This window comes from Callospermophilus lateralis, unplaced genomic scaffold (genome assembly GCF_048772815.1).
Source record: "Callospermophilus lateralis isolate mCalLat2 unplaced genomic scaffold, mCalLat2.hap1 Scaffold_1600, whole genome shotgun sequence".
NCBI lineage: Eukaryota > Metazoa > Chordata > Mammalia > Rodentia > Sciuridae > Callospermophilus > Callospermophilus lateralis.
In genome coordinates, this window is record NW_027512700.1 from 282,756 (window position 1) to 354,631 (window position 71,876).

At 46.3% G+C, this 71,876-nt stretch overlaps 1 protein-coding gene across 1 annotated transcript; it reads left to right on the forward strand.

Annotated features, from left to right (window-relative positions):
- Positions 1-792: 792 nt before the first annotated feature.
- Positions 793-31,642, forward strand: LOC143388361 (endothelin-converting enzyme 1-like). The gene is given in 15 exon segments (XM_077108128.1): positions 793-953; positions 3,156-3,198; positions 8,855-8,920; positions 9,871-10,062; positions 14,437-14,579; positions 15,996-16,110; positions 19,668-19,778; positions 21,733-21,831; positions 22,555-22,632; positions 24,194-24,297; positions 27,520-27,630; positions 28,251-28,318; positions 29,012-29,202; positions 30,581-30,673; positions 31,451-31,642. Coding segments are annotated over 15 exon segments (1,767 nt in total).
- Positions 31,643-71,876: the final 40,234 nt, after the last annotated feature.

The window sequence follows — 71,876 nt, forward strand, 5'->3', positions numbered from 1 at the left end:
CGCGCGCTGGGCCGCAGTGCGGCTGCGCGCGCTGGGCCGCAGTGCGGCTGCGCGCGCTGGGCCGCAGTGCGGCTGCGCGCGCTGGGCCGCTCCGGGGCTGGCTGGGCAGCGGCGGGGGCGGGGCCGGGAGCGAGCGGCGGCGGCGGTGACGTGGGGCGTGGCGTGGAGCGGAGCTTGGGGCTACAGCAGCGTGGGGACCTCGAAGTAGAAAGCCCCGGGGACAAGGAAGGAAGGCCGGGCCGCCAAGTCTCCGAGCGGCAGTTCTCCTCGGATCTGGCGGGAGCCTGCCCCAACACCTCGGCTTCAGACGTCCCCCTCCTCACCCCCCAGCCCCAGCCGCTGACGGGAGAAGGCAGCGGGGGGGCTGAGGGGCGCCGCCATGCCTCTGCCGCGGTGAAGCGCCCTGCTGTGAGGAGCCGCTTGGTCTCCCCGGTGATGTCCCCCAGGCGGCAGGCGAAAGCGACTTACTGGAGCCCTGGGGTATAGGCCTAGCTTATCCAGCTTCCTTCCTCCTCCTCCACCCCTCCCCCCCTTTCGTCCTCCCCTCCCCGTCTCTTTCCTCCCCCCTCCCCCTCCCCCCCCCTCCCCCCCGCCCCCTCCCCCCCCTCCCCCCCCGCCCCCTCCCCCCCCCGCCCCCTCCCCCCCCGCCACCCCTCCACCCCTCCCCCCTCCACCCCCTCCCCCCTCCACCCCTCCCCCCTCCCCCCTTCTCCTCCCCTCCCCGTCTCTTCCCTCACCCTTCCCGGCGCCGCCATCTTCCCTCCTTTCCTCTCCCCCACCCCTCCAGCAGCGATGGCAGAGGAACAACAACAGCCGCCACCACAGCAGCCTGATGCCCATCAGCAGCTTCCCCCCAGCGCCCCCAACTCGGGGGTGGCTCTGCCAGCCCTTGAGCCCGGGCTGCCAGGGACAGAGGCCAACGCGCAGCAACACAAGGTCAAGAACTCCATCTGGTAAGAGGATCCTCCATCTCTGGGGTGAAAAAGCCCAGGCACATATAAATAAATATAGGCCTATCAACAACTGAAAAATATTAAAAAAGAAAAATCTTTCATGTCCCTTTCCAGCCAGTTCCTACCCATCCCAAGCAACCACTGATTTGATGGTTTTGCTATCTAAATCATATTTAGATTGGTTTTGCCACTTCTACAATGTTATAAAAGTAGAATGATACAGGATATCTTTTGTGTCTGGTTTCTTTTATCGAAAAGACCCACTAAGTTGTGTTTGTTAGTAGTTTTTCTTTTTGTAGCTAAATGGTAGTATTGCATTGTGCTGATAAACCATTTATTTATCCATTTAGGTATCTCTAGGCATTAAGATTATTTCATGGATTTGACTATTTTGAACAAAGCTCTATAAATAGTTCTGTGTAATTCTGTTTGTGTTCATTTCTTCTGGGTAAATACTGTGAGTAGAATTTCTAGGTCAAATTGTAGAAGTATGTTTAACTTCCTGAAAAAGTGCCAAAGAATTTTCCAAATATATGAGAGTTCTAGTTGCTCTACAGTCTAACATTTTGTACTCATTGGTGTGTTATATTTAGTTCCATCATAGTAATATTTTGGTACCTCTGTTCTTTTTGATTAATCAAATAGTTTTTGTATTCAGTTTTAATCCTTCTAATGGATTTTTAGTTATACTTGCTTTATTTTCAGGGATTTTGATAGGGATTATAATATATACTCTTATCACAGTGTACTTGGTGTTTATATTATGTCATTATTATAAAATTAAGAATCTAAACAGGTATTGTTCCATTAACTCTTTTATGTTCTTTGTCCTAAAAATACCATAAAGTTTTCAAAAGGATTTTATGATTTTCAATTTAAACAATCACATACATTTTAAAGATGAAAGGAAATAGTCTTTTATCCTTACTCACATATTTGCTGTTCGTATTTTTCTTTTCTTTGTGTGAATCCAAATTTCATCTCATATCATTTTCCTTCAGTCTAAAATCTTCAGTTGGTATATGTTGCAGTTTACATTTATGGTCTGTGATTCTGAGATGACTTTTGTTTTTCCTCCTCTCCCTTTAAGGGTGTCTGTCATCCTATTACCTTCTAGCCTTCGTTATTTCTGATGAGAAGTAGTGTTTCTTGGTATCATTTTCCCCTTACTGTAAATTGTCTTTTTTCTTTCTGATGAAATTTAGGATTTCTTTTTTTACACAAGTAGTTTAGCATTTTGACAATTGTGCAAATTGGTGAGATTTGCTTTATGGTTCCGCATAGAGATTTTTCAGCAAATTAGATCTGCAAGTTGATGTTTTTCACTGATTTTGGAGAAAGTTTTGACAGTTTATTCACTCCCATCTACTTCTGATACTCCATGTTTTGGACCTTTTAGCTGATGGTCTATTCATGTTTTGCAGTATTTTCTTCTTTCCTACTGAAAACTTTTTATTGAGATGTGTTCAGTTTCACTTATCATATTTTCTGTTCTAGTCCATTCTTAAGCTTACTCAGTGAAATTTTCAAGTATTGTATTTTTTGATTCTAGAATCCCATTTTTAAATAGTTTGCTGTACAGTGAGTTTCTGTTCATTTATTTTGTAACCATATTTTGCTTATAGTGTTTGAATATTTATAACTCTTTTAAAATTCTTTTCTTCTTATGTCAACATTGGTGTCATCTCTGTATGTTTGTATGGCATGCTTTATTCCTAACGGTTATATTTTTATTTCTCCATGTATCTAGTAATTTTTAATTTCATGTTGTAAATGTAGAAAATCTGTTGTAAAGTTTTGCTTTCTGTTAATTTCTGCAGAGTTTAGTTTCTGCTTTGATTAATAGTTTGGTAAATTTATTGTTGAGGCTTTATTTACATAGATAATGGCCAAATTTTCCAACTAATTTTAACTTATTCTAAAATAAAATGAATTTTGGGATAGCTTATTGATAAAATTATTGACTTCTAAAGTGTGAACATTCTTAAAATACTTTACTTTTTTTAAGGTTTAGACTAAGTTCAAAATTTAGAAATCTGTTCACAGCAGCAATTTTTGCTTACAAGTTACAATAATACATATGCATGAGTGCTTTAATTTATTCCATAGAGCACTGTGCTAATGTCAGGGGTTCAGCTGAGTGCCTTTTGGTTTGTTTATTTTTGTTCTGATTCTTGGTCATCAGTTGTTTCCTTTATAAAGGCTGCCTTGCAAAATCAAGCTGTTTATCAGGACTGGAATGAATGTAAGTAGGTTAAGTAAAAGTTTAAATCCGCTACTAGGAAACAAGTTTTTATATTGAGTAGCAGTGTCATTGTGTACATAAAAACTTTTTTATTGCTGCTTTTATGCGTTCAGTATTATAGGTGATAACAGTTTAAGAGCTGAAAGTGTGGTCTTTATTCTTAATTTGAGGCGACATATTATTTGGTGTTGATTCAAGAAACAATGTAACTTCCATTCCGTATGACACAGATTTATAAATACGATACTAGTATTAAGGTGAAGTTAGTAAGGTTAGGGAAGCTGAGCAAGTTGTACAAAAAATATGGAATTGAAGGTGAGCATTGTATTAGTGAGATTTGATTAAATGGACAAAAGGTAGAAACACTAAAGAACCATAAAATATTTGACTGAAACCATGTAGGAGTATTAATCTGCCTTGTGATTACAGTTGGATGTAACCAAGAGTGTTTGAATGGTAAGGCACCAGAGTTCACTCCTTGAATGCAAGGTCTGTGATTCTTGTGCATCTCTGACCCTAGTGCCTATAATCCTCGCTAGATGATGACACTAACATGTGCCATTGTAAGAAAATTAATATATTTTTTTTAGGGTTAGAAACACTGTTTACAATAAACACTTGTGGAACAGATTAGAATAAACATTCCTTTTCAGATTGAAGAATTTGAGATTCTGTTGACAGTGAAGTACTGAAAATGCTCATTTACCTCTTAAATCTGGGAGTAATGGGTTTTTGGAGAAGTATTTTAGGAAGATTACATTATAAGCAGGTGATGTATTATGAAATTGTGTTTTAGGATGATTAAGAGTGACTCTTGCTCAGGAGTTAAATAGATATGTCACAAAAGCCCAATGTAAAAAGTAACTCAGGAGATATAAGAAAAAAAAATAATTATAAGGATGGTGGAGAAAGAAGCAAAGGGGAATCAAAGATGCTGCTAGTTTACAAATCTGGTTGACTTGGATGATTATAGTACTACTTGTGGTGTTAGAAATATTAATAAGGATTGATATTGTCCATAGGCATAGGAGGAATAAATGAAAGTTATTTGATGAATTTGGCTTTAGATATTGTGTATTTTAAGTGATGGCAAATTACTAAAAATAAATGCTTTCAGTAGAAATTTGGAGGCTCAGGATCCAAAATGCAGAATTGAATTTAAAACTGGGAATGTGCATTTGGAAATTTATTATCCATAGAGGACAAAATCACAAAACTAAACGAGCCATTCAGGGGTTACAACATAAAATCAGAGCACATAATGAAAGGCAGGTGCTTTCAGTTTTTAAGGTTTTTTTTGGAAACAGAAGTGAAAGTATATAAAAGAGAGACCCAAAGTTTAAATCTGAGGGAGGCCAAGTGGTTCATAAGGTTTGATGTCTTAGTGCAGGGATGGGGGAAATATAGCCCATGGTTCATTGTCTATTTTCATAAATAAAACTTATTGAACACTGCCACTCCTACTTGTTTACATATTGTCTATGGTTGCTTTTGTGGTATAGTAGTAGAATTGAGGAGTTGGTATGGAGAGCAATTGAATTCTGATTGCCTAAAATATTTGCTGTGTGGTCCTTTACAGCAAAAGTTTGCTGACCTCTGCTATAGAAACGTAAGAAATGAAGAACAAGAGCATAGCCTTTATTTTATATATATATAAATATATATATTATATATATATATATATAATATATATATATATATATATATATATATATATATATATATATATATATATATATGATGCTTTTGGTAACCGGAAATATTTATCCTGTGGACAAATATCCACTGAGAATGTGCTTTGTGTCTGACACTGGGTTTTGCTGGTATAATCTAGGAAGAGGCTGGGTAGCAGAAAATTAATTAACCAGTATGTAAATGGTCAAAAATGGAAATGGTGAATGTAGAATTTTATTTTATGAATCCAGAAATAAATGATTAGTAATTCAAAGTGTATATAAGGAAGAATTTTTTTTAAATGTAGGAAAAATATGAAAGGAATATTTTTACAGAGTTTCTCTGGAGAGGCAGAGTGTGTTGCCATTATAGGAATTAATGGTCTAAGACTTGAACACAGGGAGTACATGGGCCTCATTACGGGAAATGAATAGAATTGTTTGTGGAATTAAGTTAAGAATAGAGATTGCTCACATAGCTGTTTTTAAATAGCAAATTGTGTTAGGTAATCAGCAAAAATTCACTAAAATGTACTTGATAGTTATACAGAAACTGCTTTATTGGTACTGACTTATGGTCGTAATGGGTATTATAAAAACAAACAAACAAACAAAAACCCTTTGTATGCAGTTTTCACACTGGTATAGCATTGTATCTTTTTTTGTTTAATGTGTAAGTGCAATTGTAATATTTTCACCTTTTTTTCTAACCACCAAACCCAAATATAATTGCCTTGTTCAAGAAGAACAGCAGCAAGAACTTTATGAGCTCACAGAGCAATGAGGTGTACTCTTACTGAAAGGAGGAATATGTTTGATTGCTTTTCTGTCTTCCTTCTAGATAAAAATGGAATATTTTATTTGTGTGACTGGATTTAGGTCTTTCTAATTTATTTGTTTTCTGTTTGTTTCATGTAAGTGTATTTTGTTTGACTATATTTCCATCCTTTTTCTGACATTTGGATTTTCTTTGGACTCCATTTTAGGTTTTTTACTGACTTTTTAACAATGCCTCTGTCTTTTGTTTTGGTTAGCTTCTTTAGATTTTAAAATACATCATTAACTTTTCATAGACTATTGAGAGTTAATATTGTACAACTTCACATAAAATGCAGAAATCTTTTGACCTACCTGTCTGTTTACCTTATGGGTCCAGTTGCTCATCTCCATGCTGTTATTGCCTTGTGTATTATATTTAAAAGCATTGTGACTCCTATGAGATAATGTTATTTTCCCTTTAAACAGCTGTGTTTTAAAGACATTAAAAGGAGAAAGTCTTTTTACTTATTGATGCTTTTTTTTTCCTTACTCAAGATCCAGGTTTCCCTCCGATAACATTTTCTGTCAGCCTGAAGAACTTCTTTTAGTGTTTTTTGTACTGAAGTTAGTTGGGAATGAATTCTTAAGTATTCTTTTACTTGAAATTGTCATTATTTCACCTTTATTCTTGAAGGATACTTTTGCTCTCCCTGTTCTTCTGTCCATGCCCAACCCGATCTCCAAGCACTTTAAGGATGGTTTTGCCACATCTGTTAGCATCCACAGTTTCTGAAAACAAGTCTACAGTAATTTGAATTGTTCCTCTCTATGAAATATATCCCTTCCTAGTAATTTTTGAGTTTTCTCTTTAATTTTGGTTGTCAGCAATTTGATTATGATATGCCTGTGTTTGGTTTTCTTTGTATTTGACCTGTATGAGTTGGACTGAGTAGAGTCTTTAATGGGCAAGTTTGTCACATTTGTAAATTTTCTGGGGGGTCATTATGAAAATATTTTTCCTACTCTGTTTTCTCTGTTCTGTCATTACTATCTATGGCTAGCTTTTTAATATCTTCCCCTTAGGTCTCTGAAGCCCTGGTTATTTTAATCTTTTCTTCAGTTGAATAATTTCTGTTCATCTGTCATCAAATTCACTTATTCTTTTCCCTGTTGTGTCTCTTCTAGGAAATTTTATTTTAGATATTTAATTTGCTGTTTAAAAAATGTTTTTGTTTTCTTTTAGATTACTGTTTTTTTCATTCATTACCTTCCTGTGTCCTTTCCTCATTGAGCACATTTATAGTATCTGTTTTTATGTCCTTGTTTAAAAATCTTAACCTATCATTTTGAACTTACTCTCTGTTGACTATCTTTTCCCTTGAGATTGAATCACATTTTTTACCAAGGAATTTTAAATATTATCAGTGTTATTTGTGGAAATTTTGGTTTCTTTCAAAGGTTGTTTTCAAGGGTTTTTTTTATTTCTTTGTTTTAGTGAGCCTTTAATTTTGTTAAACTCAAATTCTAACTTGGCTGAGGATAGCACCTGCTCAGATCTCTGTCTGTTTGTCTGTCCTCAGCTGCAAATTGGCTTGGGCCTGTCCTTTAATGTGGGCTTAAAGACTGGGGAAAATATATACCAGAAATTTGGCTTTTTTTGGTGGGGGTGTCTTTTTCCTTTTGGAATTCTGTCCTGACTTTTTGGTGATTGTGGCTGTCCTGGCTGGGTCCTCTTTTTCTTCAGGCCAGGAAGATAATGGGTTTCCTGTTGTAATTGTAATAGCTTGAGGTTATGGATGCTTGCCTGCTGGACAAAGCTTTTGGAATGGGAAACTCACCTGTTCTGGTCTCTAAGACCTATTAAAAAGAGCAACTCATTCATCCTGGTACCCCATATATACTGAGGATTAACTGTGTTCCTCTCTTTCTCCCTCCTTCCCTCCTTCCCTCCCTCTCCCCCCTCCCTGCCCTCCAGGATTTATTGAAGCTATTTTTAGGAGCTTTCTGGACCATATTGAAAGCAGAGTTCTTCTCGTCACTTTTAGGATTTCACCTTAATCTTTGTAGTCTGTCCTTAAAGATAATACTCCTTTTAAAAATAATAATAATTATTTCACTCATTCTTGAAAATTTACTTAGATTGCTTGACATCATTGTTTTATTTTAGATATTTGGGGTGTGGGTAACAGGGATTGAATTTAGGGGCACCACTGAGCAGGCCTGGGCCAAGGAAAGGGTGTGGCCTCCTGGGGTGGAGGGAGACCTGCCCTGGGCCGAGGCAGCAGGCTCTGGTTTCTAAGCCGGGGTTATTTCTGGCAGCCCCAAACAGTGAGATTTTTATAGGCAAGAGACTATGAGAGGGCAGACTACCCATCTTGGTGGGCAGCTCATCGTGGGCCTCAGAAGTGACGAGTGATATAAACTTCTGTGCACAGCTGTAGCCACCTCTTTGTCCCCTCCCTTAGCCTCTGGCTCTGTGGTGCTGCTTGGAATGCTTTTGGTCCATCTCTCCCACCAGAGCCTGCCCAAGGCTGAGGAACAGCACACCCAGGAGAGCCCCCAGATTAGGGGTCATAAAGGCTTAGTTCTCAGCCCCCAACTGTGCCACACACTCACTGTGTGACCTTAGCAAGAGGCTCAACCTCACTGAGCTACACTTCCCTTTTCACCCTAATGAACTATATAATAGCAGCTACCCAAGGTGCGTCAAGGTATAGCCAGAAGGTTCCAATGGTAGCCACCAGGAATTGACCCTCCTCTGCCTGCCCCACTCTCAGGAAACCCTGTACTGACACCGTCCTCTTGAATCCTCATTCCATCTCTGAAGGTTAGGTATTATCTCCCTAACTTTCTGGGCAAGGAACCTGGGGATCAGAAAGGTTAAGTAACTTGGGTTAAGGTTAAGTCACCTGTGTTGGCTCCTCGCCACTTGGGAAGGGTTTAGAGAAGTAGGGTGCATTGCTGAAGCCAAGGGGTGTTTAAAGAGGAAGGAGGCTCTGTCCAGCCCTCAGAAAGGCCCAGGTCCCTGCAGCTGACCCCACAGGTGGGCAGGAACGTGTCTGTCTTATCACTGAGTGATCCCATCTGTGACTTCGGCTACCAGCTTGTGCTCCTGCTGGAACATGAGCTGGTCCTCGGTGCCTGGTGTGAGAAGTCCTGGGGCAGGCAGAGGCCGCAGGAGACACACAAGCAGGGCCTTCCTCTCACTCTGCCTCCCTCTTTAGGTGGACCAGTCTGGCCTGGGCCTGCCCTCCAGAGATTACTGCCTGAACAAGACTGAAAACGAGAAGGTGAGTGCGTCTTTGCGGTGGTTCTCCCACCGTGTCCTCCACAGCATACCTGGGCAGGTCTTAGAAGCTGGGGGAACACAGGGGTATCACTTTCCTGATGGGCAACAGGCAGCCCAGGCAGGGGAGGGATGCCCCCAGGCTTGCTAGTTCATATGCAGGCACTGTGGGCACAAAGGGCAGGGGTTAGGTGTCATTTGTCCCCATTGTAGAGAGGTGGCAGTAGCAGCCCCCACCATTTGAGGGTCTCAGACCTTATATATACCTCACCTCTAACCCTCCCAGTCACCCCAAAGTCACTCAGCTTCTCTGAACATCATTTTCTTCATCTGTCAAATGGATATTCATTTTACCTTGCCCTATACAGAGGAAGAAATAAGTCTCAGACACAGAAGTGACCTCTTCAAGGTCACACAGCCAGTAAGTGGGGAGATCCAGAGCCACAACCAGATCACCTCCAACCGCTCACAGCTCTCCCTTCCCCTGCCCGGCCCACTGAGGTTCACTCACCTGTCCACGGGGCTTGAGGTCCAGTAGGAGAGGGAGACATTACTTAACGGACCACCCAACTAGATGCCAACTGTATACATTGTGATCAGGGCAGAGGGAGCCGAGAAAGGACTTGATTCAGCTCTAGGGACGTGGTGGCAGAGGGTGGTTGAGAAAAGGTGCATTTCCAGAACAGGAAGATGGCTGAGGACGAGCCCTGAAGGCAGGGCCAGAGCAGCAGGGGCCAGCCTCAGGGACCTGTGTGTGTGCAGAGGCGGTGGGCTTTACCAGGAGCGCCACGGACACCAGTGAAGACACACAGCGCCAGAATCCTCCCCAGAGCTATTTTCCAGCATGTTTCCTGGGTCCCATGCACAGGGCCGCAGCTGGGCCGGCCTCACCTGGCCCACTGGGTGGCAGGTGACAGCCACTGACAGACAGTTTGGGGGTGCTGGGCCCTACAGGTGCTGACTGGATACCTGAACTACATGGTCCAGCTTGGGAAGCTGCTGGGCAGCGGGGATGAGGACGCCATCCGGCCCCAGATGCAGCAGATCCTGGACTTTGAGACGGCGCTGGCCAATATCACCATTCCCCAGGAGAAGCGTCGGGACGAGGAGCTCATTTACCACAAAGTGACGGCCGCCGAGCTGCAGGTACCCTGTGCACCGGCTACTGCAGGTGCAGGGCCACTGGAGTCGGACAGGGCTCTTGGGGGGAGGGGTCATACCAACTTCATCATGACCATAAAGCCACCCTTGGGAGGAGGTGTTTATGCCCAGGTTACAGATAAACTGGGGCTCAGACAAGTAAGATTACCTGCTAGTGACCACAGAGTGCAAAGGGACTCCAGAGCCAGGCTTCTTCCCTCGCCGGGCTGCTTCGTGTGACAGCGTTTCCCTAGCAGCTCCATGGTTGTGATGTAAGGCTCACACGGACAGGGGCATTCCCAGTCATCCAGCACAGAGCACTAAGTAAAGGTGGGGTGTGGATTCCTACGTTGCTTCTCCCTTTGCTGAACAGGAGATGGAGAGACATGGTCAGGTCCCGGAGGCTCCTGAGGGCAGGGGTGCTGGCCCTTGGACTCAGGCTTGGCTCAGCTCTTGACCATGTACCTAGGCAATATCCAGAAGCGTAACGGGGAGTCAGACCTGCACTTTCTGTGAAACTGTGTGAGTCACCAGAGACCTGCTGTCCCCTCTGAAGGTCAGCCTTGCCGAGGCTGCCCCCTGGTGGCTGCTCAGGCCTCCAGGGCCTGGGGTGGACTTTCTACTGCTTCCTTCTTTCTGGCCCGTGTGCTGTTGCTGACCCGCTTGTCCTGGGCCCTGTTGGTCTCCGAGGAATGAGCAGAGTGGTTCCACGTATCTCCCAGTTCCTTGCCCTCAGGCAGGAGCACCTGGTGGCCCTTGCTGTTCTGCTGGGGCGGACCCTGCGCCTGCAGTGGGTTCCACTGGCCAGTCTTCTCCCCGCTCCTCACCCATCCATTCCTTCTTCCTTCGAGGAGGAAGTTCCTGCCCTTTTTTCCTCCTCCATCTGACAGATGTATCAGGAGCCACCTTGGGCCCTGCTTTCCTGTGCTTCTGGTCTAGTGGGGACACTAAGAAACAATCCCAGTCTCCCTGCCTAGTGCTGTGGGCGAGAGAAGCAGGACGCTGGGGCCCGGTGGGGAGGGGCTGGGGAAGCTGAGTGTACACCTGCCCCGCGGGGACCTTGGTGTGTGCAGGGCCTCGTAGGCTTCATTCCAGAAGTCGTGCTTCCACTGGGTTTCCTGGGTGAAGTGTGTGTCCCTCTGGCCCCAGACAAAGGACTACAGCCAGCCCTGCTCCACCCTGGCCTAGTGGACAGCAGTTTGGGAGTGTTGAGTCCCAGGGCTGACCGGATACCCGAACTACATGGTCCAGCGGGGAGGCTGCTGGGCCCCGGGGGTGAGGGCGCCACCTGGCCCCAGATGCAGCAGATCCTGGGCTTTCCCCACCTGATGCTTCACCCTGTGCCAGGATCCGCCACCTCAGTTCATGAAGCTCTCGTGAGCCCTGTAACTGGTGACATTCAGGAAACTAACCCACTTTCCCAGGTCTTTGCCCCAGGCCATGCAGTCAGGTGACCCTGATTGTTGGACCCAGTTTGAAGGTCTCATCACACACCTCTGAATTCTGTGGCCACCGAAATGTAGAGATTGGCCTGAGAGTCTCCTGCTAGGGAGAGGGGAGGCTCTGGGCCACAGGGGAGGCCAGGCAGAGAGGCCTACGGCAGTCAGCTCTGGGGGCAGGGTCGCTGACCCCATCTTAGGAAAAGGATAGACAGTGCCCAGAGCTGGTTCCTGCTGGGGACTCTGATCTAGGCCTCCTAATGCCCAGCTCATGTCACCAGCTCATGTCACAGCTGGGCGACAGGGCTGTGCTGGTGCTTGCTGGCTCAGGGCCCACTGTGTGCTTCTCTTCCCAGCCCTGTGGGGGTTTGCCATCAGTGTTGGTGGGAACATTCACCCAGGGATGATGCCAATCAGCCCCCTACTGAGACCTGGTCTATGACTTGTACCAGCACAATACCGCCTTTGGGAGCTGCCCCCGCTCCATCCCCAGCCTCATTTGTCCTTTGAGATCTTTGTTCCCCAATAGATACGATGTCCACTTAAACCCAGGAGCAGGGGCTGGGGTTGTGGCTCAGTGGTGGAGCGCTTGCCTTGCACGTGTGAGGCACTGGGTTCAAGTCTCAGCACCACATATAAATAGATGAAGGTATTATGTCCATCTACAACCAAAAAAAATTAAAAAATAAAAATAAATAAACCTTGTCATGTATGTAAGAAATAATAATAAATAAAAATAAATGAATAAATAAACAAACAAACCCAGGAACAATGGCCTTGGGGTGGAGCCCAGTGGTAAAGCCTGTGCTTACCTGCTCAAGGCCCTGAGATCAATCCCCAGCACCCCGCCAAATACACCCACAGTAAGCCATATAACCTCAGGAAAGTCACCTTCCCTGATCAGCAAACTCAGCCTCTGTGAATTGGGGGTCTTGTGGCTGACTGCCTGTCCCAGCAGGCGGGGTGGATCTTAGGTGGCTTTATGGGTACGGTTTTCCTGTATGAAGGGAATGCATTTCTCACTTCCCGTTTTTGTCTTACATTTCACCCTTTCAAGAGAATAGAGAATGGGGTTTGAAATCTGCCAGGCCCAGGGTCACTTTTGGTGGGTCTTAAGCGATGATCGTAATTTCTGGGATTGCTAGCTAAGTCAGGTGCCCATCCAAGTGACTGACATATAGAGGCGTCTTTGCTAAAAGACGAGATATGCAGCCCAAAGCCTCATGTTCTGTAAAACTGCACACTAAAAATAACTGAGCGTGTGGGGAATACAGGGCCAGAGCAGACACATTGTGCAGCTCTGCTTGAGGAGGTGACACCAAGGGACACATGCCAGCATTGAAGCCCGAATCCTATGTGTTTGCACGTAAGTTGGGCCACTTGGGCCGGCGTCAGGCTCACAGAGACAGGTGGGGGTAGGAAGTGGAAAGCACAGAGTTCAAGTCTTGCAAAAGTCATCTGCAGCTGGGTGAGCCACATCCCCAGGCCTTTTTATTTTTCATTTTGAGACAGGGTCCCACTAGGTTGCTGAGGCTGGCCTTGAATTCGAGATCCTCCTGCCTCAGCCTCCTGGGTTTCTGGGATTATAAATGTGCAAGATATTTTACCACAATTTATTTTTAAAATGTTGTAGGACTTTATAACAAAAATCTGCAACCTCAAGAGGGATAGCTCGCATGGCTGGAGGCTGCTGCTGCAGGAGATGCTGGCCGTGACGTGGAGGTGTTGGGGGAGAAACCTCTGCGCAGGGCACCTTGGGGTGCCAAAGGGAAAGCGAGATCTGTTGGGAGCTGACAGTTATGAAAAGCCAAGTCTCTCTTTGGAAAGCCCTTGGGTACAGGGTCTTTTTTGGGTCACCTTAAAACAGAGCTGCTGGGGCTGAGGTTGTGGTTCAGTGGTGGAGCGCTCTCCTAATGTGGGTGAGGCACTGGGTTCAATCCTCAGCACCACATAAAGATACATAAATAAAAACAAAGGCATCCTGTCCACCCACAACTCAAAAAATACTTAAAAAAAAAAAAAAAACAGAGCTGGCGCATGCTGGTACATGCCTATAATCCCAGAAGCTTAGGAGGCTGAGGCAGGAGAATCAAGAGTTCAAGGCCAGCCTCAGCAACTTAGTGAGGCCCCAAGCAACTTAGCTGCCTCAAAATAAAAAGGGCTGGGGGTGTGGCTCAGTGGTAAAGTGGCCCTGAGTTCAGACCCCAATAACTCCCCAAAACAAACAAGTGCAAATAGCCGGGGGCCTGGTGTGTGCAGGGCTGAGCTGCAGGCCTCTCCCTTCTTGTTGCAGTCATCACCAACTTTGCTGTCCCAGCTCCCCACTCGGCAGCCTCACTTGTGGACCACAATTTACCCCCGCAATGCTGGCCTTCCTGAATGTTGGATCCTCTGCAGCAGACTGCTGCTGCTGATACTCTTGTTGAGTGGGACAGTGCTGGCTTCTGTGTGTGACCCTCCCAGTTACCAGATACACGGGACTCATTGTCATGATGATCCCTGTTTTTCATATGAGGTGCTGAGGCACAGATGGGCACATTAACTTATTAAAGGTTGCACAGCTTATAAGCAAGGAAGCTAGACCAGGAGCCCAGTCCAGCTCCTGATTCTTAACTGTTAGGGGTCTGAGGCTCCATTCTTCCTCTGTAAATGGGGATAATTGTGGCCACTGCTTGGTCAGTTGGGCAGTGGCACATGCCACATGGGAAGGGCGTGGTGACGGTGGCGGCTGCTGTGCCTGCTGCTGCTGCAGCCTCTCCTCCCACCCTGGTTCCGCTTCAGATGAGGTTTGCCTCTGGCTCCTGGGGACGCTGCCTCTGCCTGGAGCTCCATCAGCACCATGGTCCCAGGGAGAGGCACAATGACACCTTCTGAGGGACACCCAAAGACGGGGCTGAGGAGAAGCCACCCTCCAGCCTCACGCTGTCCCCTTCCCTCGCAGACCTTGGCACCGGCCATCAACTGGCTGCCCTTCCTCAACGCCATCTTCCACCCCGTGGAGATCAACGCGTCCGAGCCCATCGTGGTCTATGACAAGGACTACCTGGAGCAGGCCTCCGCGCTCATCAACGCCACGGACAGATGGTGAGGCCGGCAGCCCTGTTGGGCAGGAGGGGCAGGAGGCGGCAGGGCGGCCGGACGCAGGGTGCTGCACCCTGGTGAGCTTCCCTGAGAGGCAGCAGAGGGTGCTGGTCCCCTGGGCAGCTTCAAATCCTGCTGCCCTCAGCCAGCTGTGTAGCTGTGGCATGTCCCTTGTCCTTTGTCGGGGTCATACTGTCACCCATAAGATGGGGATCAGATAGCACCTACCAAGCAGGGGATTCAAAATGATTCATGTTTTAACACCGTGCCTGTCATGGAACAGGACTCCGCCAATACCACCCATAATTTTTGGTTAATACTTACGGGTTTTTTATTTTATTTTATTTTTTTATTTCAAAGGCTTATAAAAATGTTGAAAATTACAGAAAAATAGGAAAAATGTAAAATTATTCAAAATATTACTCTTGGTCATTTTGGGGGGTGTTTGTGTGTGTGCATATCAGGGAGAGAAGGTGTTAGGGAAGGGAGGTTTCCAATCCATAGCTCTTCTTTCTCATTAACGTGACTAGATGGATAATCTACTTTTCCCTTGACTTTTCATTTTTATTTTAGTAGTAGGAGTACTGATGATTGAACCCAGGGGCACTTAACCACCGAGCCGTATCCCCAAACTTTTTGTATTTTATTTAGAGACAGGGTCTCACTGAGTTGCTTAGGGCCTTGCTGTTGTTGAGGCTGGCTTTGAACTCACTATCCTCCTGCCTTAGCCTCCTGAGCTACTGGGATTACAGGCATGTGCCACCGCTCCAAGCCTTGCCTTGACTTTCATTATGAATATTTCCCAGTGCCATCCCAAACCCTCTGTGAGGATCATTTTTATAGTTGCATAGTATTCCGTCAACTGTTCATACAATATTTGCCACACTCTCCCCGTAGTCAGGCTTTTAGGGTGATTCCGGTTGAGGTTAGATGTTCAATATAGTGAACATCTTTGTACTAAGGTAACATCTTTGCAAACATGACTCAGCCACAGATAGGTTCCTGTGCCCTGTGGGTGGGGGACATGGGAACGGTCATTCATGGAAACCTGGTGGCCAGAGCTTCCTTTCCTGCCCCTGCTGCTCTAAGGCCTCTACTTCCTGTCTGGCCTTCAGCAGGGAATGGCAGCCTCCTCCCCACTGTAGCATACACCACCAGGCAAGTCTCTAGGCAGCAGCTTCACAGGTTCAGACACAAAGCAGCTAAGCAGCAGCATGTGTTGAGCACTGCTGGTATGCAAGTGATTGCACTGGACACTGGGGGGTTCTAGGTGGAGCGCCAGGCGTTCCTCGGAGAGTTACATTCCATGTGCTTGGAAGGCAGCCGCCAGCCGAGCACCCAGATAGGCTAGGAAGGAGGCTGGGGTGAGGCTGTTCGGGAGCCCCGGGCATTTCTGAGCCAGCGGTCCTCTCACCCCAGCCTGCTGAACAACTACATGATCTGGAACCTGGTGCGGAAAACAAGCTCCTTCCTCGACCAGCGCTTTTAGGACGCCGATGAGAAGTTCATGGAAGTCATGTACGGGACCAAGAAGGTGAGCTGTGACAGTGATTCCCAGGTTCATGCTGAGCACCTACTGTGTGCTCTGCCCTGGGTTGGGGGCTGGAAAGACCACTGTACCCTCAGGGCTGTGGCACTTACGAGGGCTGAGTCTAGGAGGAGAATGAAGAGGCCACTGAAGGGTCCATTTGGGGTCATGGGAACACTGATGGGGACTTAGGTGGCTTAGAGGCTTCTGGAAGGAGGTGGTTAAGCCAAGCACAAAGAGGAATCTTAGCAACTCAGCTGGTTTGCAGAGAAGGTAGTCTCTGTTCTGACACTCCAGCTGTGGAGATGTCAGCACTCTCCTTATGTAACTGTGACTCTAAAGGTGGGGACTTCTTCCTCAGAAGCATCAAACACATCAAACACCTGCTCACGAGGGTTCCCTGATTATTATCCTCCCTGTTTGTAGTCGGGGGAACCCCAGTCCAGATCCAGGCCTCAGGTTCTCTTCGGGGCAGGAGTCCCAGGCCCCAGACCCAGTAAGCTCCACCCATCTTGAGTGCCCCCAAACCTCTGCGGGTCCTTCTGTAGGAGGCCCCAGGCCTCCCTCCTTCCCGCTGGGGAAGCTTGCCTCCCGTAGGAATTCTGATGCCAAGAATGAGGCCGTCACCTCTCTTTTATGCATCCAGCAAACAGTTACTCCTGCACTGTCACATGGGCCAGGCCCCAAGCCCAGTGTGGGAATACCAAGATGGGTGGGGTGGGTCTGTGCCCAGGAGCCCTGCCTGCCTGGGAGGTGCCAGGGCTGACCTCCCTCATGTACCAAAGGCTCAGAGAATGGCTGGGTGTGCCCCGGCTGCAGAGCAGGGGAGGCTGGGCAGAGATTTGAATGGGAGGTTCTGCTTCTTATCACACAGCCTTGGGCGGGTCACTTAAATGGGCCAGGGACTCGGTCTTCCCATCTGTGAAAAGGGGTGACTGATCCCTGGGCTCCTTTTCCTCAGGCCGTAAAGTCGGTTCCAAAGGTGGAAGCTTCTGCTGGGTGCCTGGCCGGCTGTCCTCGTGCTACCTGCCTACAGTCTACAGTTCTTGTTGGGAGGAGGGACCCCTCTCCACTCCCTGCTGGGCTCCTCCGGTTACAGTGAAGAAGTTACAAGTCGCACAGCCTCTTCAGGGGCCTCTTGGCCCCTCCTTTTCTGCCTGGAGGTGGCCCCCATGTCAGATGAATGCTGCCTGACCCTTTCTTTTTTCAAAGAGTTTTCTCCTCATTCCAAAACCTTTGTCGTAGCCAGTCAGAGTGGCCTTTTTGCGGGAAGTCACTGGAGCCAGACTCTCTGGGCTCAAGCCCACCACAGCCACTTGCTCCCTGAGTGCTCCTTTTGGGCCAGTGACTTAACCTCTCTGTGCTTCATTTCTCTCCCTTAGTCTCCCTGGAGCATTCTAGGCGTGGGGCCTACACACCCTGGGCACTCAGGCGCTCAGTGCTGTCACGGCTGTTAACATCATTACTGCACCTCTGTCTCCTGCTGGATGTTCTGGGCATTTCCACAGAGTCCTCAAGGGCAGGCCTGCGTTTGATTCAGCTCTAATTCCTGAGAACTGGCACAGTCCCCGAGCAGGGGAGTCACTCAGGGGACAAATGCATGTGTGTAAAGTGAATGGGCTTCTCCAGAGACGCGGGCAGAAGATGAGTAAGAATCTGCCCGTGATCCAGCCGTCAGAGCCTCTGCCCATCCTCAAAGTTGGAGGCTCCCTAGCTGTGACCCACTATGTGCTCAGCCTCAGCATATCCAGGCCAAGTCTGTGTCCAGCTGTGGGCTGCCCAATGACTGGCAGGGCAGCGGGCAGGAGGGAGAGGGGAGCAGAAAGCAGCCATTGGAAACGGACACAGGTTGCGACAGCTAAGCAGAATCCAGGGGCTACACTTAGACTAGAATGGCCTTCCCTTCCTTCTTGACTAGAAAAAAAAAATTTAAGTCATAATTTACATACAATAGAGTATTCAATATACCTGGCCATGGTGGCACACTCTGTAATTCCAGGGAGACCCTGTCTCAAAATAAAAATTTGAGACATAGACCAGTTTAGTGTGATGCTAGGGTGGCCCTGGGTTCCATCCGTAGCACCCCATTAAGAAAAAAAGAAAGAAAGCCCGCCTAGCATGTGTGAAGCCCTGGGTTCAACCCCTGGCACTTAAAAACAATATGCACACACATATGCATAGAGTGTGGGTGAAGGATACAGTTGGTTGATTTGTGACAATGAAGTCGTGTGTGTGACCACCAGCCCAGTCAGGACAGAGAAGGTTTCCATGGCCCAGTTACCCGGCATGCCCTCGGGCCCCTCCCTGCGTCTCCCCGAGGTGCTGCAGATGGGCAGCCGAGTCCTACGCTGCCTGCCTGGCTGCCTGGCTCAGTGAGTCTGTGGAATTCATCATGTTGTGGCATCTCTGAGTAGCTGGTTCCTCCGTGCTGCCAAGTGGTATGTCGCTGTAGAAAAACACCACATTTTGTTTATTCATCTGTCTGCCGATGTGCATTTGGGTTGTTCGCAGTAGGGCTGGTGTAAAGCAGGCTGCCCCAAGCTGGTTGTCACGCCTGTTCCTCAGGGTTAAGAGGACCCTGCAGCTGGACCGGTTTCCATAAGCAGGGTCATCACACCTGGTCATTCACACTCTCCATGGGGGGATGGCCAGGCAGGGGGCCAGTGGGCTGAAACCCTCCCAGTGCTCTTTATCAGCTCTTTATCTGGGGAGCTGCAGCCCAAGACCATTTCTGGTTCATACTGAGGAATCCTGTGGGCTAGCACTGCTTGTGGGTGAGACTGAGGAAGAACCAATTTAAGCCCCGTGCAGTGACACACCTGTGGTCCAAGCTGCTGGGGAGGCTGAGGCAGGAGGATTGCAAATTCAAGGCCAGTCTGCGCAGTGAGCATTGAGAGACCCTGTCTCAAAATAAAATATAAGGAAAGAGCTGGGGTTGGGGTGGGCGTGCGGCTCAGTGGTGAGGCACTGCCTGGCATCCTTAGCACATTAAAAAAAAAAAAAAAAGCCGACATTGAAGTTTTGCGATGTCACTGTGGCCTTCTGTCTCTAGGAGGCTGTAAATGGGGCTGGGCCCCTGGCCTTCTAGGAAGGTTCCCATTGCTCAGGTGGATGGGCAGCTTCCCGAGGTTCTGCGCCTCCAAGATTCCTTGTGTCCTCCAGGAAGCAGGACCAGGTGGAGTTGGCGGGAGCCCTGGATGGAGGGCCAGGCATGTCAGAGTTCCCATCCCTGTGGCACCCCTGTCACCTACTGTCACCTGCTGGACCAGTGACTGCCCTTACTAAATTTCTGCTTCCCGTCTATCCAGTGGCTCATCCCTGCCCGCTAGGGGTGCTCAGTGGCAGACCTTCGTGAAGTGCCAATCATGGAGACTGGCACTCAGGAGACAGTAGGTGGTGGCCATGAGGGGTGTCGGTGGCCTAAAGTAACTTCTGCGGTCAGAAGAGGTCTGTCTCCCTGGAGTTCTGGGGGGAAGCACAGGCCCCCGATGGCGCCACCTCCCAGGCAGGCCTTGGGAGAAGGAGGACTGTGCCCAGTGACCCTCTGCGCTCGTGTTTTCCAGACCTGCCTTCCTCACTGGAAGTTTTGCGTGAGTGACACGGAAAACAACCTGGGCTTTGCCCTGGGCCCCATGTTTGTCAAAGCGACCTTCGCCGAGGACAGGAAGAACATAGTAAGTACCTCCCCTGTGGACAGAGTGGGCATCGCATCTACTGGGCGCCCCCCACCCCAGCCTGACAGCCCACACTCTGCTCTGCCCTGGTCCTTTCCTGCTCCAGGCCACAGGATCCCGGGGCCTTCTTTAACTCAGAGGCCGTTTCCTCAGGCTGCAGGGCGTGACTTGCTAAATGACTTCCGTGGTTGAGGCCAGGCCAGTTGTTTGTGTTATTTAATTTGATCTTCCCAGTGACCCCATGAGGCTACCACAGCCATCTCCACCTCCTGGGTCTGCGAAGGACCCCACCAGGTAATGTTGACCTGGAAGTGACATTTTTCTTACTCTGAGGGTGACAGAATTATTCAAGCAGGTAGAGGATCATCATGGCTGAGTGCTAGGGAGACAGCCAGCCCCCAGCTCAGATTCTGGCTCTGTCACTTGGCTGGGTGACTTGAGCGGTGTTCTCCCCTCACCTGGGACATGAAAGTGGGGCTGTCCCTTCTGCAGAGGGGTGTTAAGGTGAGACAGCAATAAACCACCAAGTCGATCTTAAAGCAAGAGATGGAACCTTTATTCACCAGTTGATGTCTGGATCCACCAGCTGGCGGGCCAAGGGCCAGGCTGCTAGTCCACACCCTTCGACCCCTCCCAGGGTTCGAGCACACCTTTTGTAGTCCAAAACCATATTAACATATAAGTGGCTGTTGCTATGATTCAGATCCATAAGCAAACATCATAAGATCTAAAATCATAAGCACTAAAGAGGGTGGGCCAAAACGTCCCTAGTTGAGAACAAGTTAAAGAATGGCTACTAACATCTACACCTCTGACAGGGTAGCTTGTCCAAGAAAAATGGGAACTGAAGAGGGGACACTTTTACGTTGTATAAGAATTGCCATCTGTGTCGCCTAACATGCCGTGCTAGGCAACCGCTCACTGATGGGTGCAGAGACGGGGCTTTCCCACGGGAGAAGATTTTCTTACATGATGTGGGGTCTCAGGGCAAAATGGAATCTGTGTGGTCATTGCCCACACAGCCTGGCCATAACAAAATGAGATGCTACACATAAAGAACACCTGGCCCAAAATAAGCTACAGTCAATGGCAGCGATAGTTTATCACTAATGGTATTGTTTGCGTAACTAGTATCTGTAGTCAAGGGGCAGCATTGCACTTCCAGTCTGCTGAGGCAGGGGCTGGGGTGGTGGCTCAGCGGTAGAGCCCTCGCCTAGCACATGCGAGGCCCTGGGTTCAATCCTCAGCACCACATAAAAATAAGTAAAATAAAAGTATTGTGTCCAACTACAACTAATATATATATATATATATATATATATATATATATATATATATATATATATATATTTGTTTGTTTGTTTGTTTTGTTTTGTTTTTTTAATCTGTTGAGGCAGAATCTGAGTCCAGGTCTGTCTGGCCCCAGCCCCATGGCTCTTGCCTTCCCCTTCCCTAGAATCTTCCATCTTCTATCTTTGGCCCCCGGGTCTGCCCTGCATCGTCACCCTCAACAGCTGCCATTTGTGCCCTGAGACCTTTCTGAGTGCCTCTCAGATCAAGTTCTCTGGGTGTTAAAGCTCTATTCCATCAAAAAGGATCCCATCAGCCTGGGAGAGGCCATGTCTTCTGGACGGCTCCAAAAGAGCACTCTACCACTCTAAAGGCTCCGAAAAGTCCTCCTGCAGACCTTTCCGCTTCCCCAAGGCACGTCCAAGCTCATTCGGCCACAGAGACCAGTGCATGGAAGGCCCGTCTCGTCTCGAGGGATGTCTGTCCATGTTAGGAACATGGTCTGGAAGCACAGCCATGGCCACCCTCTTAGCCCACTCTGCAGAACCCGAGGCCTTGAGCCAACCTCAGTTTGACCTCGGGTCCAGTGTCATCCTGCCTGGGGCACTGGTTGCATCCAGGGGGCCAGTGCCCAGAGCTGAGGGTGCAACATCTGTCTCCTCAGGCCAGCAAGATAATCCTGGAGATCAAGAAGGCCTTTGAGGAGAGCCTGAGCATGCTGAAGTGGATGGATGAGGACACCCGGAAATCAGCCAAGGAGAAGGTGAGGCCGCCCGGGAGCTCGGGCCACCCAGGCTTCCTGCACCGGGCAAGAGCAACAGAGAGAGAGCAGGGCTAGGAGAGGCCAGCCTGTCCCCTGGGCACGCATGGATGCTGTCCTGCCTTGTGACCAGTCTAGCAGGCTGGGGGGACAGCCTGAAGTCCAGTGTCACACATCTCTTGGCTGAAGGTGGACAGGCAGGACAGCACGCACAAGAGAGGTGGACCAAGCCACTGTGGTGCTTGCTCCCTCCACAGCTCCCAGTCCCCCAGCAGTAGGGGACAGAGCCTCAGAATCTCAGAACCTCATCACCTCCCAAAGGTTCCAACACTTGAACTTTGGGGACACATTTGGACCATAGCAGCTTCCCTTGGGGAAGCAACATTTAATCAGAAACCCAAAAGATTAACTGGGGGCTGGGGTGGTGGCTCAGCCGTAGAGCGCTCGCCTAGCCTATGTGAGGCACTGGGTTCGATCCTCAGCACCACATAAAAGTAAAAAAAAAAAAAAAAAAAAGATACTGTGTCCACCTATAACTAAAAAATAAATATTAAAAAAAAGATAACTTAGGCAAGGGGGGAATGTTTCCAAAAAGATGTGAAAGCCCTAAGTGGGGAGGAGCCTGATCCCCCGCCCCTTGGCATGACCCTGAGCCCAGAGCCCACAAAGCTGGGGCCAGCTGGTCAGCATCGCGGGTGCTCAGTCCTCTGTGTCCCTCCCATCCAGGCGGACGCCATCTACAACATGATAGGCTACCCCAACTTCATTATGGACCCCAAGGAACTGGACAAATTGTTCAACGACGTGAGTGGCTTACGCCCTGCTATCCCAAGTGCCCACTTGGGGAGGGTCCAAGGTGGGCGGGGCGCCCAGGGCTTCTGGAGGCAGGGAGGCTGACCTGGCATCATGACAGCGATCAGGGGATTAGCTCAGCGGGAGAGCACTGGCCTCGCATCATGACTCCAACTGGGTTCAACCCAAGCACTGCATAAAATGGGGTGGGGGGAGGTAGCGGGGCTGAGGTTGGCTCAGTGGCAAAGCGCTTGCCTCACACACATGAGGCCCTGGGTTCAATCCTCAGAACCACATTAAATAAATAAAAAAATAAAGATATTGTGTCCATCTACAACTAAGAAATTTAAAAAAAAATAAAAGACTTGGGGAAGCAGATCCTAAAAGGTGCAGTACCTGACCCTGAGCCCAGAGCCCACAGGGCTGGGGTCAGCTGGCCAGCATCGTAGCCCTAAAACACCACGGTGGTGGGGGGAGAAAGTGAAGCCCCTCACACCCCCGCTCCTGCCCCAGAACGGCCACCTGTCTTCAGGGTCGTACCCCAACCTCCTCAGAGAAAATTTGGAACTCAAATTTTGACCTTGAGATGGGGATGGGAAAGAGGAGGCAGCCATCCCAAATGCACAGTGAAGCTCCACTGAGGCGGAGGGGGATTACTGCCTCCCTGCTGCCAGAACCTTCGGCACATCACCCCTTTAAGTGGGTTGTGATTTTGCCCCAAATGATAGTTTGCTATCTTCTCATGAGTGAAATTCAGGCATTTTTGAAATCATAATAACCTCTCATCATGGTTCTATTTAAAACCTAAGACTATTAAAATTACTTCTGAGAATAGGAGACTCATTCCGCAGCCATGTTTCTTGAGAATACTTTCAGACACCCCAGGGTCATCCTGATGCAAGACCCAGAGTCTCCTGGAGACAGCTCAGGCAGGGCCCACAGACAGGGGCCTGCCCCTGAGGGCCCAGTGTTTTACCACAGCCCTTGGGTATGCCATAAAGATCTGGAGTGGACCTGAGGGAGGGCTTTGCACCTGGTAGGAGCTGAGAGGCCGGGCCCAGGGGTGGGGGGTGTGATAACGCCTGTCCCCTGACATTTCAGAGCCAGATTCCAGTGTAGTTCATTAAATCTGTGCTGTCCAATTTGTTAGCTACCAGCCATGGGGGGCTATTTAATTAATCAAAACTTAAGTTAATTAAAATTTAATTACACTAGCACATTTGAGATGCTCAGTAGCCACCTGTCACCAGAGTCTACCATATTGGCCAGTGTAGGTGGAAAACACACGGAGAACACACCCATCATCACAGTCCTGTAGGACAGTGATGGAGATACTTCTTGCTCAAGGGAACCACTGATGGGGCATCCTGCAGCACTGTGACACTGTCAGGTGCCTGAAGAAGACAGTTGTTGCTGGGCCCAGCAGGTTAGAAGCCTCAGAGGGGCAGAGCCTGCAGCTCTGAGCCCACACTCTGGCCCTGGGCCTGCCTACCCATCCCTTCACCTCGTGGAGTCTGAGTTTCTGACTTTCCTCTGGGGTTGCTCCCATCTGTGTCTCTGCTTCTTTCCTCAGTACACGGCAGTTCCAGACCTCTACTTCGAGAACGCCATGCGATTTTTCAACTTCTCATGGAGGGTCACCGCTGACCAGCTCAGGAAAGCCCCCAACAGAGACCAGTGAGTCCCCCAGGCCCGGCCAGGAAGGCCTTGGTTCCCCACCATAGGGATGCACCCCACTGAGCTTGCCTTCCTCACCCACTGTCAGGTGCCAGGTGTGACTGTCACAGAGGCCCTCTTTTCAAATTAAGAAACCAAAAGCCGCTGGGTGTGGTGGCACATGCCTGTAATCCCAGCAGCTCAAGAGGCTGAGGCAAGGGGATCGCAAGGTCAAAGACAGCCTCAGCAACGGCGAGACACTAAGCAACTCAGTGAGACCCTGTTTCTAAATAAAATACAAAAGAGGATTGGGGATGTGGCCCAGTGGTCCAGTGCCTCTGAGTTCAATCCCCAGAATCCTCTGCAAAAAAAGCCAAAGTAGAGCCCATCCTGGCCCCAGTCTGGGTGCCCCAGTGCCCAGCCTGTTGGCAGAGTGAACCTGGCCTCTGAGGCCGAGGGGGCCTGGCACCACATCCCAGCTTCATGGCCTCAGCATTCAGAGCCTTCATTTCATTATCTTCGAAGTAGCAGGGAAGGGAACTGGTTCTTGGGTCATTGAAGCAATCCAGTGTGGGAACTGGGGAGAGCCAGGCCCTGACAGGAGGCCCTCCGTATGGGTGAGTGTCCCATAACTCCTCACAAACAGGAGCAGTGGTTTCTCCCACTGTCCCACTGAGGGCTGGGAAAGGTTCTATATGGGCGCTGATGACCCAGCACTTAACACACTGCAAATCCCACTGTGCATCAGTGTCCCCTGGAGAGCAGTTTCAAAAATAGTCTCCAAGGATGAGGGTGTAGCTCCACGGTAGAGTACATGCCTAGTACTTGAGACCCTGGGTTCCCTCCCCAGCACTGCCAAAAATGTGAGGGGGGGGTGTGGGGGTTGCCTCCTGACGTTTTTTTGTTGTAGTTTTTGGTTGCGGGGGCTTTTGCAGCAGGGGGTAGGGAGTTCCTGAGGATTGAACCCAGGAGTGCTTTATCACTGGGCTAAATTCCCAGCCCTTTTTAATTTTTTATCTTGAGACAGGGTTTGACTAAGTTGCTGAGAGCCTCACTAGGTTGCTGAAGCTGGCCTTGAACATGTGATCCTCCTGCCTCTACCTCCCAAATTTGCTGGGATTACAGTTGTGCACCACTGCACCTAGCCATAGCCTAACTTCTACCCCAGATCTTAAGTCAGAATAATCTGGAGAACGACCCTTCTTTTTAAAATGGTCTCCCCAGGAAAGTTAGATGTAGTCAGCCCGGTACTAGTCCCTCCACTCCTGAAACAGGATAAATCTTACCAAGTCAGAACAAGTCCTCTTTGCCTCTGGCGCCCTCTTGTGGGCAATGGAGGTTCAAACATCTTTTTCCTCCAAGTTTTCCATTGTCAATGAGGGTCCCCCTAACAAACAAGAAGGTAGGTGGACCTTCACCTTCAGAATATGGCACAGACACTACTGCCAATTTACCTGGCTTCTTAAGTTTTAGATTAAAAGTTTTCACTTAAACTTGTCTTCTAGCCAGACACAGCAGTATTCATCTGCAACCCAAGCTACCCAGGTGGCTGAGGCAGAAGAAGCCAAAGTTCAAGGCCATCCTCGGCAATTTAGCAAAGTAAAAAATAAGGGCAAGGGATGAAGCCCAGTGATAGAACACCCCTGGGTTCAGTCCCCAAGGAAGGAAAGATTAATGCATTATGGAAAATCTGAACCAGTCGTGGTGGTGCACACCTATAATCCCAGTAGCTCAGGAGGCATGGGCAGAAGTTCAAAGCCAGCCTCAGCAAAAGTGAGGTACTAAGCAACTCAGTGAGACCCTGTCTCTAAATACATACAATATAGGGCTGGGGCTGGGGCTTAGTAGTCAAGTGCCCCTGAGTTCAATCCCCATTAACCTCCTTGCCCTCCCCCCAAAAAAATATAATATGAAAAATCTGAAAACTTATTCATGAACTTTTCATACCCTGTACACTAAAATCATTGATCTGTCTTGCACTTTTTGGATTTTTTTACATAATTTTTTACATAATGGCTCATGCATTGGTCCTTTGGAAAATAGTGTTTTGCCAGGCATGGTAGCACACGCCTGCAATCGCAGCAGCTGAGGAGGCTGAGGCAGGAGGATCATGAGTTCAAAGCCAGCCTCAGCAATTTAGCAAGACCCTAAGCAACTCAGCAAGACCCTGTCACTAAATACTATATAAAAAAGGGCTGGGGATGGGGCTCAGTGGTTACACACCCCTGGGTTCATTCCCCAGTACAAAAAAAAAAAAAAAACAGAAAAGAAAAAAAATTGTGGTTCCACTAAGATTTACAGATTTTCCGCTCTCATATACTGCAGCCAAAAAAAAAAAAAACCACATTAGTTAACATCATAGTTGACCTCCTGAGAAAAATCTTAAAGTACTGGGAAGCTATCAAATTCATGATGGTCAATACAAGTTTTCCAAAATTTTAATATTTCTTTGAAACTTCATTTTTCTTGAAACCTCAGATTTTTATCATTGGTAATAAATGACAAAATGTGAATTAGTTCCCCTGAGGTGCTAAGCTTCCTTTTTCATTTTCAAGAACATGTCTGCCTTGTTGCCCAAGTCCAAAATTCCATGGCTGGTCGGTCATCCGAAGAGGATGAGAGAGACCTGAAGCACCACGTGGGTATTCCCCATTGGTCACACAGGATATTGAAAAGACTGGTACTTGGGGGTCGAGATTTAATGGAATTAATGATTAGGCTACTTTTTCCTGGGTGTTGTCAACGAAAATGACCCGCTGGCTTGTTTTGGTTGGAGCACCTGCTAGGAAAGGAGCAGGTGGCCACTAGGACTTGCCCGGCCCCCTGCCCAGGCAGCAGCAGTGTCATTCAAGGTTGCTTTTGTACCATGATGCAGATCTCAACATGTGGCAGAGACAGAGTGTCTCAATGTTATAATGAAAATAGTTTTGACATCATAAACCAGAGGATCTTGGGGACTGTCACTTTAGACCACACCTTAGAACGGCTGCTAGACACATTTCAAGCCTCAAAAATAACCTCAGTTCAATATCTGATGGTCCCTCTTGCTGTCTGTGAGCGTCTCGGTGTGGCACCCTCTGAGGTGACATCACTGATTTATAGGTATTCAGGTGTTTTCTAGCTTCCCCCTCAGAAACAGTGCTGCCTGATGTCCTTGTGCTGACCTGGTCCTGGGGTCAAGGAGTACCCACTGGAGTTCCGCTCCGCCCACCGCCTGGGCTCTCACGCACCTGTTGCTTGCAGGTGGAGCATGACCCCGCCCATGGTGAACGCTTACTACTCGCCCACCAAGAACGAGATCATGTTTCCGGCTGGGATCCTGCAGGCGCCCTTCTACACCCGCTCCTCGCCCAAGTAGGCCATCTCTGGTGCTGGTGCCCCGACGGGTCCCCTGCCCCTCAGCCAGCCCTGTGTCTGCAGCTGACCCTGACAGCCATCTCACTGAGCCATCTGTGCCCTGGTGGCCCAGGTGGCCTAGGATTGCAGCGTCGTGGGTGCAGAGCGCAGCAGCCCCTGTCCCCTGCCTTCCCTCCAAGGGTCTCTGGGGCCAAAAGCTCCTGCAATCGGGAAACGTGGCACAGTCATGCAGTCAAGAGCCCCATGTGGGAAATACTGCTGTGACGGTGGCTTAGAGCAGTTGCAGCCAGGGAGTTGGCGGGGTGAGGGCGCTGTCCTAGAAGCTGGACTCCCGGGATGACTGTGTGGAGCTTGGGAAGAGGCACTGGCCCATTCCCAGGCTTTGTTTTCTTTAAAGCTTAACTGCTAGTCTGTGGGAGGGGACAGTGATCCTCTAGAGTGTCCAGCACGTGCATGTCACCCACAGGGCACAGCTGGCTCCCTTAGACTGCCCAGCCTCCCACTGTCTCCAGGGCTGTGTCCCACAGAGCCCCTGCTACATCTCAGGCCCAACAAGTGAGGGCCACATGGCAGGGCAGGAGCCAGAGGCCTTGCTCTCACTTTGTGTCTCCCTCCAGGGTCTTAAACTTTGGTGGCATTGGTGTCGTCGTGGGCCATGAGCTGACTCACGCTTTTGATGATCAAGGTACAGGTTCCTTGGGGTCCCTCCAGACAGAGCCCATCAGCTTCTTAGCCCCACTGCCTCTGCTCCCTGGGACTTAGCTTTGCAGAGAAGGACCAGAGTCTAAACCCTGGCTCGGCCGCTTGCCAAATGCTCTCACCTCGGCAAGTCACATCATTCTCCAAGCCTCCGTCTCCTTATCTGCAAAATGGGTGCAACAGGTCCAGGTGGGGGTGAGGAGGATTGTGTGAAGGCTATAGTGAGCACTTTCTGCAGGGTGCTGGGTGCTCGGTGCTCAGTAGGAGTCAGGAGTCAGAGACGTGGAAGTCACACCCTCCTCAGCAGCTAGTGTCCAGGGTCTTCCTCAACTGCCCCCTGCTCAGGGACAAGAAGGAAGTGGCAGAGACCCTGGAAACCAGGCCTGTTATGTGCTCCTGATTCTGCCAACTCCACTGGCCCCTTGCTGGACTCCATTCCTTGGGATCCGAGGCCCTTGGCCAGTGGAGATCCACCCTGCGCCTCAAACCTTTGTACAGCCACATGGCCGCCTGCCTGGCCACTTTTCCCCACCCTCTCCCACTCGGTCTGGCCCGTCCTCTGGCCCTCTGATGGGCATCCTGTCCCTGTACAGGCTGGAGGGTGGGGTCAGACAGGGGAACCGACTTCCCACTGGGAGGGAAGAAGAGCGATAGTGCCACTCCTGCGCTCTGACCACAGGGCGGGAGTATGGCAAGGATGGGAACCTCCGGCCCTGGTGGAAGAACTCCTTGGTGGAGGCCTTCAAACAGCAGACGGAGTGCATGGTGGAGCAGTACAGCAGCTACAGCGTGAACGGGGAGCCGGTGAACGGCCGCCACACCCTCGGGGAGAACATCGCAGACAACGGGGGCCTCAAGGTGGCCTATCGGGTGGGTCTGCTCCCCCTGTGTACCTGTCCAGGTCCACATCTGTCCAGATGCCTCATCAGTAGGTCAGCATAGAAACGCCTGGCAAGCTGCAGGAGTGCTGTGCCTCGGCTTCCTCGTCTGTCGGTGGGGGTGGGGAGGACGTGAGCACTGACTGTGGACGCAGCACCTGAGCCGAGTGCCCAAGGCCTTCTGCTTGGAGACCACCTGCTTGAGAGTCCCAGGAGAGAGCCAGGGCAGGGTCCACCTGCAGAGCCGGCCCCTTCTTGCCTTTGTGGGGGAACCCACTGCCAGGTAGGGCAGCAGGGCCCAGGAGGACACTGAGCACAGAGCCAGTTCTGGGTTCCGATCCTAGTCTGGAGTAAGTCGCTACCATCTGAGCCCATTGGCTTGGCTCTGAGCCCCTGACCTGCACCCTCAGGTGGCCGGAGGTGAAACCAAGTGACTCAGACACAGGTCCCGGCCTGAGAGGCAGCCTGGCGACTCACCAAGGGCCAGAGGCAGGGGGTAGTGGAAGGAGTCAGGAGCAAGGGCCTCTGTCACTGAGAAAGGAGCTTGGTTCTATTCTGGCGACAGTGAGAACCACTACAGGGTCAAACAGGAGATATGATCTAATTCCTTCTTTAAGGCAGGTCTGCAAGCCGGCAGCCCATGGGCAAATCCAGCCCCAGCCTGTCCCCGTAGGTTTGGGGAACCTGGCCACACTGTATCCACAGGTTGCCTGTGGCTACTTTTGCACTCTGAGCGCAGAGGAGGATAGTTCAACAGGGACCGGTTGCCCCAAAGCTGGAACATCTACTCCGGCCCTCACAGAGGAGGTCTGCCAACACTCGCCCTAGACGGTTCGCTCGAGTTGCCACATGAGGAGGGGACCAGGCTTGTGTCCTCGGTTCCTCTGAATTAGGGAGACCCGTTGGAAGCTGTTGTGAGGTTACCCAGGCTAGAGGGGGAAGGGTGAGGAGGGTCAGTTTTGGGGTGTTTGGCTTGGCTGGAAGAGTTGGGGGGAACTCTGAGCCTGAGTAACTAGGAGGGTGGTGGTGCCATCCTATGGTGGCAGGTTTGGTGAGGGTTCATGTAAATGACTTCTTCCTTCTGTGCCATGCTGAGTTGGATGTGACCTTGGGTGTCCAGCTAAGGCAGTTGAATATCCAGATCAGGGAAGAGGCTGGTGCCAAAGTGCACATTGGAGAGCCATCAGCATTGTGTGGCGTTTTAGGCCATGGGGTCCATTGCACTCCCCTTTAGGGAGGGAGCAGAGAAAGAGGAGGGATCCTCCAGGCTGAGCCAAGGCCCAGAACCCAGAAACCAGCCTCGGCCTGCACACTAGCCCCTCGCCCCTGTGTCCTGGCTGCCCTCAACCTCTGGCCTTCTCTCCTCCCAGGCTTACCAGAACTGGGTAAAGAAGAACAGGGAGGAGCAGACCTTGCCCACACTGGGTCTCACCAATGACCAGCTCTTCCTGGGGTTTGCACAGGTGAGTTCATTAGGGGAACAGGTAAGGTCCCCTCCAATCACCAGCTCCCTAACTCATCAGACCGTCTTCAGGTCATTAGCCTGTGAGGAGGTGAGCTTCCTGTCATTAGAGAGATTCAAGGAAGGGCCAAGAAAGAATACTAGTATCCTGTATGTGGTGGAGAAGGCCCCTCCTGGTTCTGGGGTTCTAGAAACTTTTTAACATAGCCAGACACCGGTAATGCATGCCTATTATCCCAGCTCCTTGGGAAGCTGAGACAGGAGGATCACCAGTTCGAGCTCAGCCTCAGCAACTTAACAAGACTCTGTCTCAAAATAGAAAATGGAAAGGGCTGGGGATGTAGCTCAGTGAGAAAGCAGCCCTGGATTCAGTCCCCAGAACCGGGGGAGAAAGAAATCAAGACCCACCAGGTTGGCACTTGAGTTGGCCTTCAGTTGATTCCCAGAGCTGCCTCTCGAGAGAGTGTCCTACCCAGAAAATATGAAATCTGGACTAAATCCAAAATTTGTAAAGTGGAGTTTAGGCAGAATCCCAGCCTGGTACGTTGGTATCAGACAGAGACCCGGCTCTGGCTGAAGAGACACAGCTTGGTGACACCTGCGTCAGACAGGGGCATAGGCGCACTCCAGCCTCCCCTCCGACCCACCCATGGGCCTTCCTGAGTCCTTGGGGTGTGAGCACCAGGCGAGGGCTCATTCCACCCCTGCAGTGGTGGGACCAGTCTGGCGGCCTCAGGGCCCCACAGTGACCCCAGCTTCTCCCCCTTGTCCCTCAAAGGTCTGGTGCTCTGTCCGAACCCCCAAGAGCTCTCACGAAGGCCTCATCACCGACTCCCACAGCCCCTCTCGCTTCAGGGTCATCGGCTCCCTCTCCAATTCCAAAGAGTTCTCAGAACACTTCCACTGCCCCCTTGGGTCACCCATGAACCCTCATCACAAAGAGCCAAGACGGAAGAGAGGAAGGGGCTGAGGATGAGCCCCCAGGGGAGGCTGCCATGTCTGCCCCTTCTTCCAACCCCTTGGCCGCCCAGGGCCCCTTCCCCGAACTGGAGGGTTTGCAGCTGGCACTGGGCCAGGTGGGGGTCCTCTGCATACCCGAGTTGCTCCCCTGTGCAGACCGGCGTCCCAGCGAGCACCAGCTCCAGTGGGCATTGGGGTATCGGGCTGGTGGCTCACCAGGCCTGGGCCCCACAGCGACAAGGGCCAGGGGACACAGCCCCCTCGCCCACATCTAGCACCACATAGACCACAATTACCACTGTGTCAAATGCTTTAAGATCTATTTTTGGGGAAACTATTTTTTAAACATTGTGGAGTACACTGGAAATCTTCAGGGAAAAATGCATTTAAAACACTTTTTTTTGAGGGAAGGATTGTTATATTTATTATGTTTTCTTTTTTTTTCTTAAATAACCTGTGGACAAAAGAAGCCCCACTGATTTACCCCCTCACTGCAAGGCTGGGCTGAGTCAGGAACACACACACACACACACACACTCACACACACACCTGTCCTTCCAGGGTGCTGTGCATCCTTTGGAACCACAAGAAAGCCCCAGCCAGCCCAGAATGGCCCACCCTAGCCTCACTAAGAAGAGGCTTTGGAACCTGAGGAACAGCTGGGGCTTCCTCCTGCCTGCGCCCACCTAGCCAACCCCCACCTAGCCAGCCAGGCTTCGTGGGCAGGCTTGTGTGTGCCCCCTACCTGTGAGAGTGATGTGTCTCATGGCCTGGGCCCAAGGGGCTCCCTGGTCAACGTCATGTTTCCATTATCTCAGAGCCAAAGAGCTTCTGGATCTCAGATACTTGGGCAGGGCAGGCAGGAAATTCAAAGAGGTCCAAAAAACAGCCTCCCCTGGCTTTTACATATGTACTTCCCGCTGCCTGGAATGTTCTGACTTCCCCACCTGGTGAACTCCTACCACCCTTCAGTGCCCCACTCACCATCACCTTCTCTAGGACGCTTCAGGTCTGCATGGGGAGGCTCACACAGGCTTTCCTCTCCTTCCAGAGGGTATTAGTTTACTAGGGCTGTTGTAACTAAGTACCACAAACATGGTGGCCTACAGGACGGATTGAGGTGTTGGCCTCCCAAGTCTCTGGGGTTACGGGTGTGGGTCACCAAGCCCGGCCTGACTCTACCTGTCTTTAATAGGAGTAGGTCATTTCTCTTGGACTCTGTTTCTCTGGCTATAAGACCTACAATGTACTCTCTTCTACTGTCTTGGTAACCATCAGATATGGGCGACAGTAAGGATGCCAGAGCTCAGATGCTTGAGCTCAGACTGTCCCCACGAGGTGCGAAGGGGCCTGCGAGCCCCATAGGCCCCAGTGTCTCTCCCCCGGGCAGCTGGGAGAGCCCCCTCCCCTCCAGCTCTTGTCCTCAGGAGAGCAGCCTGTTTAAGGAGAAGAGCCTGTCACTGGCTCCCACCTCTTGTGTTTGACCCTGTTGTGTCCTGTTTGCTTTGTCTGGGGCAGTGCCAGGGATTAACCAGGCCTCAAGCTGCAAGCACCACCACTGAGCCACACCCCAGGCCTCCAGCTTCTTTCTGGAGCCCAAACAGGCCAAGCCCTTTCCCACTGAGGCTCTGGGTCCCTTTTGTCCTTCAGGCTGGAATGTTCTCTGCCCAGAGGGCACACCCCTCCCCAGCAGGATGGATGCATGAATTCTGTTTAGACCCTCCATGAGTCATGTGCCTATTGGAGTGCAGCCATGGGCAAGAGTTCTCACCCCGCCTCCCCTGAAGCTCACAGTTTGTGGGACAGAGAATTTCTCAGCCCTGATGCTCAGAGGAAGTGTCATTCGGGGACACTGGGTTGCAGGCAGGAAGTGGCTGAGCTGGGTTCTGAACCCAGGCCACTCGATTGGAAAACGTGAGAAGCCACTAGAAACAGAAAGCCCCAGGGATGCCACATGTGCAGAACATGCATGCGCATACACACACACACGCACACACACACACATGCATGAAGGCACAGGATGGAGGAGCTGGCTGCTGCCCACCCTTTTCCCAAGAAGGGAGACCTAGCTTTTAGCCACCCTTTCCCCAGCCTTGGGCCTGCAGATGCCCTCCCTCCAGACAGGCCACCTCCCAGGGACGAAGAACAGGCTTCTTCCTCCCCAGGCCGGGGTCCCAGTGCCCTTGCCCGCCCCCATCCTCCTAGATCCTTGCCCAACCTTGTTCCCCTCCCAAGCAGGACTGGAAACCCCAGTCTGGCCTTCAGACTTCACCCAACACATGTGGAAACACACAGGATGTAACTTGGGAACAGCTGGAAAAAGTAAGCAATCTGTAACAATCGTGTAAGCAGAAGGGCCTGCAGAGGCCTTTGAAAGGGTGAGGGAGCAGGGGGTTAGGACAGACTTTAAACTTGTAAAGAATTTGGTCCACTGTAGAGCCCAACCAGAACTTGGAAAACCTCAGAAGAGAAAACTGGAAACTTTACCAAAGGCCGTCAGAGAATGCCCTTGAGCACCCTGACGGTGGGCGGAAAAGTCCAGTGTAAAAGTCCAGCTGTCCCCAAATTAATGTATGATTTCAGCGTACTCTCAGCCAAAATCCCCAGATAATTTTGCATAGAATTTGACGAGCTGATTCACATGAAAGGGAAAAAGCACAATCAGGACAATTCTGAAAAAACATTGAAACAATGAAGGAGCTATATTCCATATGTAAATATTTATAAAGCAATGGTAAGTGAGAGCTGCTGTAGGTTAGGAACAGGTATCAAACTGGAATAGACCAGAAGCCAGAGACAACCTTGCTCATATATAGGAATTAGGGTAAGATAGAGGAAACACTTCCTGAGTGGAGAAATGAACCAGCGCCCTCCGGTCCTCTTCTGTATATGGCCTGTTGCCCACCAGGGCCTCCTTCTCAACCTGGTGGTCTCAGGAGGGCTGAGCTTCCTACATGACAGTGGCTCCCAAGGGGCAGGAAGCACAGCCTGCCAGGTGTGTTAGGCTCCTCCCCAGGGCCCAGGTTGACATCCTCCTGCATATTGTATTCCTCGAGCAGGGCTGTAGTGCAGTGGTAAAGTGCCCGGCTCAATCCCTTATACCAGGCTCAAAATTAAAAGATAAAAGGAGGGCTGAGTGTGGTGGCACACGCCTGTGATCCCAGTGACCCAGGAGGCCGACACAGGAGTATCTCAAGTTCAAGGACAGCCTCAGCAATTAGTCAGACCCAGTCTCCCAATAAAAGCAAAAGGGCTGGGGATGTGGCTCAGTGGTAGAGACTCCCTGGGTTCAATCCCCAGTACCAAAAAGAAAAAAAAAATATCCTGTGGATACCAGGGGACCGCTGAAAATTTTCCTGCCCATCCCACCCAGAGCTCTTAGTCTGGGTCTCACTGGGCACATGGCTTCTCTTGTGAGCAACAGTGTCTCTGAGCGAAGAATGACCAGTTGGTCCAGTCTGGCATGGAGATTTGAAAACTGTATGGAAAGTACTTGGCACAGGCTAGGAGCTCACCGGTTCACCAGATCATCAGGAGCCTGATTCTCCATCCTCTCCAAGGCTGGGAACACCCCAGTACACATCTGTAGTCAATTTCTTTGAAGAAGCCCAGGGTAGTGCAGAGTCCAGGGCCCTGCTCCCACTCCAGGTGGACTTTAACACTGGGCCCAGGGACCCTGCTGCCTTGCCACCCAAGGCTAAGGGTGCTCTTACAGAATGCCAGCTCATTGCTGATTATTGGTGGCCAGTCCCTCCCTCCCCCAGGAAATTCAGCCACTCACTTCCAATGGTTAGAAATACTCAGACTCAACCTGCACCACCTTGTGGCCCAGCAGGGGGAGGTGCTGGAGATGGATCCTAGCCTCCTGCAAAAAAAAAAAAAAAAAAAAAGGCAGATCTGCACCTGAGCTACACCTGCAGCCCAGAGCCCCCCTCTGTTATTTGCTGGTTCTATTCTAATTTGTCTTGTGTCAATGTTCCTTTCCTTTCCTTTTGAAGGGCTGGGGCTCAGATCCATGGCCTCATGCCTGCTGGGTGGGAGCTCTGCCCCTAGGCCACACCCCAGGGGTCCTTGTTTCCATTTCCAGGCTGAACAATGCAAGCTCCTTGGCATTTGCTCTCTTCTGCTTTTATTTATTTTTAAACTTGGGGGGCTGGAATGACCCCAGAGTCTTGTGCCAAATGTGTGCTCCACCTTGGAGCTACATCTGTCTGCTGTTTTCGTGTTTTCCAGTAGTTGCCGCAGTCTGGCTGGGCACAAAATCATGAGCCACTCACAGCTTTGTAGATTCAAACAGCAATTCTTTATTCCCGAACTCACACTGGCCCTCTCCAAACACGTTCTGGGGAAATCCACGTTCTCTGCCTCCCCAAAACTCTCTGAATCCGGGGAGAACACAAGGGGAACTCAGGCAGCAGGATACACCCTATTCCCAGCAGGAATACTCTTAAACCTGGAACCGCCCTAAACCCGGATTGTCCTAAACCAGGAACGCCCTAAATCCGAGGAGAGCCTAAAACCCTGATCTGCCCTAAACCTGGATCCGCCCTGGTCCTTGAGCAAGGTCACCTTACATGCAATGTCACTGCAAAATGTCTAAGGCAAGTCCTATTTCCACGAGTCCTTCCACTAAGCAACATGGGGTATGCTGGCAAGGAAATTGTCATACCAAGTGGCTAATGGCTCTCAGCAAGTAGTGAACATCTGCCCGTTCATTCTATTGGGACCTGCTTGGGAAGGGACACACTGGGCAGTGCCTGGGGCCGGGCCTGGCCTGGGATCGGCTGCTGGCTCTGTGAAAAATGAAGGATCGCAGGGCTGGCGTGAGGTAGTGGGAGCCAGGACGGCAGCGCCAATCTGTCTTTGGTTATACATAGTTGTCCAGCAGAAGGTTATGTCATTGACTAATCAGAGTGAGATGGGACACAGATGGGCCTCTCCATGGCAGGAAGCACATCTTCTCACTTTTAGAAGTGCTCTAGTCTGATGCAGCACACGCCTGTAATCCCAGCCACTCAGAAGGCTGAGGCAGTTCCTCGCAAGTTCGAGGCTAGCCTCAGCAACTTGGTGAGCCCCTGTCTCAAAAATATAAAAAGTAAAAAGGATTGGGGATGTGGCTTAATGTAGCACCCCAAGATTTAGTCCTCAGTATGTCTCCAAAAGGAAAAAAGAAATGAAATGTTCTAGGGAATCAGCACAAGGGCTCTGGAGTCGGAAGTCCTGGGTTCAGAAGTCCTGGGTTCAGGTCTTGCCTCTGCCCTCACTTACTGCATAACTGCTGATGGCTATTTTGACTGGAGTGGATTTGGTGGAGAGTGAAGCTTCGGAGAAAATGCAGTTGAGGTGGTAAATCCCAGTTCCTGTAAACAACAAAATAAATTGTCGCCATTGTGAGAGAGGGATTCCCCTTTGGGTCAATAGGGTACACGGAATGGAGTAAACCTGAACTTAACACTCATATTAAGTGGTAATGGGAATGCACAAACTTGCAGATTTTTTTCAACAAATGTAAATTGTGAACCAAGTGATCAGCATCCTCAAAATCAGAATGCCGTGTTCTCTTGAGTGTCCTGCTGGAGGAACCTGTGGTCCCAAATTGTAGTTTATATTAAGGTCAAATTCAGGATCCAGGGAGTTGCCACATTTTAATTCTAAAACACAAGGAGACAAACTGATTTTTATGAGTGTAGGCAAATGACTACTTGAGGCAGTCTGCATGGTTGAGAGTGGATCGATGAGTGGTGGCTGGATGCATGAGTCTAGAGGTCGGTCAAACCAAAGCTTGCAGAGGGAGATTGCAAAGGTTTGAGCGAAGAGGAAGACCATTGGGTTTCAGGGCTGTCCTGGATCTCTGCAAAGCCTCTTGTGGAGGTCATGGGTTTCCTCTGTGGGGTGCTCCTCTGCTTAAAGCACCTGGAGGGTGCAGAGCCCCCTGGCTGCTCTCCAGTCTGCATTAGGCAACATCAAGACCCTAATGTCCACCTCAGCAAGACGCAGGGCTCTAGTGTCAGATGTCATATCAGCTGTGTCAGCCTCTGAACAGAAGGAAAAGAAGTCACCAACAGCACACCTGTCACCCAGGACAGCTGATGGCCAGGTCACATCTCAGATGTGACATCCGCCCCCAGGATGAGGTGTGGCTTTCTGCAAGAGTCACAGAAGCAGTCCTGCAGGAGGGCTTACCTCTGGGGCTTGCTGGGCTCAGAGAAGGGCGCCTCCAAGACACGGTGGTGTTTTTGGCGTGTCAGGCTCATGACCTAGGAGAAAGCTGGTGGCTTCTGCCCACCCAAGCACCAGGAGCCCCCGGAGTTCCCTGATCTATGTGAAGAGGAGGCTGCAAAAGGGATTGGGTTCTTGTCCACCCCCACCTTGAAATGCCCTTATCTATCTCAGGAAAGTAGGCTGGAGGTCACTGCCCCTGGACAGATGTCCCTTCCAAGATAGTGTTCCTGGGGCTCATTCAGATTCTAAAGAGGATGTAGCCCAGTGGTCAGACCTACTGGGTTCCATCACCAGCATGCGTACACACACACACACACACACACACACACACACAATTCTGGAACTATTCATTACCCAAATAATCATTTATATGCCCTCAAAGTTGCCAATATTCTACATTCTCTTCCTGCTATATAGAAAAAGTGACATATAAGTTTGGCCAGGCACAGGGGTGCACACCTTTAATCCCAGTATCATGGGAGGCTGAGGCAGGAGGATTGTGAGTTCAAAGCCAACCTCAGCAAAAGCAAGACACTAAGCCACTCAGTGAGACCTTGTCTGTAAATAAAATATGAAATATGGGGCTGGGGATGTGGCTCAAGTGGTAGCGCGCTCTCCTGGCATGCGTGCGGCCCAGGTTTGATCCTCAGCACCACATACAAACAAAGATGTTGTGCCTGCCGAAAAACTAAGAAAATAAATATTAAAAAATTCTCTCTCACTCTCTCTCTCTCTCTCCACTCTCTCTTTAAAAAAATATATGAAATAGGGCTGGGGATGTGGCCCAGTGGTTGAGTGCCCCTGAGTTTAATCCCTGGTACCAAAAAAAAAAAAAAAAGAAAAACTAGCAGTTTTTCCACAGGGCCTGTGGCACACACATGTAATTCCAGTTACTCAAGTGGCTGAGGCAGAAGCATCACAAGTTCATGGCCGGCCTTAGTAATTTAGGAAGACTCTGTCTCAAAATAAATTAAAAGGGCTGGAGATGTGGCTCAGTGGTAGAGTACCCCTAGGTTCAATCCCTGGTACCAAATTTTTTTTTTAAATAGCAGGTTTTTTTTGTTTTTTGGTTTTTTTTTTTGATCACCCAGTAAGTGGGTCAGAGCAACACATCCAAATGAAGAATACGATATCTTTCAAGTGCAGAGGTGCCCAATAGGTACCAGATTGCTTTCTTGGACGCAGGGGTACCAGATGGAGCAACTGTAGAAGGGTATCTCAGCATACCCACACTGCTGGACCCCTAGATATTTTGCTGAGGTAGAAGGCTCTGAATTCCAGCTGGATTTATTCCTCCCACCCCTCACATGCACCTGGATCACCGAGTGTAGGATAATCACCACTTCAGCGTGACAACATCCATGTAATGGGGCAGTGTGGTATCTTGTGGAAGAGGAAGGTCATAGAGATCTCTGTGAACTAAATTGGAACGTTGGACTAGAGAGTTGATACACTCCTGAGGCAGGACAGTGAAGGTGTCTTGCTCTCCTTTTTAGATTTAAGAAAGTCACTTGTGATGGCCGTGATGGACAGGGAAGGGGAAGGAAGGCAAGTTCCAGATCAGTAGCTGCATGCCAGAATTGGGGATTGGAGTGTGTCACTTGATGGTGTGGGATGGAGGTGAGCATGTCACATGGTGGCTTATGATGGGTGTGAGTGTGTCACATGATGGTTTGGGACCGTGGGACCAGGTATTGACACCGTATCTAGATGGTGGCTGCAATAGAGTCACTAACCTTATAATAACCCACACTCATCCCCCTGAACCTTCTGCACAGACCAAACAGACGGGTTGGAATGTGGTGGGAATCACCACTCCTGTGTCTTTCAAGTCCTGATGGTGACAGTGACCTCTGAAATCCCTCTGAAAATGCAGTGTGCTTTTGGTTTGTGAATTTTTTTAAGATAGAGGTGTTCTAGTTGCTTCCACTTGGCCTTTCCTATCACCTGGAAGGAAATGACCGTTCTATGTCTCAGGTCAGAAAACCATGGCCGGGATTGTGCCAGTGGCGCGTCCATCCCTTCCACACGCATTCCAGAACTAGGGAAATCACCACAGGTGGATCCGAGCACCCGCTGGGCTGGCCAGCAGAGGAGCACAGTCATTGTCACCTGACCTCCACGGCCCTGGCACGGGTGGTGGAGCACAGTGGCTTTGAGGGTTAGTTCAGAGCTGGCTTCCAGAAGCCCCTGGGGAGTCTGATGGTTTCCTTTTCCCCAATACACAGTCCTAGGTCCCTGGGGAGAAACCAAGAGAAAGATAAAGGGTGTAAGTGTCGGGCAACATAGCAGAGTCCTTCCTGGGGGACCTACCCTCTCCTTCCTTCGGGGGCTGCTGGGTCTCTGAGTCTGTAACTGGCCCCAGCCTGGGAATGACTCAGAGGCCATGGCTCCCCGTTCTGGTGAGTCAAGTTAGACCTGTGTTCACTCGGCCTAGAACTCTCCTGCCCATACAGGTCAAGTAAGAAGTTGGCCGACTGTCTTCTCTGGGGATGCTGCAGCCAGCCGGCCAGTGCTGGGGCTCTGAAGGCCAACCATTCTGATCTCAGCCTCACCTATGCTGTCTTTTACAGTCTCTGTGTGTTCCTCATCTTTGGCAAGTCAAGGGCTACTGCTTGACCCCTGCCAGCCCATGATTCCACAGTCTTACTAGCTTTAGGGATCACAGCTCCACGTAAATCCAGGAATTCCCCGTGTAAATTCTGAACTACAGAGAAGAGCCAGGGCTCCGGGAAGCTGCTGGGACTCCTTTAACAAATGTATTCATCCCAGGTCTGGAAGGTGGGTCCTCCAACCTGGCCTGGTCGGGGAGTCCGTCTTTTATGATCAAGCCACCATTCAACGCTCAGCCTCTGGGTCTCTTCCTCGGCTTTATTGCCAGTACCAAAAACAAACAAACAAACAAAAAATTGTTTTTGTTTGAGTTGGCCATGGTTGGAGCACACCTGTAATCCCAGCTACTCAGGAGGCTGAGGAAGAAGGACCACACATTCAAGGTAGGCTTAGGGAACTTAGTAGGACCATATCTCAAAATATTTTTTTGAATATTTTATTTATTTATTTATTTATTTATTTATTTATTTATTTATTTATTTATTTTTTTTTTTATTTATTCATTTTATACGGTGCTGAGGATCGAACCCAGGGCCTCATGCGTGCAAGGCAAGCGCTCTACCACTGAGCTACAACCTCAGCCCTCAAAATAAAATTCTAAAAGCAAAAAAAAAAGGGCTAAGGATAGAGCTCAGTGGTAGAATGATTAACTAGTATGTCCAAGGCCATGAACCAATAATAATACATTTACTTTATTTTCATTTTATTTTTAGAATTGGGTACTTTGAACCCAGGGACACTCTACCACTGACCCACATTCCCAGCCATTTTCATTTTTGATTTTGAGACAGGGTCTTGCTAAGTTGCTCAGGCTGGTCTCAAACTTGCAGCCTTCCCACCTGAGCCTCCCCATTTGATGGAATTCCAGGTGCATGTCACCCATGCCCAGTTTAAAAAAAAAATTAAACTTGTCTTTTAGATTTGCTTCATTTTAGCCATTTCTGTGAATCATTGTTGCGGTAGATACAAGGGCCTGTTGACTATCATTCCTTCACCTGAAGAACTTCCTTTAAGATCTCATATAGGGGGCTGGGGATGTGGCTCAAGCGGTAGCGTGCTCACCTGGCATGCGTGTGGCCCAGGTTTGATCCTCAGCACCACATACAAACGAAGATGTTGTGTCTGCCGAGAACTAAAAAATAAATATTAAAATTCTTTCTCTCTCTCTCTCACTCTCTCTTTAAAAAAAAAAAAAAAGATTTCATATAGGGGCTGGGGTTGTGGCTCAGCGGTAGAGCGCTTGCTTGAGTAAGGCACTGGGTTCAATCCTCAGCACCACATAAAAATAAATAAAACAAAGGTATTGTGTCCATCTACAATTAAAAATTTTTTTAAAAGAAGATTTCATATAGTACAGTTCTGGTAGTAATGAATTCTCTCAGCTTTTGTTAATCTGAAGAAGTCTTTGTTTGACCACATTTTTAAAAATTTATGTATGATAATATTGACTTTTTGTATGTATAGTTTAATGAGTTTTGAGATGTTTATAGAATCATGTAACCACAATCAGGATACAGAAAAATGCTTTCATTTTATATAATCCTTATTTTAAAATAATTATGGTGTGCATGTATGAATGTGTAACAATGAATCCCACTATTATGTATGATTATAATGCACCAATAAACAAATTTAAAAAAATAAAATAATCATAGACTCACAGGAAGTTGCAGAAACTTGCATAAAGATTCCTATGTACCCTTCACCTATCCTGCATAAATATAGCCAATGTCAAAACTGGATATAATCAACTCAAAAAACTGTACCAGTATAATACTTTTAAGCAGAATACAGACATTATTCAGATGTCACTAGTTTTTGTATGCATTCTTTTTTTTAATAGCCTTATAGTAAGGTTTTTGTTTTTATTTATTTATTTTGTTAAGTACTAGGAATTGAACCCAGGAGCACTTAACCACTGAGCAACGTCCCCAGCCCTTTTTTCATTTTTTAATTTTGAGACAGGGTCTTGCTAAGTGGCTTAGGGACCTGTTAAATTTCTGAGGCTGGCTTTAAACTTTTGATCCTCCTATCTCAGCCTCTCATGACACTGGGATTACATGCATGATCCACCATGCCCAGCAATGGATGCATTATGGATTTTTGTTGTTGTTGTTTGTTGGTTTGTTTTCGTACCAGGGTTGGGATTGAACCAAGGGGCGCTTAACCACTGAGTCATGTCCCCAACCTTTTTTATGTTTTATGTTGAGACAAGGTCTCGCTAAATTGCTTAAGGCCTCAATAAATTGCTGAGACTGGCTTTGAACTTGCAATCCTCCTGCCTCAACTTCCCAAATTACTGTGAATACAGGCGTGCGCCACAGTGCCTGGTCAGGCTCAAATGATCCTCCTGCCTCAATCCTCTGAGTGGCTAGAACTACAGGAACATGTCACTATGCCCCACCAGTTTAAATTTTCAGAGTCTGTTTCTGCACCTGTAAGATGAAGCTAATAATGGCCATGTCATAGCTCATGTGAGGTAATGGTTATAAGGTCTTTTCTTTCGACACAGTGGCTTGTGCCTGTAATCCCAGTGACTCAGGAGGCTGAGGCAGAGGATCACTTGTTCAAAACCAGCCTGGGAAACTTAGAGACCCTGACTCAAAAAAAAAGGGGGAGTTCTGGGGATGCAGGTCAGTGGTAGAGCACCACTGGGTTCATTCCCCAGTTGTGCACATGCATATACACACATACACACACACACACACATAATTTAGAGTACTTTGTGGCATATAGAGCTTACTAATTATCAGGTTTTTCCTTTTCTTCATTTTAATCCATTCATTCATTAACAAATATTGAGAAGCTACATGTCTAGGAATTGTGCCTGATGCTGGGAGTGCCCCATTGAGTGAGATGGGGTTTTTGTTAACTACAATAAAGGCAGTCATTGCACAAGTAACTGCAAGTCCAAAGAGCACTCTGGGAGTGGCATTGCAGGGGAATACAAAAGTGCGTTCTTGGGCTGGGGGTGCAGCTCAGGGTAGAGTACTTGCCTAGCAAGGGTCAGGCCTAGGTTCAAAACAGTGCATCTCTGAGGCAGTCATCTTTCAGCTTCACAAGCAGGAACTTAAGAATTTTCCACGTACAGGGTAGGGAATTGGCTAGGTGTGGTGCTGTGTGTGTAAAGGCTGACTTAGGAAGTGGCTCCGACAGACACAAGCAATTGGAAGAAGACAAGTGAGGCTAAAGATCAGGGAGAGACAGGGTGGAGGCAGGGAGAGAGAGAGGTGGGGACCGTTGACTGTGTCCTGCAGGCCATAAGAGGATGGACTTCATCCTCAGAAAATGGACACTAGAGAGAGTATAGGGGCTGAGGATATAGCTGGTTGGTAGAGTGCTTGCCTTGCATGCACTAGGCAGTGAGTTCAATCCCCAGCACCACCACCAAAAAAAAAAAAAAAAACCACTATGGGGAGTATAAGCAGGGAATGGAGTGAATAACATGGTCCATTTTGGGTTTTTAAAGCTGGCTGGTTATGCAGAGAACAGACTGGAGGAGGTCTGGAATAGAGTCAGGGAGGCCAGTCAGGAAGCTGAGGAGAAAAGGGGAATGTGGCACGTCCAGGGCAGCAAGAAGCCTAAACTTGGACCTAAGCACCAGTTCTATTTTATTCCAGAGAACTAGGGCAAACACCTGGTTCCCAAGAGGGCTTGGGCTGGTTCATTGGAGTTAGGTCTGATGCAGTTTTAAGATATTACCACTAGGCGGCGCAAGAACCCAAAGAGACGCTTAGAATCAGCAGAGTCCTTGGGGGAACTGAGTCCTGGGAGGCAAAGACAGCCAGAGGGGGTCCCCTTCCTTTGCTCAATTAGATGGCTGACTCTCAAAAGCAGGAAGGAAACTGGAGGGAATCCTGGACTACATATTCGAAAATATGAGTTCAAGTCCTTCCTCTTCAGCTTCCTGTCTTAGGCGAGTTATTTTACCCCTGGAGCCCTCAACTTCTGCAAGAAGGCAGCTAATTATCCTTGGCAGTGGAATTAGAGAGAGGTCCTGAACAGAGAGGCTCAAATCTTGGTATCTGAGTGTCCTGAGTTTAATTTCCCCCTTCCTTCAACCGCATACTGACTCTATAACTTAGGTAAAGTGATGTCACCTCTCGGATAAACAGTTTCCATCTCTGTTAAACGAGCTTTTTTTTTTTTTTTTTTTTTTTGGTACCAGGGATTGGACCCAAGGGCACTTTTACTATTGAGCCACATCCCCAACCCCTTTGTATTTTATTTAGATAAAGAGTCTGCTAAGTTGCTAAGATTGGCTTTTGGCTTTGAACTCCTGGTACTTTGCCTCAGCCTCCTGAGCTGCTGGGATTATAGGCATGCACCACCACCCCTGGATTCAATGGGAATTTTAACCTATCCCTTGCGTGGGTGCAAATTTTAAATGAGATACTGTCTGCATGTAGTTAATGCAGGGCTGACAGATAATAATTGTTCAATACATGTGTATTATTATAGAAATTTAACTCATATTTATTAAGTATTTAATGAATTTCTAGGCCTGGGTCTATGCTACTATCCTCTGCCAATAATTCTGTTGGGGCAGAAGAAAGGAAGAATCCTTCTTTTCTGAGCCTCAGTTTCTCCAACAGAGACACAGGGAGTAAGATGGGATTGGATTCTTAGTAGGAGCCTTTCCAGCCCTGATATTGCAGGCTTTTCTTTTCCCTCCCTCCTTCCTTATCTTTTCTTTTCTTCCATTTATCCATCATTTATTCATTCCTTCAACAATCATTCATTGACAATCTACTATATTTCAGGTGCAGGAACCAAAACAGACCCACATTAAAACGGTTGGAAATCCCTGGGAGCCAGTCCATTGGAAAAATGTTGGTTCAAAAAGCTTTGTTCTTCCTTACAGCCATCAATCCTTGCAAGTTATTTTGTGTTTGGAAAAGGAAAAAATCATGCCAAGAGTTTATTTCCGTGCCTCTCTGTGTGGCTATGTACACACACAGGAGCACACAGACTCATTTATATAGAACATTTGCAGCACGTTGTCATGGGAACCATATTTTTCAGTGTCTCTGGGCATGAGGGCTGCCTGTGAGTAGAGGAGCTTTTATAAAACACCCCCTGCATGCACTTTTGTGTGGTGTGAGATCCTGCTGTGAGAGCTGCCTCCAGAGCCAGTGTGGGCCCTTTTGATCATTGCTGCTTGTTTCCCTTATTGATCTTGTCAGATATGAGTGAATTTGACCGAGGGAACAGAATGTCTAACTCAGTGACTAGTGGAAAGATCCTCTGGGACATTTGCCAACTTGGTGGCACACAGAGGTCAGAGTTTGAGGGTTTTTTTTTTTTTTTTTTTTGTGTGTGTGTATGTGTGTTTTGAAACCCCCAATTTGAGATTGTTGAAGGATTTGGGAAAGACTTGGATGAAAAGACAGAAAGCATCCAGGGAATATATTTTCAGAAATGACAGCTGCAGCAGCCACTTTTGAACACAGTGGGCAGTGCCAGAGCCAGGAAGGGGCAGAGCACCATCCCAGAAGGCGGGGCAGGGAACCACTCTCCCCTGAGCTTCCACTCCGGGGCCTGGCTCCTTTGTCAGGGCTTTGCATGTGGGATCCTCTGTAATTCTCAAATCAGCTCTGTGAGAGGGACATTGTCCTTCCTAGTGGGAAACTGGGATCTGGAGGGTAAAGGAGCCAGGAAGAGGTGGAACAGATTCAGACCTAGTTTGAGCCTGACCTCACAGTCCACTGTCCTGGTCCATTTTCTATTGCTGCAACTGAGTGCCACCGACTGGGTAATTTATAAGAAAAATAAATTTATTTCTTATAGTCCAAGAGCCTGGCACCGGCATCTGATGAGGGCCTCCTGCTGCAGGAGAATATGGCGGAGTGCCTTACACAGTAAGGCAGAGCAAGCAGGCTAACTCTGGTCTCTGTTCCTCTTTTAATAAAGCCACTACTGCCATTCTTGGGGCCCCACCCTTGTGACCTCATCTAATTCTAATCATTGCAAGGCAAGGGATCTCCATCTATTGATCTCCACCTCTAATTACCATTATCAAGATTTCTGGAGATGAGATTTCCAGAACATTGGAGGCTTATTTAAACCATGGTACCCAGTACACTGAGCCACCTCTGCAGTCAGTTTTCTCCTCACCTCCAGGCCAGGAGTGGAGTGAGGGTCAGCAAGGAATGGTAATCCAGAGATTCTAGTCCTTGCAGACCTCAAGTCATGGTGGCAGGTCCTGTCACGGGGCAGCTACGAGGCTGACCAGACCAAGTCTAGCAGGAGACTTCTTCAACACAAGAGCTGGCTTGCATTCTGGTTTCTTGAGAGCTTCCTATCTATCGGGAGCTCTGATTTATTTTGGTGCTGGGGATGGAACCCAGGGCCTCATGCAGTCCTAGCACGCTCTACCACTGACCTTCACCCCCAACGGGTGCTTTCCACATTTTCATTTATAAACTCTTAGAAGATCAAGGCTGGCATCATCATGACTACACTACAGATAGAAACTGAAGTTCAGATCACACGGCTAGTAAGCTGAGATGGGAACCCAAGTAACCTGGCCCTGAGGCTGGGGCTCTTAACCGCTGTGCCCTTCTGGCCTATGATTTAGAGCTCTGTGCTGCTACCACAGAGCCATGTGGCATTTCCCCTCCCCAAAGAGCTTCAGCTGGATCAGAGTAAGAAAGAGCTGAAGGGGGAGGGGGATTCCCATTGAATGACAGTCTCCTGTGAGTCCAGAACTGTGCTGGATCTTTCCACCTTGCAACTTTGTAGGAACATTGGAACTATCATCATGCCCTACGCACAGAGGAGAGGAATTGAGGTCCAGAGGGTGAAGCAATTCAATTAAGTTCTCAGAACTGGGATTTGTGCCAAGATCTATTGTGTTCCAAACCCCATGCCCAAGCCGCAGAAGTAGGACAGCACTGAGTCCTCCGCCCACATTTCTCAGTTACAGTGTCAGGGAGAAGGATCCAATTTCCCCTAGGATCAGGAAAGGCCACTCTGAAACTCCTGGGTGGACTGGCATGGTGGGGCAAGACTAGAATCCCAGCAGCTCTGGAGGCTGAGGCTGATTGTAAATTCAAAGCCAGCCTCAGCAACTTAGCAAGACCCTGTCTCTAAGTAAAAAATAAAAAGGACTGGTGATGTGACTCAGTGGTTAAGCACCCCTGGGTTTAATCCCTGGTACCAAAACAAACAAATAAAATGAAATTTAGGTGGCAGAGGGCTCCCACTTACCCCGGCAGATGGTAGTTCCCAAATCTGACAGGGTAGAGGAACATTCAAAGACTCAATCAACCTCCCTCCTTAACTGTTTACGGAGCATCCATCTCCCATGTGCCAGGCTCTGTGCTGCCCACACAGCAGTGAAGGTGAAAGTCACAGTCTCTGTCCCTGAAGAAAGAAATCCTCTGTGTTAAGGCATAAGTGTAAGTTATTGAAGTTATTGAAATGTACACTTCCAGACCGTTTTCAGATTTTTGATTTCTGTATATCTATCTGTCTCTATTTACAAACATAACATGGTATTCTGAAAGTATCGTTCTGCTTTTGGAGCACTACATTGTGTTTTTCAGAAGCAGGCCTATAACACAGAGATGAATCCATGTTACCTAGGTTGAGTTCAAATTGGTATGTGCACTGTGATTCCCATTATATTGTTCTACCTACTAATGGACAGTTAAGTTATATCCAGACCTAACCACCTCCCCCATTAAGTAAAACCCCTGTGGAGAGACATGTGGATGCCTTTATGAACATATTGATAATTTTTCATGGCAGTGTTTTCCAAAAACCAGTTAGTAAAATCAATTGATTCCTTTGCAGCCTGAAGTTACCTTCATTCCAGTTTACTGGTATAAGAACCACAGTACATCAGCAACTATTCTCCAATAGTATTTCAGGCAGAAGTCATTCTAGATAACAATCAGTGCGGGATCCTCCATGTATTTTACACAGCCCATGGCAGGGGACATCTAATCAGGTGAGACAGACTGATTAGATTTATTCTGTTTGTTGGCTTTGTTTTTTTAGGCCTGAATTTTTCACATTTCAATTAATTGTAGGTCAAGTATCAGGCGGATTCTTCACTGGGCTTCAAATGTGATAAAGCTGCTTCTTATTTTTAAGAAGGCCGTTGCAATCCTGCATTTATTTTACACCTCAGTGCATGTTTTACACACAAACACACACCCGCCCTCACACACACACACATCAACAAACACAAACACATAATTAGAGCACATTTAACACTCAAATAAAGCTTTCACTATTAATTCATGACTAAGGTATTCTTTTAATAAGAATTGTGCCTTGGTCTCTACTGGGGAAACATTGTTCAATGTGCGTTCTCTGGTTTGTTGTAGGGCAGTGAATGTTCACTTGTTGGCAATGATATAGAAATGGGGAGTAAGAGTTTAAAAGTTTTTATAGTAGGTAGGCAGCGTCAGAGTATGGAATCTAAGAATAAGAAATTGGGGAATTTCCACTTTTTTTCTTCATTTCAATCTCCTAATAATTCATATATATTTTCCAAATGTCTCTGAGAAAACAAGGACTAGGTCAATCCACATAACCGTGAACCATAGCAGAATGCAATTCTGAATTTCATATAAACAGTCATAAAATCAAAAAGACAGGTGCTGGGGTTTTGGCTCAGCACTAGAGTGCTGGCTTCGCACTTTCAAAGGTCCTGAGTAGGATCCCCAACACCATATGTGTTGAATGAATGTGAATGAATGAAGCCATGCATGAGTGTATGATGAATGAATTAAAGGTATAAGGAGGAGGAGGAAGAGGAGGAGGAGGAGGAGAAATAGAAGAAGATGATGAGTAATTTGACAGAAGGGAAAATGGGGAGCAGAGTGAGTTTAAAGTGTGGTTTCCAATTCCCAAACGTTAAATTACAGCAGCTGGGATAGAGAGAGAAGATGGGAGGGCAGGAGAGGGGGGAGAGTAGAGGATAGAAAAGGTAGCAGAATAGAACAGTTACTAATATGGCATTTTGTAAAAATGTGGATGTGTAAACAATGTGATTGTGCAATCTGTATATGGGGTAACAATGGGAGTTCATAACTCACTTGAATCTAATGTGGGAAATATGATATCTCAAGAGCTATGTAATGTTCTCAGCAACGAATATAAAAAAGAGGTCTTCATTTTTCTTTGTAGTTGAGGTCTCCTATTTCCGTGACATGTTTAGTTGTGTTCCCTCCTTTAGTCCTCCCATGCTCTAGTTATTCTGATATGGAAAAACTAGCTGATATGCCCAACCAGTCTGAAAATCAGTGACAATTTTTCATTAAGCCTAAAGTCACTTCACATTTGCTACAGTCATACTAAATACACTTCTTTGTTGGGAGTTTCAAATATATTTCCATCAGCTAGATCACAAGTACCTAGAACTCCCATTCTTGTTTATGTAATAGTGAGTTCATCAGATTAAATGCTGTACTCTTGAATAAAACAAAATAGGAATAATTTACTCATAAGCTTCCTATGTAAACCATCTTTATTTACAAAATACTATCTTAAGAATTATAGTTTCATTGAGCTTCAATTGGAGCCAAAGTATAGTCAATTACTGAAGTAAAAGCAGTTACTTAAAAACTAAAAATGAGAGAAAAGTCAAATTACATTTGAAGAGAGAGCAACAGTATGAGGTTTCTTGATTGGTTCTGGATGTTGAGTAACAGGCTCATTTGCAGGTGGAAGGAACCCTTCAGGAAAATCACTTGTACTTTCAGAATGCGGGTGTAGAGGGCTGAATTCCAGCTCTTGGGGGAAGATTGAGAGGAAAACCCTCTCCCTGCATAGACACTTCGCATTGGAAATGGAGTGGGTGGCGGGCCAGGTGGAAAATAATCTCCAGGTTCCCATACAAGTTTCCTCGGAGAGGTGGAGGAAAAAAAAAGGTCCTCTTCTCATGAACTGACTCCTTGGGTCAACTGGAAACAAGGCACCCCTTTGATTGCCAGCTTCAGTTCTTCCTCATTCACTTGAAAGAGTCTCCAGCTTGTTTTAGCTTCAGCTATTTGTGATCTGAGGGTTTCAGATTCACCTTGGAGGGACTGTATCCTTCTTGATAGATGCGCCCTCATTTCATCCTGTTGACCATGTTTAGCCTTCTGTGCTTTGAGCTCTTCTTCTAGAAAGAGCATTTCAACGCCATGGCTGGATTCGGACCAATGCAGCTTTTCGTAGGTTGCCTCCAGATGTTGTGCTTCCCTTGAACCCTTCTCAAACCTGCAGTCCTTTAAAGATGAGGCTAAGCCTTCATGTTCTTTTTCAACAAGGCTCACTTTTTCAAGAAGTCCACACTTTTTTTCAATAAGTCCCGCAAGATTTACAGCCAGCTTTTTTTCTCTTCCCACGTAAAGCCTGCTACTAACCGACTGAAAACATCTCCAGAAAAGTAAGAGAACAGCCAAAAATCTAAGAGCTGTACACATCACCAACTCCCAAGGAAAGCCATAAGGAAGATGGCCTGGCTTCATGTCTTCGGACAATGCTGCCACAACCGTTGGTGCTTCTTCCAGAACCACCCACTAGTATGGCTGAGAGGCAGCCCTTGGCTCCTCCATCACACCAAGACGGCTTTGGCTCTTGCCACCACAACCACAGCCTGCCCAGGCAGGCCAACGCAGTCTGTGGACACTCAGGTGTTTGGTCAGGAACTCTAACCTGCACCAGGCAACGGAGCAGACCACTGCGATCCCCTTCAGGGTGTGAGCGTATGGCAGGTGGTGGGCGTATGGTGGTGGGAGCCATGATCAAGGGCTCCCAGGAGCCTTGTTGTGCTCAACTGCCCATCAGGGGAGTCTTGTCCCCTTCCCTACCCAGTGCATCCTCAAGTGCCACAGGTTTAGGTCCCTCCCACTCCAGCCAGAGAGAATTCCTCCCCATGCCACACACCCCTTGAGTTGGTTTAGGCCAGGCCAAGGCGGGGCTTAGTAGGAAGATTCCATCCAGTCATCATAAAATTCAGTTTGATGTCACTCAAATTCTAAAGCTGTCCAAACTGTTCAAACAGCTTTCAAGGCCTATATTGGTCTTTGTGTCGCTTGCCTTTTGTTTTATTTTATTTTATTTTATTTTATTTTTTGTTTTTTTTTTTTTTGGCCTTTAGTTTTAGTGACTCAGTCCTTTCCCTGCCCTTGTACTCTACCTATTTCCTCCTTCCTTGCTTCCTTCCTCCCTTCCTGGTTTTTCTCCTTTTCTTCTTCCTTCTTTTCTACCTCCCTCCATCCCTCCAACTTTGCCTCCCTCCCTTTCAACTTTTTCTCTCCCTTCCGTCCCTTTTTTTTTTTCTTGCAAGTGTTTGGGGTGAAAATCCATGGCAGGCCAGCCCCAAGCTAGGCAAGGTCACTGCCAGTGAGCTACAACATCCCCAGACCTGCTGCCACTTCCTACGCAAGTAATTTGAATTATCTCTAAAGAGAAACTCTCACATTAGTCTACTTTCAGTAATTTCAGAAGAGTTGCTAACATGGGCACAAATCAGTTATGACAAGTCATTTTTGAGAAGCACGGCACAGAAAATGTTCCCAAAAAGAGGGTGTTGAAAACGTCAGTTGGTTTTCAGGTCAGCATTTCTAGACTAGTATTTGTTGAAAATTCTTCAAACTCTTCTTTCAGATGTTTTTTTTTTTTTTGGACTTTTCTTGGGCTTGAAAACATCTAAGGAAGCTGGCTGGTCCTTATAAATATATAGCCAAGAGAAGGATGGATATGACTCTCTGAAATGGATGTAAATCATGAACGTGAATTACATTGTTGATGTTAAGACAACGAGTTCATGGCTTGATGTACCAAAAGGTCATCCCAACATTGTTTTCCTCCCAAGTTAGCACTTGACTTGTTGATGAGTCACATATGAGGTTCGAAGGAGAAGATGCACAAGTCATCACTGGTTTTGTAAGCATGCAAGTTCCAAGCCCATAGGCCACCATGCATGATTAGACCTGTTGTTATTTACACTTACATGGCCAGAGCTGTATCACTGTCTCAAAGTTGCCAAATGAGAGTAGCTTGTTTTCCTCTCCAGCACCTGTATCAAATGACCAGCTTTCAAGTGGACTTCCCTGAGCCTTTTCAGTATCTGAACATGCGAGTCCAAAGCACTTTAGTGCTACTACTAAAAAGGATACTCACTGTAACACTGTTTTTCTGACCATTAAATGGACAATAAGGTGACCCTGGTGTGCAAAGAACAGGACTCATTGAAGATGTAATGCCTGTTGGTGAATGACACTTTTCTAGGTTTCACGGGCCATGTGGAGGAATCAGCCCAAACACCTTGAAATACCACTTAATTCATAGTTTACTTAAGGACACATGTGGCTTAGGGAGAACTTCTTTCCTCTGAAAGTGTTTCTTCAAACGAGATGAGAGTCGAAAAGAAGGTATTGAGAACACTAAGTAAAATGGCTGTGCTTTGTGGAACTGGGAGGATTCCTCAATACATGTAACAATGTTTGTCACTGCCTTTGGACCTAACACGTATCAGTGTATATGAACAGAGGCACAGCAAGAAATATAGGTGGCATAAAACACCAAGGGGAAGGGGCTAAGCTGCCTTACTAGGTTTACTTTTTTCACTCTGGTGGCACTTTCTGTTGTCTGTATGAACAGAGTTTCCAAGTACTTTCCCACTTAGCCGGCCTCTCTGTTATTCATACAGTTGAACTACCAGGGAGAGATGGATCAGTTTACCACCTGTGAGGCCTTTTCTTCCACATTTTCTGCCCATTGCATGCTTTGGTTTTTTCCAGCTCTTCCTACAAGCCCCCCTAATCCTGATCTCCCCTTAGTCCTTATGATTTCTTTAAGTTTCCCCTTTGCTCCTGTTCATGGAGTCCTGTGTACAGATATTATACCTGATTCTATTGAACTCTACTTAATCCTTTCTCACCTCTGTGCTCCTTTTACCAAGTCACTCCTCAACACTTACTGTAACCCTTTGAATATTTTGTCCATTGTCATTTAAAAAACTCTTTAAAAATTGAACCATTTCGCATGCAGATACAGTCTTCTTGGTCTGCTATTAATCCCCCACTACTGACATTGTAAGTTATTGACATGTACGCTTCCAGACCGTTTTCAGATTTTTGATTTCTGTATATCTATCTGTCTCTCTATTTACAAACATAACATGGTATTCTGAAAGTATCGTTCTGCTTTTGGAGCACTACATTGTGTTTTTCAGAAGCAGGCCTATAACACAGAGATGAATCCATGTTACCTAGGTTGAGTTCAAATTGGTATGTGCACTGTGATTCCCATTATATTGTTCTACCTACTAATGGACAGTTAAGTTATATCCAGACCTCCCAGCCTCCCGCATTAAGTAAAACCCCTGTGGAGAGACATGTAGATGCCTTTATGAACATATTGATAATTTTTCATGGCAGTGTTTTCCAAAAACCAGTTAGTAAAATCAATTGATTCCTTTGCAGCCTGAAGTTACCTTCATTCCAGTTTACTGGTATAAGAACCACAGTACATCAGCAACTATTCTCCAATAGTAGTTCAGGCAGAAGTCATTCTAGATAACAATCAGTGCGGGATCCTCCATGTATTTTACACAGCCCATGGCAGGGGACATCTAATCAGGTGAGACAGACTGATTAGATTTATTCTGTTTGTTTTCTTTGTTTTTTTAGGCCTGAATTTTTCACATTTCAATTAATTGTAGGTCAAGTATCAGGCGGATTCTTCCCTGGGCTTCAAATGTGATAAAGCTGCTTCTTATTTTTAAGAAGGCCGTTGCAATCCTGCATTTATTTTACACCTCAGTGCATGTTTTACACACAAACACACACCCCCCCTCACACACACACACATCAACAAACACAAACACATAATTAGAGCACATTTAACACTCAAATAAAGCTTTCACTATTAATTCATGACTAAGGTATTCTTTTAATAAGAATTGTGCCTTGGTCTCTACTGGGGAAACATTGTTCAATGTGCGTTCTCTGGTTTGTTGTAGGGCAGTGAATGTTCACTTGTTGGCAATGATATAGAAATGGGGAGTAAGAGTTTAAAAGTTTTTATAGTAGGTAGGCAGCGTCAGAGTATGGAATCTAAGAATAAGAAATTGGGGAATTTCCACTTTTTTTCTTCATTTCAATCTCCTAATAATTCATTTATATTTTCCAAATGTCTCTGAGAAAACAAGGACTAGGTCAATCCACATAACCGTGAAACATAGCAGAATGCAATTCTGAATTTCATATAAACAGTCATAAAATCAAAAAGACAGGTGCTGGGGTTTTGGCTCAGCACTAGAGTGCTGGCTTCGCACTTTCAAAGGTCCTGAGTAGGATCCCCAACACCATATGTGTTGAATGAATGTGAATGAATGAAGCCATGCATGAGTGTACGATGAATGAATTAAAGGTATAAGGAGGAGGAGGAAGAGGAGAAGGAGGAGGAGAAATAGAAGAAGATGATGAGTAATTTGACAGAAGGGAAAATGGGGAGCAGAGTGAGTTTAAAGTGTGGTTTCCAATTCCCAAACGTTAAATTACAGCAGCTGGGATAGAGAGAGAAGATGGGAGGGCAGGAGAGGGGGGAGAGTAGAGGATAGAAAAGGTAGCAGAATAGAACAGTTACTAATATGGCATTTTGTAAAAATGTGGATGTGTAAACAATGTGATTGTGCAATCTGTATATGGGGTAACAATGGGAGTTCATAACTCACTTGAATCTAATGTGGGAAATATGATATCTCAAGAGCTATGTAATGTTCTCAGCAACAAATATAAAAAAGAGGTCTTCATTTTTCTTTGTAGTTGAGGTCTCCTATTTCCGTGACATGTTTAGTTGTGTTCCCTCCTATAGTCCTCCCATGCTCTAGTTATTCTGATATGGAAAAACTAGCTGATATGCCCAACCAGTCTGAAAATCAGTGACAATTTTTCATTAAGCCTAAAGTCACTTCACATTTGCTACAGTCATACTAAATACACTTCTTTGTTGGGAGTTTCAAATATATTTCCATCAGCTAGATCACAAGTACCTAGAACTCCCATTCTTGTTTATGTAATAGTGAGTTCATCAGATTAAATGCTGTACTCTTGAATAAAACAAAATAGGAATAATTTACTCATAAGCTTCCTATGTAAACCATCTTTATTTACAAAATACTATCTTAAGAATTATAGTTTCATTGAGCTTCAATTGGAGCCAAAGTATAGTCAATTACTGAAGTAAAAGCAGTTACTTAAAAACTAAAAATGAGAGAAAAGTCAAATTACATTTGAAGAGAGAGCAACAGTATGACGTTTCTTGATTGGTTCTGGATGTTGAGTAACAGGCTCATTTGCAAGTGGAAGGAACCCTTCAGGGAAATCACTTGTACTTTCAGAATGCGGGTGTAGAGGGCTGAATTCCAGCTCTTGGGGGAAGATTGAGAGGAAAACCCTCTCCCTGCATAGACACTTCACATTGGAAATGGAGTGGGTGGCGGGCCAGGTGGAAAATAATCTCCAGGTTCCCATACAAGTTTCCTCGGAGAGGTGGAGGGAAAAAAAAGGTCCTCTTCTCATGAACTGACTCCTTGGGTCAACTGGAAACAAGGCACCCCTTTGATTGCCAGCTTCAGTTCTTCCCCATTCACTTGAAAGAGTCTCCAGCTTGTTTTAGCTTCAGCTATTTGTGATCTGAGTGTTTCAGATTCACCTTGGAGAGACTGTATCCTTCTTGATAGATGCGCCCTCATTTCATCCTGTTGACCATGTTTAGCCTTCTGTGCTTTGAGCTCTTCTTCTAGAGAGAGCATTTCAACGCCATGGCTGGATTGGGACCAATGCAGCTTTTCGTAGGTTGCCTCCAGATGTTGTGCTTCCCTTGAACCCTTCTCAAACCTGCAGTCCTTTAAAGATGAGGCTAAGCCTTCATGTTCTTTTTCAACAAGGCTCACTTTTTCAAGAAGTCCACACTTTTTTTCAATAAGTCCCGCAAGATTTACAGCCAGCTTTTTTTCTCTTCCCACGTAAAGCCTGCTACTAACCGACTGAAAACATCTCCAGAAAAGTAAGAGAACAGCCAAAAATCTAAGAGCTGTACACATCACCAACTCCCAAGGAAAGCCATAAGGAAGATGGCCTGGCTTCATGTCTTCGGACAATGCTGCCACAACCGTTGGTGCTTCTTCCAGAACCACCCACTAGTATGGCTGAGAGGCAGCCCTTGGCTCCTCCATCACACCAAGACGGCTTTGGCTCTTGCCACCACAACCACAGCCTGCCCAGGCAGGCCAACGCAGTCTGTGGACACTCAGGTGTTTGGTCAGGAACTCTAACCTGCACCAGGCAACGGAGCAGACCACTGCGATCCCCTTCAGGGTGTGAGCGTATGGCAGGTGGTGGGCGTATGGTGGTGGGAGCCATGATCAAGGGCTCCCAGGAGCCTTGTTGTGCTCAACTGCCCATCAGGGGAGTCTTGTCCCCTTCCCTACCCAGTGCATCCTCAAGTGCCACAGGTTTAGGTCCCTCCCACTCCAGCCAGAGAGAATTCCTCCCCATGCCACACACCCCTTGAGTTGGTTTAGGCCAGGCCAAGGCGGGGCTTAGTAGGAAGATTCCATCCAGTCATCATAAAATTCAGTTTGATGTCACTCAAATTCTAAAGCTGTCCAAACTGTTCAAACAGCTTTCAAGGCCTATATTGGTCTTTGTGTCGCTTGCCTTTTGTTTTATTTTATTTTATTTTATTTTAAATTTTGTTTTTTTTTTTTGGCCTTTAGTTTTAGTGACTCAGTCCTTTCCCTGCCCTTGTACTCTACCTATTTCCTCCTTCCTTGCTTCCTTCCTCCCTTCCTGGTTTTTCTCCTTTTCTTCTTCCTTCTTTTCTACCTCCCTCCATCCCTCCAACTTTGCCTCCCTCCCTTTCAACTTTTTCTCTCCCTTCCGTCCCTTTTTTTTTTTCTTGCAAGTGTTTGGGGTGAAAATCCATGGCAGGCCAGCCCCAAGCTAGGCAAGGTCACTGCCAGTGAGCTACAACATCCCCAGACCTGCTGCCACTTCCTACGCAAGTAATTTGAATTATCTCTAAAGAGAAACTCTCACATTAGTCTACTTTCAGTAATTTCAGAAGAGTTGCTAACATGGGCACAAATCAGTTATGACAAGTCATTTTTGAGAAGCACGGCACAGAAAATGTTCCCAAAAAGAGGGTGTTGAAAACATCAGTTGGTTTTCAGGTCAGCATTTCTAGACTAGTATTTGTTGAAAATTCTTCAAACTCTTCTTTCAGATGTTTTTTTTTTTTTTTTTTGGACTTTTCTTGGGCTTGAAAACATCTAAGGAAGCTGGCTGGTCCTTATAAATATATAGCCAAGAGAAGGATGGATATGACTCTCTGAAATGGATGTAAATCATGAACGTGAATTACATTGTTGATGTTAAGACAACGAGTTCATGGCTTGATGTACCAAAAGGTCATCCCAACATTGTTTTCCTCCCAAGTTAGCACTTGACTTGTTGATGAGTCACATATGAGGTTCGAAGGAGAAGATGCACAAGTCATCACTGGTTTTGTAAGCATGCAAGTTCCAAGCCCATAGGCCACCATGCATGATTAGACCTGTTGTTATTTACACTTACATGGCCAGAGCTGTATCACTGTCTCAAAGTTGCCAAATGAGAGTAGCTTGTTTTCCTCTCCAGCACCTGTATCAAATGACCAGCTTTCAAGTGGACTTCCCTGAGCCTTTTCAGTATCTGAACATGCGAGTCCAAAGCACTTTAGTGCTACTACTAAAAAGGATACTCACTGTAACACTGTTTTTCTGACCATTAAATGGACAATAAGGTGACCCTGGTGTGCAAAGAACAGGACTCATTGAAGATGTAATGCCTGTTGGTGAATGACACTTTTCTAGGTTTCACGGGCCATGTGGAGGAATCAGCCCAAACACCTTGAAATACCACTTAATTCATAGTTTACTTAAGGACACATGTGGCTTAGGGAGAACTTCTTTCCTCTGAAAGTGTTTCTTCAAACGAGATGAGAGTCGAAAAGAAGGTATTGAGAACACTAAGTAAAATGGCTGTGCTTTGTGGAACTGGGAGGATTCCTCAATACATGTAACAATGTTTGTCACTGCCTTTGGACCTAACACGTATCAGTGTATATGAACAGAGGCACAGCAAGAAATATAGGTGGCATAAAACACCAAGGGGAAGGGGCTAAGCTGCCTTACTAGGTTTACTTTTTTCACTCTGGTGGCACTTTCTGTTGTCTGTATGAACAGAGTTTCCAAGTACTTTCCCACTTAGCCGGCCTCTCTGTTATTCATACAGTTGAACTACCAGGGAGAGATGGATCAGTTTACCACCTGTGAGGCCTTTTCTTCCACATTTTCTGCCCATTGCATGCTTTGGTTTTTTCCAGCTCTTCCTACAAGCCCCCCTAATCCTGATCTCCCCTTAGTCCTTATGATTTCTTTAAGTTTCCCCTTTGCTCCTGTTCATGGAGTCCTGTGTACAGATATTATACCTGATTCTATTGAACTCTACTTAATCCTTTCTCACCTCTGTGCTCCTTTTACCAAGTCACTCCTCAACACTTACTGTAACCCTTTGAATATTTTGTCCATTGTCATTTAAAAAACTCTTTAAAAATTGAACCATTTCGCATGCAGATACAGTCTTCTTGGTCTGCTATTAATCCCCCACTACTGACATTGTAAGTTATTGACATGTACGCTTCCAGACCGTTTTCAGATTTTTGATTTCTGTATATCTATCTGTCTCTCTATTTACAAACATAACATGGTATTCTGAAAGTATCGTTCTGCTTTTGGAGCACTACATTGTGTTTTTCAGAAGCAGGCCTATAACACAGAGATGAATCCATGTTACCTAGGTTGAGTTCAAATTGGTATGTGCACTGTGATTCCCATTATATTGTTCTACCTACTAATGGACAGTTAAGTTATATCCAGACCTCCCAGCCTCCCGCATTAAGTAAAACCCCTGTGGAGAGACATGTAGATGCCTTTATGAACATATTGATAATTTTTCATGGCAGTGTTTTCCAAAAACCAGTTAGTAAAATCAATTGATTCCTTTGCAGCCTGAAGTTACCTTCATTCCAGTTTACTGGTATAAGAACCACAGTACATCAGCAACTATTCTCCAATAGTAGTTCAGGCAGAAGTCATTCTAGATAACAATCAGTGCGGGATCCTCCATGTATTTTACACAGCCCATGGCAGGGGACATCTAATCAGGTGAGACAGACTGATTAGATTTATTCTGTTTGTTTTCTTTGTTTTTTTAGGCCTGAATTTTTCACATTTCAATTAATTGTAGGTCAAGTATCAGGCGGATTCTTCCCTGGGCTTCAAATGTGATAAAGCTGCTTCTTATTTTTAAGAAGGCCGTTGCAATCCTGCATTTATTTTACACCTCAGTGCATGTTTTACACACAAACACACACCCCCCCTCACACACACACACATCAACAAACACAAACACATAATTAGAGCACATTTAACACTCAAATAAAGCTTTCACTATTAATTCATGACTAAGGTATTCTTTTAATAAGAATTGTGCCTTGGTCTCTACTGGGGAAACATTGTTCAATGTGCGTTCTCTGGTTTGTTGTAGGGCAGTGAATGTTCACTTGTTGGCAATGATATAGAAATGGGGAGTAAGAGTTTAAAAGTTTTTATAGTAGGTAGGCAGCGTCAGAGTATGGAATCTAAGAATAAGAAATTGGGGAATTTCCACTTTTTTTCTTCATTTCAATCTCCTAATAATTCATATATATTTTCCAAATGTCTCTGAGAAAACAAGGACTAGGTCAATCCACATAACCGTGAAACATAGCAGAATGCAATTCTGAATTTCATATAAACAGTCATAAAATCAAAAAGACAGGTGCTGGGGTTTTGGCTCAGCACTAGAGTGCTGGCTTCGCACTTTCAAAGGTCCTGAGTAGGATCCCCAACACCATATGTGTTGAATGAATGTGAATGAATGAAGCCATGCATGAGTGTACGATGAATGAATTAAAGGTATAAGGAGGAGGAGGAAGAGGAGAAGGAGGAGGAGAAATAGAAGAAGATGATGAGTAATTTGACAGAAGGGAAAATGGGGAGCAGAGTGAGTTTAAAGTGTGGTTTCCAATTCCCAAACGTTAAATTACAGCAGCTGGGATAGAGAGAGAAGATGGGAGGGCAGGAGAGGGGGGAGAGTAGAGGATAGAAAAGGTAGCAGAATAGAACAGTTACTAATATGGCATTTTGTAAAAATGTGGATGAGTAAACAATGTGATTGTGCAATCTGTATATGGGGTAACAATGGGAGTTCATAACTCACTTGAATCTAATGTGGGAAATATGATATCTCAAGAGCTATGTAATGTTCTCAGCAACGAATATAAAAAAGAGGTCTTCATTTTTCTTTGTAGTTGAGGTCTCCTATTTCCGTGACATGTTTAGTTGTGTTCCCTCCTTTAGTCCTCCCATGCTCTAGTTATTCTGATATGGAAAAACTAGCTGATATGCCCAACCAGTCTGAAAATCAGTGACAATTTTTCATTAAGCCTAAAGTCACTTCACATTTGCTACAGTCATACTAAATACACTTCTTTGTTGGGAGTTTCAAATATATTTCCATCAGCTAGATCACAAGTACCTAGAACTCCCATTCTTGTTTATGTAATAGTGAGTTCATCAGATTAAATGCTGTACTCTTGAATAAAACAAAATAGGAATAATTTACTCATAAGCTTCCTATGTAAACCATCTTTATTTACAAAATACTATCTTAAGAATTATAGTTTCATTGAGCTTCAATTGGAGCCAAAGTATAGTCAATTACTGAAGTAAAAGCAGTTACTTAAAAACTAAAAATGAGAGAAAAGTCAAATTACATTTGAAGAGAGAGCAACAGTATGAGGTTTCTTGATTGGTTCTGGATGTTGAGTAACAGGCTCATTTGCAGGTGGAAGGAACCCTTCAGGAAAATCACTTGTACTTTCAGAATGCGGGTGTAGAGGGCTGAATTCCAGCTCTTGGGGGAAGATTGAGAGGAAAACCCTCTCCCTGCATAGACACTTCGCATTGGAAATGGAGTGGGTGGCGGGCCAGGTGGAAAATAATCTCCAGGTTCCCATACAAGTTTCCTCGGAGAGGTGGAGGAAAAAAAAAGGTCCTCTTCTCATGAACTGACTCCTTGGGTCAACTGGAAACAAGGCACCCCTTTGATTGCCAGCTTCAGTTCTTCCTCATTCACTTGAAAGAGTCTCCAGCTTGTTTTAGCTTCAGCTATTTGTGATCTGAGGGTTTCAGATTCACCTTGGAGGGACTGTATCCTTCTTGATAGATGCGCCCTCATTTCATCCTGTCGACCATGTTTAGCCTTCTGTGCTTTGAGCTCTTCTTCTAGAAAGAGCATTTCAACGCCATGGCTGGATTCGGACCAATGCAGCTTTTCGTAGGTTGCCTCCAGATGTTGTGCTTCCCTTGAACCCTTCTCAAACCTGCAGTCCTTTAAAGATGAGGCTAAGCCTTCATGTTCTTTTTCAACAAGGCTCACTTTTTCAAGAAGTCCACACTTTTTTTCAATAAGTCCCGCAAGATTTACAGCCAGCTTTTTTTCTCTTCCCACGTAAAGCCTGCTACTAACCGACTGAAAACATCTCCAGAAAAGTAAGAGAACAGCCAAAAATCTAAGAGCTGTACACATCACCAACTCCCAAGGAAAGCCATAAGGAAGATGGCCTGGCTTCATGTCTTCGGACAATGCTGCCACAACCGTTGGTGCTTCTTCCAGAACCACCCACTAGTATGGCTGAGAGGCAGCCCTTGGCTCCTCCATCACACCAAGACGGCTTTGGCTCTTGCCACCACAACCACAGCCTGCCCAGGCAGGCCAACGCAGGCTGTGGACACTCAGGTGTTTGGTCAGGAACTCCAACCTGCACCAGGCAACGGAGCAGACCACTGCGATCCCCTTCAGGGTGTGTGCGTATGGCAGGTGGTGGGCGTATGTTGGTGGGAGCCATGATCAAGGGCTCCCAGGAGCCTTGTTGTTCTCAACTGCCCATCAGGGGAGTCTTGTCCCCTTCCCTACCCAGTGCATCCTCAAGTGCCACAGGTTTAGGTCCCTCCCACTCCAGCCAGGGAGAATTCCTCCCCATGCCACACACCCCTTGATTTGGTTTAGGCCAGGCCAAGGCGGGGCTTAGTAGGAAGATTCCATCCAGTCATCATAACATTCAGTTTGATGTCACTCAAATTCTAAAGCTGTCTAAACTGTTCAAACAGCTTTCAAGGCCTATATTGGTCTTTGTGTCGCTTGCCTATTGTTTTATTTTATTTTATTTTATTTTATTTTTTTTTGGCCTTTAGTTTTAGTGACTCAGTCCTTTCCCTGCCCTTGTACTCTCCCTATTTCCTCCTTCCTTGCTTCCTTCCTCCCTTCCTGGTTTTTCTCCTTTTCTTCTTCCTTCTTTTCTACCTTCCTCCATCCCTCCAACTTTGCCTCCCTCCCTTCCAACTTTTTCTCTCCCTTCTGTCCCTTTTTTTTTTTTTTGCAAGGGTTTGCGGTGAAAATCCATGGCAGGCAAGCCCCAAGCTAGGCAAGGTCACTGCCAGTGAGCTACAACATCCCCAGACCTGCTGCCACTTCCTACGCAAGTAATTTGAATTATCTCTAAAGAGAAACTCTCACATTAGTCTACTTTCAGTAATTTCAGAAGAGTTGCTAATATGGGAACAAATCAGTTATGACAAGTCATTTTTGACAAGCACGGCACAGAAAATGTTCCCAAAAAGAGGGTATTGAAAACGTCAGTTGGTTTTCAGGTCAGCATTTCTAGACTAGTATTTGTTGAAAATTCTTGAAACTCTTCTTTCAGATGTTTTTTTTTTTTTTTTGGACTTTTCTTGGGCTTGAAAACATCTAAGGAAGCTGGCTGGTCCTTATAAATATATAGCCAAGAGAAGGATGGATATGACTCTCTGAAATGGATGTAAATCATGAACGTGAATTATATTGTTGATGTTAAGAAAACGAGTTCATGGCTTGATGTACCAAAAGGACATCCCAACATTGTTTTCCTCCCAAGTTAGCACTTGACTTGTTGATGAGTCACATATGAGGTTAGAAGGAGAAGATGCACAAGTCATCACTGGTTTTGTAAGCATGCAAGTTCCAAGCCCATAGGCCACCATGCATGATTAGACCTGTTGTTATTTACACTTACATGGCCAGAGCTGTATCACTGTCTCAAAGTTGCCAAATGAGAGTAGCTTGTTTTCCTCTCCAGCACCTGTATCGAATGACCAGCTTTCAAGTGGACTTCCCTGAGCCTTTTCAGTATCTGAACATGCGAGTCCAAAACACTTTAGTGCTACTACTAAAAAGGATACTCACTGTAACACTGTTTTTCTGACCATTAAATGGACAATAAGGTGACCCTGGTGTGCAAAGAACAGGACTCATTGAAGATGTAATGCCTGTTGGTGAATGACACTTTTCTAGGTTTCACGGGCCATGTGGAGGAATCAGCCCAAACACCTTGAAATACCACTTAATTCATAGTTTACTTAAGGACACATGTGGCTTAGGGAGAACTTCTTTCCTCTGAAAGTGTTTCTTCAAACGAGATGAGAGTCGAAAAGAAGGTATTGAGAACACTAAGTAAAATGGCTGTGCTTTGTGGAACTGGGAGGATTCCTCAATACATGTAACAATGTTTGTCACTGCCTTTGGACCTAACACGTATCAGTGTATATGAACAGAGGCACAGCAAGAAATATAGGTGGCATAAAACACCAAGGGGAAGGGGCTAAGCTGCCTTACTAGGTTTACTTTTTTCACTCTGGTGGCACTTTCTGTTGTCTGTATGAACAGAGTTTCCAAGTACTTTCCCACTTAGCCGGCCTCTCTGTTATTCATACAGTTGAACTACCAGGGAGAGATGGATCAGTTTACCACCTCTGAGGCCTTTTCTTCCACATTTTCTGCCCATTGCATGCTTTGGTTTTTTCCAGCTCTTCCTACAAGCCCCCCTAATCCTGATCTCCCCTTAGTCCTTATGATTTCTTTAAGTTTCCCCTTTGCTCCTGTTCATGGAGTCCTGTGTACAGATATTATACCTGATTCTATTGAACTCTACTTAATCCTTTCTCACCTCTGTGCTCCTTTTACCAAGTCACTCCTCAACACTTACTGTAACCCTTTGAATTTTTTGTCCATTGTCATTTAAAAAACTCTTTAAAAATTGAACCATTTCGCATGCAGATACAGTCTTCTTGGTCTGCTATTAATCCCCCACTACTGACATTGTAAGTTATTGACATGTACACTTCCAGACCGTTTTCAGATTTTTGATTTCTGTATATCTATCTGTCTCTCTATTTCCAAACATAACATGGTATTCTGAAAGTATCGTTCTGCTTTTGGAGCACTACATTGTGTTTTTCAGAAGCAGGCCTATAACACAGAGATGAATCCATGTTACCTAGGTTGAGTTCAAATTGGTATGTGCACTGTGATTCCCATTATATTGTTCTACCTACTAATGGACAGTTAAGTTATATCCAGACCTCCCAGCCTCCCCCATTAAGTAAAACCCCTGTGGAGAGACATGTAGATGCCTTTATGAACATATTGATAATTTTTCATGGCAGTGTTTTCCAAAAACCAGTTAGTAAAATCAATTGATTCCTTTGCAGCCTGAAGTTACCTTCATTCCAGTTTACTGGTATAAGAACCACAGTACATCAGCAACTATTCTCCAATAGTAGTTCAGGCAGAAGTCATTCTAGATAACAATCAGTGCGGGATCCTCCATGTATTTTACACAGCCCATGGCAGGGGACATCTAATCAGGTGAGACAGACTGATTAGATTTATTCTGTTTGTTTTCTTTGTTTTTTTAGGCCTGAATTTTTCACATTTCAATTAATTGTAGGTCAAGTATCAGGCGGATTCTTCCCTGGGCTTCAAATGTGATAAAGCTGCTTCTTATTTTTAAGAAGGCCGTTGCAATCCTGCATTTATTTTACACCTCAGTGCATGTTTTACACACAAACACACACCCCCCCTCACACACACACACACACATCAACAAACACAAACACATAATTAGAGCACATTTAACACTCAAATAAAGCTTTCACTATTAATTCATGACTAAGGTATTCTTTTAATAAGAATTGTGCCTTGGTCTCTACTGGGGAAACATTGTTCAATGTGCGTTCTCTGGTTTGTTGTAGGGCAGTGAATGTTCACTTGTTGGCAATGATATAGAAATGGGGAGTAAGAGTTTAAAAGTTTTTATAGTAGGTAGGCAGCGTCAGAGTATGGAATCTAAGAATAAGAAATTGGGGAATTTCCACTTTTTTTCTTCATTTCAATCTCCTAATAATTCATATATATTTTCCAAATGTCTCTGAGAAAACAAGGACTAGGTCAATCCACATAACCGTGAAACATAGCAGAATGCAATTCTGAATTTCATATAAACAGTCATAAAATCAAAAAGACAGGTGCTGGGGTTTTGGCTCAGCACTAGAGTGCTGGCTTCGCACTTTCAAAGGTCCTGAGTAGGATCCCCAACACCATATGTGTTGAATGAATGTGAATGAATGAAGCCATGCATGAGTGTACGATGAATGAATTAAAGGTATAAGGAGGAGGAGGAAGAGGAGAAGGAGGAGGAGAAATAGAAGAAGATGATGAGTAATTTGACAGAAGGGAAAATGGGGAGCAGAGTGAGTTTAAAGTGTGGTTTCCAATTCCCAAACGTTAAATTACAGCAGCTGGGATAGAGAGAGAAGATGGGAGGGCAGGAGAGGGGGGAGAGTAGAGGATAGAAAAGGTAGCAGAATAGAACAGTTACTAATATGGCATTTTGTAAAAATGTGGATGAGTAAACAATGTGATTGTGCAATCTGTATATGGGGTAACAATGGGAGTTCATAACTCACTTGAATCTAATGTGGGAAATATGATATCTCAAGAGCTATGTAATGTTCTCAGCAACGAATATAAAAAAGAGGTCTTCATTTTTCTTTGTAGTTGAGGTCTCCTATTTCCGTGACATGTTTAGTTGTGTTCCCTCCTTTAGTCCTCCCATGCTCTAGTTATTCTGATATGGAAAAACTAGCTGATATGCCCAACCAGTCTGAAAATCAGTGACAATTTTTCATTAAGCCTAAAGTCACTTCACATTTGCTACAGTCATACTAAATACACTTCTTTGTTGGGAGTTTCAAATATATTTCCATCAGCTAGATCACAAGTACCTAGAACTCCCATTCTTGTTTATGTAATAGTGAGTTCATCAGATTAAATGCTGTACTCTTGAATAAAACAAAATAGGAATAATTTACTCATAAGCTTCCTATGTAAACCATCTTTATTTACAAAATACTATCTTAAGAATTATAGTTTCATTGAGCTTCAATTGGAGCCAAAGTATAGTCAATTACTGAAGTAAAAGCAGTTACTTAAAAACTAAAAATGAGAGAAAAGTCAAATTACATTTGAAGAGAGAGCAACAGTATGAGGTTTCTTGATTGGTTCTGGATGTTGAGTAACAGGCTCATTTGCAGGTGGAAGGAACCCTTCAGGAAAATCACTTGTACTTTCAGAATGCGGGTGTAGAGGGCTGAATTCCAGCTCTTGGGGGAAGATTGAGAGGAAAACCCTCTCCCTGCATAGACACTTCGCATTGGAAATGGAGTGGGTGGCGGGCCAGGTGGAAAATAATCTCCAGGTTCCCATACAAGTTTCCTCGGAGAGGTGGAGGAAAAAAAAAGGTCCTCTTCTCATGAACTGACTCCTTGGGTCAACTGGAAACAAGGCACCCCTTTGATTGCCAGCTTCAGTTCTTCCTCATTCACTTGAAAGAGTCTCCAGCTTGTTTTAGCTTCAGCTATTTGTGATCTGAGGGTTTCAGATTCACCTTGGAGGGACTGTATCCTTCTTGATAGATGCGCCCTCATTTCATCCTGTCGACCATGTTTAGCCTTCTGTGCTTTGAGCTCTTCTTCTAGAAAGAGCATTTCAACGCCATGGCTGGATTCGGACCAATGCAGCTTTTCGTAGGTTGCCTCCAGATGTTGTGCTTCCCTTGAACCCTTCTCAAACCTGCAGTCCTTTAAAGATGAGGCTAAGCCTTCATGTTCTTTTTCAACAAGGCTCACTTTTTCAAGAAGTCCACACTTTTTTTCAATAAGTCCCGCAAGATTTACAGCCAGCTTTTTTTCTCTTCCCACGTAAAGCCTGCTACTAACCGACTGAAAACATCTCCAGAAAAGTAAGAGAACAGCCAAAAATCTAAGAGCTGTACACATCACCAACTCCCAAGGAAAGCCATAAGGAAGATGGCCTGGCTTCATGTCTTCGGACAATGCTGCCACAACCGTTGGTGCTTCTTCCAGAACCACCCACTAGTATGGCTGAGAGGCAGCCCTTGGCTCCTCCATCACACCAAGACGGCTTTGGCTCTTGCCACCACAACCACAGCCTGCCCAGGCAGGCCAACGCAGGCTGTGGACACTCAGGTGTTTGGTCAGGAACTCCAACCTGCACCAGGCAACGGAGCAGACCACTGCGATCCCCTTCAGGGTGTGTGCGTATGGCAGGTGGTGGGCGTATGTTGGTGGGAGCCATGATCAAGGGCTCCCAGGAGCCTTGTTGTTCTCAACTGCCCATCAGGGGAGTCTTGTCCCCTTCCCTACCCAGTGCATCCTCAAGTGCCACAGGTTTAGGTCCCTCCCACTCCAGCCAGGGAGAATTCCTCCCCATGCCACACACCCCTTGATTTGGTTTAGGCCAGGCCAAGGCGGGGCTTAGTAGGAAGATTCCATCCAGTCATCATAACATTCAGTTTGATGTCACTCAAATTCTAAAGCTGTCTAAACTGTTCAAACAGCTTTCAAGGCCTATATTGGTCTTTGTGTCGCTTGCCTATTGTTTTATTTTATTTTATTTTATTTTATTTTTTTTTGGCCTTTAGTTTTAGTGACTCAGTCCTTTCCCTGCCCTTGTACTCTCCCTATTTCCTCCTTCCTTGCTTCCTTCCTCCCTTCCTGGTTTTTCTCCTTTTCTTCTTCCTTCTTTTCTACCTCCCTCCATCCCTCCAACTTTGCCTCCCTCCCTTCCAACTTTTTCTCTCCCTTCTGTCCCTTTTTTTTTTTTTTTGCAAGGGTTTGCGGTGAAAATCCATGGCAGGCAAGCCCCAAGCTAGGCAAGGTCACTGCCAGTGAGCTACAACATCCCCAGACCTGCTGCCACTTCCTACGCAAGTAATTTGAATTATCTCTAAAGAGAAACTCTCACATTAGTCTACTTTCAGTAATTTCAGAAGAGTTGCTAATATGGGAACAAATCAGTTATGACAAGTCATTTTTGACAAGCACGGCACAGAAAATGTTCCCAAAAAGAGGGTATTGAAAACGTCAGTTGGTTTTCAGGTCAGCATTTCTAGACTAGTATTTGTTGAAAATTCTTGAAACTCTTCTTTCAGATGTTTTTTTTTTTTTTGGACTTTTCTTGGGCTTGAAAACATCTAAGGAAGCTGGCTGGTCCTTATAAATATATAGCCAAGAGAAGGATGGATATGACTCTCTGAAATGGATGTAAATCATGAACGTGAATTATATTGTTGATGTTAAGAAAACGAGTTCATGGCTTGATGTACCAAAAGGACATCCCAACATTGTTTTCCTCCCAAGTTAGCACTTGACTTGTTGATGAGTCACATATGAGGTTCGAAGGAGAAGATGCACAAGTCATCACTGGTTTTGTAAGCATGCAAGTTCCAAGCCCATAGGCCACCATGCATGATTAGACCTGTTGTTATTTACACTTACATGGCCAGAGCTGTATCACTGTCTCAAAGTTGCCAAATGAGAGTAGCTTGTTTTCCTCTCCAGCACCTGTATCGAATGACCAGCTTTCAAGTGGACTTCCCTGAGCCTTTTCAGTATCTGAACATGCGAGTCCAAAACACTTTAGTGCTACTACTAAAAAGGATACTCACTGTAACACTGTTTTTCTGACCATTAAATGGACAATAAGGTGACCCTGGTGTGCAAAGAACAGGACTCATTGAAGATGTAATGCCTGTTGGTGAATGACACTTTTCTAGGTTTCACGGGCCATGTGGAGGAATCAGCCCAAACACCTTGAAATACCACTTAATTCATAGTTTACTTAAGGACACATGTGGCTTAGGGAGAACTTCTTTCCTCTGAAAGTGTTTCTTCAAACGAGATGAGAGTCGAAAAGAAGGTATTGAGAACACTAAGTAAAATGGCTGTGCTTTGTGGAACTGGGAGGATTCCTCAATACATGTAACAATGTTTGTCACTGCCTTTGGACCTAACACGTATCAGTGTATATGAACAGAGGCACAGCAAGAAAGATAGGTGGCATAAAACACCAAGGGGAAGGGGCTAAGCTGCCTTACTAGGTTTACTTTTTTCACTCTGGTGGCACTTTCTGTTGTCTGTATGAACAGAGTTTCCAAGTACTTTCCCACTTAGCCGGCCTCTCTGTTATTCATACAGTTGAACTACCAGGGAGAGATGGATCAGTTTACCACCTCTGAGGCCTTTTCTTCCACATTTTCTGCCCATTGCATGCTTTGGTTTTTTCCAGCTCTTCCTACAAGCCCCCCTAATCCTGATCTCCCCTTAGTCCTTATGATTTCTTTAAGTTTCCCCTTTGCTCCTGTTCATGGAGTCCTGTGTACAGATATTATACCTGATTCTATTGAACTCTACTTAATCCTTTCTCACCTCTGTGCTCCTTTTACCAAGTCACTCCTCAACACTTACTGTAACCCTTTGAATTTTTTGTCCATTGTCATTTAAAAAACTCTTTAAAAATTGAACCATTTCGCATGCAGATACAGTCTTCTTGGTCTGCTATTAATCCCCCACTACTGACATTGTAAGTTATTGACATGTACGCTTCCAGACCGTTTTCAGATTTTTGATTTCTGTATATCTATCTGTCTCTCTATTTCCAAACATAACATGGTATTCTGAAAGTATCATTCTGCTTTTGGAGCACTACATTGTGTTTTTCAGAAGCAGGCCTATAACACAGAGATGAATCCATGTTACCTAGGTTGAGTTCAAATTGGTATGTGCACTGTGATTCCCATTATATTGTTCTACCTACTAATGGACAGTTAAGTTATATCCAGACCTCCCAGCCTCCCCCATTAAGTAAAACCCCTGTGGAGAGACATGTAGATGCCTTTATGAACATATTGATAATTTTTCATGGCAGTGTTTTCCAAAAACCAGTTAGTAAAATCAATTGATTCCTTTGCAGCCTGAAGTTACCTTCATTCCAGTTTACTGGTATAAGAACCACAGTACATCAGCAACTATTCTCCAATAGTAGTTCAGGCAGAAGTCATTCTAGATAACAATCAGTGCGGGATCCTCCATGTATTTTACACAGCCCATGGCAGGGGACATCTAATCAGGTGAGACAGACTGATTAGATTTATTCTGTTTGTTTTCTTTGTTTTTTTAGGCCTGAATTTTTCACATTTCAATTAATTGTAGGTCAAGTATCAGGCGGATTCTTCCCTGGGCTTCAAATGTGATAAAGCTGCTTCTTATTTTTAAGAAGGCCGTTGCAATCCTGCATTTATTTTACACCTCAGTGCATGTTTTACACACAAACACACACCCCCCCTCACACACACACACACACATCAACAAACACAAACACATAATTAGAGCACATTTAACACTCAAATAAAGCTTTCACTATTAATTCATGACTAAGGTATTCTTTTAATAAGAATTGTGCCTTGGTCTCTACTGGGGAAACATTGTTCAATGTGCGTTCTCTGGTTTGTTGTAGGGCAGTGAATGTTCACTTGTTGGCAATGATATAGAAATGGGGAGTAAGAGTTTAAAAGTTTTTATAGTAGGTAGGCAGCGTCAGAGTATGGAATCTAAGAATAAGAAATTGGGGAATTTCCACTTTTTTTCTTCATTTCAATCTCCTAATAATTCATATATATTTTCCAAATGTCTCTGAGAAAACAAGGACTAGGTCAATCCACATAACCGTGAAACATAGCAGAATGCAATTCTGAATTTCATATAAACAGTCATAAAATCAAAAAGACAGGTGCTGGGGTTTTGGCTCAGCACTAGAGTGCTGGCTTCGCACTTTCAAAGGTCCTGAGTAGGATCCCCAACACCATATGTGTTGAATGAATGTGAATGAATGAAGCCATGCATGAGTGTACGATGAATGAATTAAAGGTATAAGGAGGAGGAGGAAGAGGAGAAGGAGGAGGAGAAATAGAAGAAGATGATGAGTAATTTGACAGAAGGGAAAATGGGGAGCAGAGTGAGTTTAAAGTGTGGTTTCCAATTCCCAAACGTTAAATTACAGCAGCTGGGATAGAGAGAG